This window comes from Mauremys mutica, chromosome 21 (genome assembly GCF_020497125.1).
Source record: "Mauremys mutica isolate MM-2020 ecotype Southern chromosome 21, ASM2049712v1, whole genome shotgun sequence".
Lineage (NCBI taxonomy): Eukaryota > Metazoa > Chordata > Testudines > Geoemydidae > Mauremys > Mauremys mutica.
Genome location: NC_059092.1, coordinates 21,259,680 through 21,330,555, shown reverse-complemented (window position 1 = coordinate 21,330,555; position 70,876 = coordinate 21,259,680). Strand labels below are relative to the sequence as shown.

General features: G+C 50.4%; 1 protein-coding gene across 2 annotated transcripts; it reads left to right on the top strand.

Moving 5' to 3' along the window:
• The first annotated feature begins 31,762 nt into the window (after positions 1–31,762).
• SLC2A1 (solute carrier family 2 member 1) lies at positions 31,763–68,731 on the top strand. 2 transcript variants are annotated; one of them, XM_044996578.1, is made up of 10 exons: positions 31,763–31,921; positions 45,447–45,539; positions 58,360–58,520; positions 61,379–61,619; positions 62,653–62,815; positions 62,902–63,089; positions 63,439–63,543; positions 64,604–64,705; positions 65,252–65,455; positions 66,752–68,731. In XM_044996578.1, the coding sequence occupies exons 1-10, from the start codon at positions 31,904–31,906 to the stop codon at positions 66,947–66,949; spliced, it is 1,473 nt and encodes a 490-aa protein (XP_044852513.1). In that variant the 5' UTR covers positions 31,763–31,903; the 3' UTR covers positions 66,950–68,731. The 2 variants fall into 2 exon arrangements, with proteins under 2 accessions (XP_044852513.1, XP_044852512.1); XM_044996577.1 differs by lacking the exon at positions 31,763–31,921 and having other exon boundaries at positions 45,101–45,539.
• The last annotated feature ends 2,145 nt before the right edge of the window (positions 68,732–70,876 follow it).

Below are 70,876 nucleotides of genomic sequence, written 5' to 3'. Positions count from 1 at the left end.
TCCTCCCGTTCGCTGTGTGAGCGCTGCTGCTGAGAGAGGGTCTCCCTCCACTGGCTCTGCTGGGCCGCCTCGGCTCTGGAGCAGGCCATCAGTTCAGCGAACATCTCGTCCCGAGTCTTTTTCTTTCGCCGCCTAATCTGCGCCAGCCTCTGTGAGGGGGATGCCGGGGCAGTTCGGGAAAGAGCCGCAGCTGTGTGATGGGAAAAAGGAAGTGATTTCCTTCCAAAGATACATGTTTGCGAACACTGAACACAGTCTACTCAGTTTCTGTGAACAAGACCATACAGGGCACCTAATCTCATGTGCTCTCAGGACAAGTTCGAATTTTCGGCATTCGCTTTCATTGCCTGGGGTCTTGCACTGGAGATCGGACAAGCGGGGCAGGACAGCAGAATCCGTGTAGCAGCCAGGCCTGGTAAGCCGTAAACTTTAGGCTGCTTAACAGTTAATGGATAGCAGTGCCCTCCTGCTGCAGGCAATCTGGAAAGCATAAAGTCTGACCCTGTTCCAGCCCCTCGCGGCTGTCCCCGGGAAAGATCCCTGTATGCTTTTCCTCTGCAGCCTACAACACGTGGCTGTTAAACGACGGTCATTGTTATGCAAAGGAAAAGTCAAGCATTCACAATAGTAACATTAAAGTAATTCCCCTAATTAGATGCAGCAGTCGCCGAGCGAGATCACCCTGAGGCGGGTCTCCAGGAGAAACAGAGAGCGAATGCTGCGTGAATCCCTGCACAGACCAGGGCCCTATGCTGCCATGCTGGTCAAGGCGATGCTCCCATTATACCTCCTGATGGCCTGGCGCGGAAGAGTGTGCTTCCACGGAGCACCCAACAAGGCACCTCTCCCCAGGAACCTCCTGCGGAGGCTTTTCGAGTACCTCTCAGAGAGCTTCGTTGAACTGTCCCAAGAGGATTTTTGTTCGATCCCTATATGCATTGACCTTCTTTTTATATAGTTTTTATTCCTGTTTTGTTAAGAAATAAATGTTTACATGTTTATAGCACTTACCGACTGATCCTTCCCCTGATTCGGAGTCCGGGTTAACGGCCGGGGAGGGTTGGTAGGGGATCTCTGTGAGGGTGATGAAGAGATCCTGGCTGTCGGGGAAAGCAATATTGTAACCGCTGTCGCCTGCCTCGTCCTCCACAAACCCTTCCTCATCTTCCCCATCGGCGAACATCGCCGAGAAACTGCCCCTCGACACTATCTCATCCTCAGAGTACACGGTCACTGGTGGGGCAGTGGTGGCAGACCCATCGAGAATGGCATGCAGTGCCTCGTAGAAGCGGCATGTCTGGGGCTGGGCTCCGGAGCGTCCGTTTGCCGCTTTGATTTTTTGGTAGCCTTGTCTCAGGTCCTTGATTTTCACGCGGCACTGCGTTGCATCCCGGCTGTATCCTCTGAGTGCCATGGCTTTGGAGACCTTCTCGTAGGTCTTTGCATTCCGTTTTTTGGAGCGCAGCTCCGAAAGCACAGACTCATCGCCCCACACAGCGATCAGATCCAAGACTTCCCGGTCAGTCCATGCTGGGGCCCTCTTTCTACTCTGAGATTGCATGGACTCCTCTGCTGGAGAGCTCTGCATCGCTGCCAGTGCTGCTGAGCTCGCCACGACGTCCACACAGGAAATGAGATTCAAAATGGCCAGACAGGAAAAGGAATTCAAATTTTCCCGGTGCTTTTCCTGTATGGCTGATCAGAACATCTGAGCTTGGACTGCTGTCCAGAGCGTCAACAGAGTGGTGCAGTGTGGGATAGCTCCCGGAGCTAGTAAGTTCGATTTGCATCCACACCTAGCCTAATTCGACATAGCCATGTCGAATTTAGCGCTACTCCCCTCGTCGGGGTGGAGTACCGAATTCGAACTAAAGAGCCCTCTAGGTCGAATTAAATGGCTTCCTGGTGTGGACGGGTGCACGGTTAATTCGAATTAACGCTGCTAAATTCGAATTAAATTCCTAGTGTGGACCAGGCCTAAGAGGCCCTTTATATCGATATAAAGGGCTCTTTAAACCGGTTTCTGTACTCCTCCCTAACGAGAGGAGTAGCGCTAGTATCGGTATTACCATATCGGATTAGGGTTAGTGTGGCCACAGATCGACGGTATTGGCCTCCGGGTGGTATCCCACAGTGCACCACTGACCGCTCTGGACAGCAATCTGAACTCAGATGCAGTGGCCAGGTAGACAGGAAAAGCCCCGCGAACTTTTGAATATTTCCTGTTTGCCCAGCGTGGAGCTCCGATCAGCACGTGTGGCGAGGCAGTTAAAAATCAAAATAAAGAAAGAGCTCCAGCATGGACCATGCGGATGTGATTGCTGTAAGGGCAGGCAAATCTGTTCTATCAGCGCTCTGTTACAGAAGACGAAATTCAAAATCATTTTTAAAAAATCTCCAGACAGACACCATAGCAGGGACTCAGCGCACTGCTGCGTGACAAGTGTAACAGAAAGCCAAAGAATCAAATGGACGCTCATGGACTGGAGGACTCAAGCTATCCCACAGTTCTTGCAGTCTCCGAAAAGCATTTGCATTCTTGGCTGAGCTCCAAATGCTTCTAGGGTCAAACACAATGTCCGCGGTGGGTCAGGGCATAGCTCGGCAATTTACGCACCCCCCCACCCACCCCCAGAAGTGAAAGGGAAAACAATCCTCTCTTGACTCTTTTACATGTCACCCTATCTTTACTGAATGCTGCAGATAGACGCGATGGTGCAGCACTCAACACCAACATCCTTGCTCCCCCCGCGCCATGGATGGCTGATGGTACAATATGACTGGTATCCATCCTCATCATCAGCCTATTGGCACATGGGGCAGTGCAAAAGGACTGGTAACCATGCTGACTAGCATCGGTAAGGTCAATCAAGGGCGCCTGGTCCTAATTTTTCATGGTAAATGGTACAGTATGGCTGATAACCATCGTCATCATAGCAACAGGGGGCTGAGCTCCATCAGCCCCCACCCTTCATGTGTAAAGAAAAGATTCAATTGCCCCTGGACTAGCAGAGGGATGCTGGGCTCCTCTCCTCCACACTCCTTACTGTCCTGTCTGGACTATCATAGCAGCTGGAGGCTGCCTTCCACTCATATCTCACTAACAAGTCACTGTGTCTTATTCCTGCATTCTTTATTACTTCATCACACAAGTGGGGGGACAATGCTATGGTAGCCCAGGAAGGCTGGGGGAAGAATGGAATCAACAGGTGGGGTTGTTGCAGGAGCACCCCCTGTGAATAGCATACAACTCATAATTTCTGCAGGATCTGACACAGGGCAGCTGTGCTCTCTGGTTCTATGATACAGTGGTTCTCTAGTACACTTGCCCATATTCTAGGCAGGACTGATTCTATTTTTAGATACCAAAAAGGAGGGATTGACTCAGGGAGTCATTCCCAATTTTGGCTTTTGCGCCCCTGGCTGATCTCAGCCAGGGGCACTTATGACAGCAGCAAATGGTGCAGTGCAAAAGGACTGGTAACCATGATCATCTTATTACCAATTTATGGTATGGTATGGTAGATGGTACAGTATGGCTGGTAACCATCTCTGCTGTCATGCAAAAGCAAAAGCATGCTGCTGTGTAGCGCTGCTGAATCGCCTCTGTGAGCGGCATCTAGTACACATACGGTGACAGTCACAAAAGGCAAAACAGGCTCCGTGATTGCCATGCTATGGCATCTGCCAGGGCAATCCAGGGAAAAAAGGCACGAAATGCTTGTCTGCCGTTGCTTTCCCAGAGGAAGGAGTGACTGACGACATTTACCCAGAACCACCCGCGACAATGATTTTTCCCCATCAGGCACTGGGATTTCAACCCGGAAATTCCAAGGGGCAGGGGAGGCTGCGGGAACTATGGGATAGCTACGGAATAGCTACCCACAGTGCAACGCTCCAGAAATCGACGCTAGCCTCGGACCGTGGACGCACACCACCGATTTAATGTGTTTAGTATGGCCGCGCGCACTCGATTTTATACAATCTGTTTTGCTAAACCGGTTTATGTAAATTCGGAATAATCCCGTAGTGTAGACGTACCCTAGGACATCTGAAGGGGTAGCTGGCTTTTCTATGCAGTGATTTATGTGTTTGCGAGGGGAAGCTATAGAAATCCCACCTACCCGCCTCTGAACTAGTCATCCCTTGGCTCTGAATGTTCCTTCACTCCCCAGCCAGGGACTGTGGTTCTCCACAGCTCCCTGCAGTTGTGGTTTGCACAAGGGTCTTCACCTCAGCCCACGGCTCTGCAAGGTCATCTGGGCTTCCCCGCCTGGGGAATGACACCAGCTAAGCCTTGTTTGGATGAGGGTTTCCTCTGCTCTGCATCAGCTGCTCTCCACTGGGCTTCTGAGAGGCATCTCAAATCTGTCCTGGGAAAGGCTTCCCAGGAGAACCTGCTGGACAGTGTTCGCTTCACTCCCCCTCTTGCTGCCTGTTTCCCCCTGCACCCTTTGTCTATCTTGTCAATTTCAAATGTGGGCAGTGTGGTATAATGAGTAGGGCACTGGACTAGGACTCAGGAGATGTGTGTTCAATTTCTGGCTCTTCCACTAGCCTGCTGGGTGACCTTGGGCAAGTCGTTTTAACCTCTTTGTGCCTCAGTTTCCCCATCTGTACATTGGGAATAATGACCCTGAGCTCTGTTATAAAGAGCTTCGAGATCTACTGATGAACAGCCCTAGAAAGAGCTAGGTGTTGTTAGGGACTGTCACTTACTGTGTGTTAGTACAGCACCCGGCACTATGGGAGCCGGATCTTAGCTGGTCCCATTCACTACAGATAATATTGCCGTAAAAAAGTTCTTTTTAATGAAAGTAAAAATGTGCACCTGTATCCTGCACTGGCATGTGCGCAGCTGGATCTGTGACCCCCAACAGAGCTGAGTGCAAGCCTGGGACCGTACTGCATTGATGGGCAGGGCGGGCCCAGAGATGGCCTGGAGCAGAAGGCATACAGGCAAACGACCAGCCCAGCCAGGTATGCAGCCAGTCAGTGTGGGACGGCAGTGGGAGGCTGATAGACGCTGAATAGCTAATGGGGATGGATGTACCTGAACCTTACTCTGGGATAACTCATTCTGAAATGGAGTTAACCTGCTTCCAAGATGGAATGAGAGGCCTGATCATTTGAATACAGAACTTTGTGTGTGGATGCAAGGCAGGCTAGGCTGAAAAAAATAAAGTTAATCCAAAAACCTTTACTGGGTAGACAAGCTCTAATTCTCCTTTCGCTCTTCTCAACGTACAGTGCCAGGAACCCAGTGAGGTCAGTGAAATGGGACTGGTGTCAGCCTGGTGTGAAATGAGAGTCAGGCTCTGAGGGTATGGCTACACTTGCAGCTGTACAGCGCTGGGAGCTAAACCTGTCTTCATACAGCTGAGTAGGGAAAGCGCTGCAGTCTGGCTACACTGACAGCTGCCAGCGCACTGTCATGGCCACATTAGCAGCATTTGCAGCAGCGTTGGGAGTGGTGCATTATGGGCAGCTATCCCACAGAGCACCTCTTCCCTTTCTGGCGCTGTGGGTTGTGGGAAGGGGGCAGAGGGTGTGGGGCATTCTGGTTCCTGTCCCAACGCCCCGTGATGCATCGCTTCACATCCCAGCAATCCCTGGGTTTCCATCCACATTTGGCACCATCTTTCAACGGTTTCTGTGCAGCGCGATCTGTGTTCCGTTTCAGTCTGTGGGAATGGAGCCCGAACTGCTGAGGAGTATGCTGACGAGTCTTGCCAGCACATCACGTTTGGCAGTTGAGCTATTCCTTAAGATCCAAAGTGACAGTGAGGAGTCCGACGATGATAGCGAGTCGCGTAACGCGTACAACACGAAATTGCTTGTGGCATTCACAGACATGCTCAGCACCATGGCACGCCGCTTTTGGGCTTGGGAAACAAGCACTGAGTGGTGGGATCAGATCGTCATGCAAGTCTGGGATGACGAGCAGTGGCTGCAGAACTTTCGGATGAGAAAAGCCACTTTCATGGGACTGTGTGAGGAGCTCGCCCCCACCCTGCGGCGCAAGGACACGAGATTGAGAGCTGCCCTGCCAGTGGAGAAGCAAGTGGCTATTGCAATCTGGAAGCTGGCAACTCCAGACAGCTACCGCTCGGTCGCGAACCAGTTTGGAGTGGGAAAGTCGACCGTTGGAATTGTGTTGATGCAAGTTTGCAGGGCCATTAATCGCATCCTGCTAAGAAGAACCGTGACTCTGGGGAATGTGCAGGACATTGTGGATGGCTTTGCACAAATGGGTTTCCCTAACTGTGGAGGGGCGATAGATGGAACGCATATTCCTATTCTGGCACCACCCCACCTAGCATCCGAGTACGTTAATCGGAAGGGGTATTTCTCTATGGTTCTCCAGGCACTTGTGGATCACCGTGGGCGTTTCATTGACATTAACGCAGGCTGGCCCGGAAAGGTGCATGATGCATGCATCTTTCAGAACACTGGCCTGTTCAGGAAGCTGCAGGCCGGGACTTTTTTCCCAGAGCAGAAGATCACAGTAGGGGTGTCGAAATGCCCATTGTGATCCTTGAAGACCCCGCTTACCCGTTAATGCCGTGGCTCATGAAACCCTACACAGGGAGCCTAGACAGCAGCAAGGCCCGGTTCAACTACAGGCTGAGCCGGTGCCGAATGACTGTGGAGAGTGCTTTTGGCCATTTAAAGGGCCGCTGGTGCTCTCTGTATGGGAAGCTGGACTTGGGCGAAAACAGCATCCCCACAGTTATATCCGCATGCTGTATCCTCCATAATATTTGTGAAGGGACGGGTGAAAGATTCAGTCAGGCATGGACCTCCAAGGTTCAACGCCTGGAGGCTGAATTTGCACAGCCAGAGAGCAGGGCTACTAGAGAGGCCCAGCACATGGCTGCAAGGATTAGGGATGCCTTGAGGGAGGAATTTGAGGCTGAAAACCAACAGTAATGTTTGGTGCCCTGCACAGGAGTGAAGTGCAGTGGTTACAATGTTAATAGGAATCTGTGTTTGCTAAGCTGATTTGCAGTGCCTGTTTCTTTCCTGGGCTAAGGTATCTTTAACTTTATGCAATAATAAAGACTGTTTTCAAAGCCAAAACTTCATTTATTGAAAAGAAAATTACTTTATTGAAAGAAACACAACTTTATGGGAATCTGAAAGTGCAAGGGGGTGAGGTGGGGAACTATACAATCACAGATTTGCATATGTCCTGTCTGCAGTGCTGTGCAATGAGTGCTGCACTTCAGGATGGCTATACTGCATGGTGATGGGGGTTGAGTGCAGAGGGTAAGGGTCATAGTTCTCAGGGCTGGTTGGTGAACATACAGGTGTTGGAGGCAGCTGGTGGTGGTAAGAACCCGGATGTTGGGGAAGGGGGGTTGGAGCTGATATGGGGGCACAAGGGAAAGAGCTTTGAGACAAGGGCTGCGGGGGGGGGGTGCAGGGGTGGTAGTGCTCCGCCTGCATGGCTACAAGTGCCTGGATAGAGTCCGCTTGGTGCTCCAGGATGCTTATCAGCTGCTCCATGCTTTGCTTCCGGTGCGACGCGTATTCTTTGCGGATCCTGCTTTCCCTCTCCCTCCACTCCTGCGCTTTTTGATCCTCTGTGAGAGATTGATGCATCACTTCGTGCAGCATGTCGTCTTTGCTTTTTCGCGGTCTCTTCCGGAGTTTTTGTAGTCTCTCAGCCGGTGATAACACGAACAGCCGAGATCTCAAGGTTGCATCTGTAAAGGCAAAATGCAACACTTAACAGAGGCAGCATTGTTTATACCAGACAGAGTAATGATTCCCCCGCACTTAAGGAGGGCCATACAGTGTTCACAATAGCATAATTTTCCCATCCCAAAGAGAGCGCACATAACCCACGGGAGCCCCGAAATGGTGAGTAAGGGGGACTGATTGTTTCAGGGCTGTACTGTCCTCTGGGTTTCTGTGCTTTGGGGAGAGCCAACAGCTGCAGGGGGCACCTACACTGAACACTCTCCCAACATTCTCCACAGGAGTTTATCTTGGAAGATATCTCGCTGCTGAGGGTGACCTGGGAAGCAAGGGAGGGTCTTCTACTGCAATGCGGCTTCCGCCCTGGCCCTTATGCAGCTTGCCTGTGTGCAGCAATGGTCCCCCCACCCCTCGCGGCACAGTGGCACGGACGCGTTAGCCTGACTGGGACAAGGACCACAGTGGCTCTCCCAATAAACCTGCGCAAGCACATTGCCTACATTCTGGATGAGACTTTTGAAGAGATTACCAAGGCCGATTACCGAGACATGATAGACCACATCAATGCGCTATTCCGCATCTAGGCATGCATGCATGAAGCCCTAACCCTCCTCTCCCGAAAAATTTCCATCCTGAAAATAAAAGCCGCTTACCGGGAACCTGCTCCTCTGTTTGTCCTCCACCAAGTACCGGCTGCTGCGACTGGCTACCTTCCTCCTGGCTTGAGAAGAGCTCCTGGCTGCATGCCTCCAGGGACTCTGGGGTGTCTCCCCCCACCTCAACACCCTCACTCTTGCTTTTCTCCTCCTCCTCCCCCCGCTTGAAGTGTCCATGGTGGTCCTCGGAGTGGAGGTGGGGTCACCCCCAAGTATCGCGTCCAGCTCTTTGTAGAAACGGCAGGTCGTGGGGGCAGCACCGGAGCGGTGGTTTCCCTCGCAGGCTTTGCAGTAGGCACTCCGCAGCTCCTTCACTTTAACCCTGAACTGCAGTGCGTCCCGATCATGGCCCCTTTCCATCATGGCCCTTGATATCTGCCTAAAGGTATCGTAATTCCTACGGCTGGAGCGCAGCTGGGACTGCACAGCTTCCTCCCCTCAAACACTGATGAGATCCAGCAACTCGCCATTGCTCCATGCTGGGGCTCGTTTGGCGCGTGGAGGCATGGTCACCTGGAAAGATTCACTGATTGCACTCCACACCTGGCTGAGCAAGCAGGAAGGGGATTTTTAAAATTCCCAGGAAATTTAAAGGGCGGGTCTGACGGTTGGTCACCTGAGGCCAGGGCAGTAGAGTTCGAACTGATGAGCAGAGTGGCTAGAACTGCCGAATACTTCTGGAGGCCAATCACAGCGCTTTTGGTGGCCACACTGGCAGAGCAGCGCTGCATCAGCAGCGCTATAGTCTTTATTCCTCTTGTGGAAGTGGAGTACAACCAGAGCTGTAGCCAGGGAGATACAGCGCTGTATGTGCCTTGCCAGTGTGGACGGGGAGTGAGTTACAGCGCTGTAAAGCCACCACCAGCGCTGTAACTCTCAAGTGTAGCCAAGGCCTGAGTCTCCTTCACACAGACTCATATGAGCTACCGTGCTCATTTCCTTTCGCAAAGGGGTGACTTGGCTTCCTAAGGACAAAGGCAGAGGGGCCTCTCCCAGGGATTTGTTTTCACATTCTTGGAGGAAAGAGGCTAAAGTTACACCATTTTCCCACCACTAGAAAGTGGAAGCCAAGCCAGCAGCTTCTGCCTTTTCAGATTCCTACAGGAAGCTTCACAAGGGGCGCATATTTAGTGGGTCACACAACCAGCACAGACACAAGCCAGACGCTCAGAATGTGACTGGGAAAGAAAACTTTAACTATGTTCAGCTGGGGTTAAAAAAGTCTCCAGCAAGCTAAGGAAGTCTTCTGGCTGACGTCTCAGAGAGGCAATAATGATAATTATCAAATTGGTGTCTCTCATTCAAAAGTCAGTTGCAAAGAAATGAAGCACTGATAGATTTTTTAAAAATCGTCACAGGAAAAGCAGAGTAAGAATGCGGGTGTATAATTATAGACACCAGGCCAGACCCCCAGGTAAATTGGAGTAAATTCATTTGAAGCTGATGGAGTTGTGCTAACTGACTCCGAAAATCAGTCACTGAACAGAAGCAAGCCCCGCTTGCAGTCACATAACAGTGACTGGTCACAGCTGAGTGACACAGTAAGGGAAGAGAGAATCAGTGTCAAGATACCACAGTGAGTCAGTAAGGTACAAACAGCAAGGCTGCGATGAGTAAGTCAGATAGGGGTGGGGACAGCTATCACAACATCCTGCAATTTCCTGGACAAACCGTATGGAATTAACTTTAACATGTTGGGGTCCATAGTATTGAAAATGCAAAGGTTTGTGTACTATTGTGGGATTATACAGAACTTCTTTAGGAGGCAGGCAGGATTAATGCAATCTCTGGGAGATACTAGGAACTTCAAAAGACTTTTTGGGACAATACGTGTGAGGTGGATTCCCAAGGAAATAGTAGGGGGTGAGGAGAATGCAAATAACCCACCTGAAACCCATCCTTTTGAAGCTGCACTTTGAGCAGAGACCCATTGTTTGGCTGATTACCTCTGGATAACTGAGGAACTCCCAGTGACTGGGTAACTGAGTGACGCTCACTCATGAGAGTTCTTGTTCGGAGCACAGGGTGTGACAAATGTCATAGATTCATAGATTCCCAAGCCAGAAGGGACCGTTGTGATCACATAGTCTGACCTCCTGTGTAACACAGGCCAGAGACCTGCCCCACAATGATTCCTAGAGCAGAGCTTTGAGAAAAACACCCAGTTTTGATTTAAAACTTGTCACTGAATGGAGAATCCACCACAACCTTTGGTAAATTGTTCCAATGGTTAATTACCCTCACTATAAAAAATGTACGTTTTATTTCCCTCTGAATTTGACTAGCTTCATCTTCATGTCATACCTTTCTCTGCTAGATTGGAGAGCCCATTATTAAATATTTGTTCCCCAGGTAGGTACTTATAAACCATAATCAAGTCACCCTTAACCTTCTCTTTGTTAAGCTAACTAGACTGAGCTCTTTGAGTCTATCAATGTAGTTAATCCTGTAATCATTCTTGTGACTCTTCTCTGAACCCTCTCCAATGTATCAACATCCTTCTTGAATTGTGGGCCTCAGAACTGGACACAGGATTCCAGCAGCAGTCACGCCAGTGCCAACTAAAATAACCTCTCTAGTTCTGCTCGAGATTATGCATCCCAGGATCACATTAGCTCTTTTGGCCACAGCATCACACCGAGAGCTCAAGTTCAGCTGATTATCCACCATGACCCCCAAATCTTTTTCAGGGTCACTGCTTCATAGGATAGAGTCCTCCATCCAATAAGTATACCCTTCATTCTTTGTTCCTAGAGCTATACTTTTACTTTCAGGCATACTAAAATGCATATTGTCTGCCTGTGCCCAGTTTATCAAGCAACACAGATTGCTTTGAATCAGTGACCAGTCCTCTTCATTATTTACCACCTGCCCAATTTTTGTGTCATCTGCAAATTTTATCAGTGATGATTTTATGTTTTCTTCTAGGGCATTAATACAAATATTATATAGCATAGCACCCAGAACTGATCCCTGCAGTACCCAACTGAAAACACAGCCAGTAGATGACAATTCCCCATTTACAGTTTTGTTTTTAGACCAATCAGTTAGCCAGTTTTTAATCCATTTAATGTGTGCCATGGTAATTTTCTGTCATTCTAGTTTGTTAATCAAAATGTTTTGCAGTACCCAGTCAAATGCCTTATAGAAGCCTAAGTATATCACATCAGCATGTGACGATTTATCAACCAAATTTATAATCTCATCATGAAAAGATAACAAGTTAGTTTGACAGGACTCATTTCCCATAAATCCATGTTGATTTCCATTAAGAATATAAGGAATATTTTATAGAACAGAGGAATATTAAGACTGGATATACTGGGTCAGACCAATGGGCCGCCTAGCCCAGTATCCTATCTCCAGTAGTGGCCAGTACCAGAGCTTCAGGGGGAATGTACAGACAGGGCAGTTGGAGTGATTCACCCCCAGCTTCCTATCCTGGCTTCTGGCAGCCTGAGGTTTAGGGACAGCCAGAGCATGGGGTTGCATCCCTGACCATCTTGGCTAACTTATCTAGCTGGTTTTTTAGGCCAGTTATACGTCTGAGCCTCACAACATCCCATGGCAATTGTGCATTGTGTGAAAAAGTACTTCCTTTTTTATGTCTTAAACCTGCTGACTATTGGGGAGGGATAGCTCAGTGGCTTGAGCATTGGCCTCCTAAAGCCAGGATTGTGAGTGCAATCCTTGAGGGGGCCACTTAGGGATCTGGGGCAAAAATCAGTACTTGGTCCTGCTAGTGAAGGCAGGGGGCTGGACTCGATGACCCTTCCCTTCCAGTTCTAAGAGATAGGTATATCTGCAATTATTAAACACTTAATAAATTCATTTAACCAGGTAGCACCTGGTTTTTGTGTTGTGGGAAAGGATAAATAACACTTTTCTAGTCACTATTTTCACACCATTCATTATTTTAAAGATCTCTGTCATATCCCCCCTTAGTGGTCTCTTTTCTAAGATGAGGAGCCCTCACATGGGCTCTCCTCATCTCTCCTTGTATGGAAGCCATTCCATACCTTTGATCATCTTTGGACACAGTATTCAAGGGCTGGGCGTACATCACACATCCCTACCAGTGTGTAGGGGCGGGCGCATCTAGGGAACTCTGACTGCAAAAACATAGGTGCCGACGGAGATAGGCACCTATAGGGTTGGGCAGCAGCAAGTGGAAGTTTTGTGGCTCACAATGATACCTAAAAATGGGACTTAGACCCCTAAGTAAGTTAGTGCATTGCACCCCGAGATGCTAAGGCCAGATTTTCAAAGGTATTTAGGTGCATAGAGGAATTTTCAAAACACCCAAGCAACCAACCAACCTAGGTGCTTTTGGAAAAAAAAACCCTGTATGTGCCCTCATACCTTTGAAAATCTGGCCCTAAGTGACTTGCCCAAGGTCAGAGATTAATTTTGTGCCAGAGCAAGGAACTGAACCTGTTTCCCAAGTCCCAGATTAGTGCCCTGCCCTTCAGTCTGTAAAAAAACCATAAAAGAACAAGTTTTGTTTCTCTGGGGCAGGGGACCGCTGAGTCCCAGATATGGAAAAGTACCAGGCAAGATTCTTGGTGTGCCTGCAGCCCTTTTGTGCCACTCCTCCCCACCTCCTGGGGGTTCCTCCTTCATGGGGGAATCCCTGGGTGGTGCAGAGTCAGGGTAGTCGCCCCATGTCACCCCCTCCTCCACTCTCCAGAGGTCCTCCCAAGGAGAAGCCCTGCTGTGCTCTGGTGATTTCCAGCTGCCCCTTGAGGCCATGGGCAGCCAGATGCAACTTAAAGTAACCCTGAGATTGAGCTGTGAGGCTGACATAAAACCTCCTTTGCTCCCCAATTTGGTCCTGCACTGAGACCAGCTTGCCTGGACCACAGGATCCAGACCTTTACCTCTTGATACAGGTATATGATTCATTGGATAGGCATTTGGGGCCAATCCTGCAAGGTGCTGAGTGCCTGCTATAAGCACCCTCCATTCCTATTAGGTTCAGTGGGACTAAGGGTGCTCAGGACCTTGAAGATTGGGTCAAATCTTAATTGAGACAAATGTCCCCTTGTTCCTCTGGAGCAGGAGGAATAAAACTGGGCTATAGGGATCCAACTGTAGGAGTAGGGCCATAACCAGAGTGTAGTGCAAATCCTCAGACAGGAACTCTCTGGCCTGTGTATGGAAGGGCCTCAGACTAATGAGAAAAAGGGTTTATTTTGGCCCTGTATATTTTAGTTCATAATCATTGGCGACGAAAGTAGCCTATAGTTAAGGTTGCCTGACACTTTCTGTTATAAGACCCTGTTTTCATTTGCTTGTAACTTTGCCAAACTATAACCGTTTGGGCTGAAATTCTCCATGCTGGGCACCTCTGCCTCCAGCTGAATGTTCTTGGAATGTTTTGACAGCTAGGGGGAAATATGTTATTTTGCCCATGTTAAAAAAAATCTTGCAACCATATTGTTGAGAAGCTCTAGCACCTCCATGCTTTACAGAATGGACTTGACTTTTGGTGGGGGGGGGGGTCATCCTGGTGTCAGGGAAGTCTTTTGCTTGCCAATGTGAAAATCTGACCAAGTTACAGGCCTCTGCAGGGGGATGGGAGAGGAAGGATCTATATGCACTAGAGAACGCTGCCCTCTGAGCCGAGAACAGAACCCAGAAGTCCTGAGCATCACCATTCTGCTGCTGTCCTCTGCAAATAGCTGTGAAACCCACTGACCGCTGCCCCCCAGCAGCTCATCCACCTAGAAGATAACAGCCTTCTACTGCTGCAGGTCACTCCGTGAGCAACAGTGGCAGAGAACAACGATCCCAACCCAGTGGAGGGGTCAGTATGATTCTCTGTGTTGACATTTTTGTATTTTTAAGTTTAAAAACTGTAGGAAATGACATTTCAAAATATATATATGTTAAAATAATGTTGAGGTGCGAAGTCAAGCCCTCGGAAGGTAGGAGATCCCAGAATTCAGGTTGCCTGTGTTGCACAGTGGCATGGTCTTTTGTACCCCCACATTCTGCACAACCTCCTACTAGACTGATGTGTGTGAGTAACATGAATACATTTGTCCCCGTTGCCCAGCTGTGGGTCTTGAAGGCCCCTGACACAGGGGCGGCTCTAGGTATTTTGCCGCCCCAGGCATGGCAGGCAGGCTGCCTTCGGCAGCTTGCCTGGGGGAGGTCCCCAGTCCTGCGGATTCGGCAGCGCGTTTGCGGGAGGTCCGCCGAAGACGCAGGACCAGCGGACCCTCCGCAGGCATGCCAACGAAGGCAACCTGCCTGCTGCCCTCGCGGCGACTGGCAGAGCGCCCCCCGTGGCTTGCCGCCCCAGGCACGCGCTTGGCGTGCTGGTGCCTGGAGCCGCCCCTGCCCTGACAGCCAGTGCGAAGGAATGGGGACAGAACAGTGGGGCAGCCACCTCAGAGTCAGACCACAGGGTGATGGCTATTTCTAAATAGGTTTGGACAAAGCTCTCTAAGGGGATCTGGCTCCTTGAGAGAGAAGATGGAGCTCAGAACAGCCCTGTCTGCTCTCACAAAATGGTTGTGGGCAAAACCAGGGGGTCAGGCTCCCTGTCCAGCTCTCACCTGCAGCTCCTCTCCTGCAGGGGCTCAGCGGGGAGCGTCCTTCCCTCTGCTCCTTCTCCCAGAGCAGCATGGAGCCTTCATTGAGGCTGGAGACATCCCTGATGTTTTGCAAACCCCACCGAGGCGTCACAGGCAGGAGTAGGGGGTTGTGTGACCCATCCACTGTCCAGGATGCTTTATAATTAAACTCTCTGGTGAATGAAAAGATTTCCCCATGGCCATCCCTCCCCATGGAGATTAGAAAACATGCCTGGAGGTCTAGCTGTGCCAAGGGCAGGATAACCCTCTCCAGGGGGACGGATATTGGAGCCACCCTCTCCTTCCTGTTCCCCACATCTGAAGGCAGCACCAGCCAGTTGGCAGCTTTCACCATGAAGAGGAAGGAGCAGACTTGCCACCCACAGGTTTTCCTCACTGAAGGGTTCCTGCCAACTATGGGCCAGGTTCCCCAGGGTGCTTTGATCTGGGGCTGTGCATAGACCATCTGGCTCTCACTTCGACCTCCCTCCCGGTGCCCCTCAAAGCTTGCTCCCTTGGGCATCATGTAGAGGAGCTGCCCAGCCACGTAGCTTGGCAGCTGGTCAGGAGCCAGAAGCACACTAGGCTGGCCTTGAGGAGTGTCCTCATGACAGCACACAGGGAGGCAGGATGAGGGAGCCCAGAAGCACTGGAAGAAACCCCCTCTGTTGGCCTCACCTTTCCCTCCAGCACATGGGAGGGTGCATGGACGTGGGAAGAGGGCTGCCTGACCTGCTCTGCATCTTGGGTCCCATCCTGTGTGAAGAGAAGCATCTGAGTCTGCAGGAGCGCAGCTATCCATTCCCACCGCCAGAGGACCCTGACCTGGTACGCCTCCCCATTCATGATACGCCAGGTTCCTATGCAGAAACACCATTATGACTTTTACTCTTTTGTGGGGTCCTTAGGGTGCTTTCTTAGAGAGCTGCAGCCTCTGGTGTCCCAGAGCAGATGGCGGGGTGCTTTGCAGTGTTACCAGCCTGTATCAACCTGGCCAGGCCAGCCCAGGGGACCAGGAGGTGGGCATGGATCTTTAGATAGCCCCCGGATACCTGGAGGGACCCTGCCTTTCACACGCCTTCAGCAGGCACTGGTCCTTGTCCTTGGTCAGGGCCGGTGCAAGGATGTTTCGCGCCCTAGACGAAACTTCCACCTTGTGCCCTCCCCCCACCCCACGTCCCCACCCTGAGGCGCCCCCCCCGCGGCAGCTCCCCCCCTCCACCCTGAGGCGCCCCCACCCCAGGGCAGCTCCCCACCCCCCACCCTGAGGCCCCCCCTCCCGCCCCAGCTCACCCCTGCTTCGCACACGAACACGAGCACCCCAAGCATGCTGTGGCTGCTTCACTTCTCCCGCCTCCCAGGATTGCGGCGCCTAAGCTGATTGGTGCCGCAAGCCTGGGAGGCGGGAGAAGTGAAGCAGCCACTGCATGCTCGGGGAGGAGGCGGGGCAGGGGTGAGCTGGGGCGGGGAGTTCCCCTGCATGCCGCCCCCCCTTACTTGCTGTAGGTGGCCCTCCCAGAGCTCTCCTGCCCCAGCTCCCTCCGCCTAATGCCAGCGGCGACTGGGGCGGCTGAAGATCCTGCTGCCGCAGTTGCTGCCAAAGGAAATGGTGCCCCCCAAATCCTAGAGCCCTAGGCGACTGCCTAGGTCGCCTAAATGATTGCACCAGCCCTGTCCTTGGTACCCATGTCCCTTGGCACCCTGGGGATGCAATGGCCTCTGGACACTCAAAGTAGCCTTGCCTTTCATGTACCATCCACCCAGGACTAGTGGGCACCATTCCTGGCCTCCACATGTCCTGCAGCATCCTGGAGATATAATAGTCCCCAGCCACCTCAAATCCTTGCTCGTTCTCTTTCATCATCCATCTGGCCAGGCTAAAAAGGGGACCAGGAGCTCAGCATGGACTTTGCACTGAAACACTGAAACTTTTCACATCCAACCTCCTGGGAATCCAGCCAGCACAGATCCCACTCAGGAATTTGCCACCCACCCTGCTCAGAATGCTGAAGGCAGAAACCTGCTCTCCTGAGTGATTTCACTGGAATATAGAAAACAACAGTGTGATTTCTTAAATTGTTAGTCTGTTGATTTCTAAACTAGTCTCAGAGCTTGTCTACATGGAGACATCCAGGAAAATCAATCCAAATTAATTAAAAGTGTGAATTCATAAGTGAATTAAACTAAACTGAATTAAGGCCACTTTAAAACTAAATAATAGTGTCCACAAAGGGATTTAATGCAATTTAATTAATCCACTTCAAATTCACACCTTCAATTAATTTGGATTAACTGTCCTGGATGTCCCCATGTAGACAAACCCTCATTTTGTGGGTGGGGACTGATGTTTGGTATTAGAATAGTAGGATTTGGCATCCAGCACATTAATGCACCAAGCTTAGCAATGTAATAATTGGAGATATACCAATCTCCTAGAATGGGAAGGGACCTTAAAAGATCATTGAGTCCAGCCCCCTGCCTTCACTAGCAGGACCAATTTCTGCCCCAGATCCCTAAGTGGCCCCCTCAAGGATTGAGCTCACAACCCTGGGTTTAGCAGGCCAATGCTCAAACCACTCAGCTATCCCTTCCCCCCCAATCTCCAGGGCCTCAATGGGTGACACTCTGAGAAGCCTCTGTATTTCCCATCTCAGCTTCCCCAAAGAGTGGGTCTGGGAGATTAGAGAGCTCTTTGTTCCTTCCCCACCGAGCTGCTGGGTGAAAATGTGGGTGAAGCATGGAGGTGTTTCTAAGGATGCACATGGATCTTCTTTTGCTGGCAAATATCTCTGGGATTCTCCCCTGGATTCCCTCCCCCCCTTCACTTCTCCTCCACAGGGTGCATTAAGCTGAGGTGCCTTTAACACATAAGAACATAAGAATGACCATACTGGGTCAGACCAAAGGTTGGTCCAGCCCAGTATCCTGTCTACTGACAGTGGCCAAGCTGGGTACTCCAGAGGGAGTAAACCTAACAGGCAATGATCAAGCAATCTCTCTCCTGTAATCCATCTCCACCCTCTGACAAACAGGCTAGGGACACCATTCCTTACCCATCGTGGCTAATAGCCATTAATGGACTTAACCACCATGAATTTATCTAGTTCTCTTTTAAACCCTGTTAGTCCTAGCCTTCACAACCTCCTCAGGCAAGGAGTTCCACAGGTTGACAGTACAGTGTGTGAAGAACTTCCTTTTATTTGTTTTAAACCTGCTGACCATTAATTTCATTTGGTGGCCCTTAATTCTTATATTATGGGACAAAGTAAATAACTTTTCCTTCATCGGGGTAGCCATGTTAGTCTGTATCCACAAAAACAACAAGGAGTCCGGTGGCACCTTAAAGACTAACAGATTTATTTGGGCATAAGCTTTTGTGGGGAAAAAAACCTCACTTCTTTCCTTATTCACGTTCTCCACACCACTCATGATTTTATATACCTCTATCATAGCCTCCCTTAGTCTCCTCTTTTCCAGGCTGAAAAGTCTTAGCCTCTTTAATCTCTCCTCATATGGGACTCATTCCAAACCCCTAATCATTTTAGTTGCCCTTCTCTGAACTTTTTCTAGTGCCAGTATATCTTTTTTGAGATGAGGAGACCACATCTGTACGCAGTATTCAAGACAGGGCCTCCGGGGCGGGGAGGGGGGGCAAATGGGGCAATTTGCCCCAGGTCCCACAGGGGCCCCCACGAGAATGTCTGAGGCTCCCTCCCCCCCCGGCCCCAGCCACACCCCCACTTTCCCCCAGCGCCTCAGCACACAGTGTCCAGGAGCGGCCCTGGACTGAGCTAAGGTGGCACGGCTCGGGCGGGGCCTGAGCTCCTCCCGCTCAGAGCCGCGTGGTAAGGGGGCAGGGCTCCAAACTCCGGGCCGAGCGGCGGGAGCTCAGGTCCCGTGGAGCCATGCCGCTTTAGCTCTGTCCAGGGCCGCTCCTGGACACAGCTCGCTGAGGCTCTGGGAGAGGGGGAAGGCGGGGGTAAGCAGCATGGTAAGGGGGCCAGGGACGGGGGGGTTGGATAAGGGGCAGGGAGCCCCGGGGACAGTCAGGGGACAGAGAAGGGGCAGAGGTTCAAGGGGGGCGGTCAGGGGATGGGGAACGGGGGGTTGGATTGTGGGTGTTCCGGGGGTCTGTCAGGACTCGGCAGGGGTTGTGGATAGGGGTCAGGACAGTCAGGGGACAGGGAGCAGGGGGGCGGTATGTCGGGGTGGGGTCCCGCAGTGGTGGTTGGGGGCGTGTCTCGGGGGAGCGGCGAGGGGACAAGGAGCAGGAAGGTCAGGGATTCTGAGGGGGCAGTTGGCGGGTAGGAAGTGGGTGGGGGTCGGATGGGGGCAAGGCCAGGCTGTTTGAGGAGGCACAGCCTTCCCTACCCTAAAGCTCATTCAGCAGTTTGAGGCTTGCAGAAGAGCCAAGCTGTTATCTTTTCCCTTAGGGCTACCATCCCTTTCACTTCTCAAATGTCAAATTATAGTCTATATTTAATTTCAGTGCCACAGGGAGATTCATGTCAGGGGAGGGTAGCCTCATTCAAAATTAGCCACTTTAGATTAACAGTGATAGAGCCAAGAGATCCATGGGGGAGGGATCACATGAGAAGAGCAATATCCTACACCACCTACCTCCTTCCCAACCCTACCAAGGGAGACGACCCCCACCCCTCCCCTGCATTCCCCAAGGCTCCAGAGGGGTTAATTCAGTGGTTCTCAAACTTTTGTCCTGGTGACCCCTTTCACATAGCAAACCTCTGAGTGTGACCCCCCCTTATAAATTAAAAACACTTTTTAATATATTTAACACTATTCTAAGTGCTGGAGGGAAAGTGGGGTTTGAGGTGGAGGCTGACAGCTTGCAACCCCCAGTAATAACTTTGTGACCCCATGAGGGGTCCCAACCCCCAGTTTGAGAACCCCTGGGGTAATTTAATTTTAGCACCCTGTGTCCATTCCCATGCATGTGCTATTTTGAGCATTTCAGTTTTCACAACATAGGCTCATCCCAGATTCTGGAACAAGCTCAAATGCTCAGTTCATGGAGTATGTACATAAGTTATACTAAAGACAAACTCACAGTAACCATCTCCATTTTGTGAGGGACCCCATGGAGCCAGTCTCTAGGAAACAGATAAATTCATGGAGGTTAAGTCCATTAATGGCTATTAGCCAGGATAGGTAAGGAATGGTGTCCCTAGCCTCTGTTTGTCAGAGGGTGGAGATGGATGGCACGAGAGAGATCACTTGCTCATTACCTGTTAGGTTCACTCCCTCTGGGGCACTTGGAATTGGCCATTGTCGGTAGACAGGATACTGGGCTGGATGGACCTTTGGTCTGACTCAGTATGGCCATTCTTATGTTCTTATGTTCTAACCTAAATGAACCCAAAGTTATGGAGACAGATATGAGTCAAGGAAGCCAGCAGAGTATCAGAAACCTGGAAAAATCTCTGACTGGATGGGCTCAGGTGTTTGGTCACAAGCTGAGGTGGTTCAAAAATTTTGGATTTTTTTTTAAGCAGAATTTTTTTTATTGTTTTTTAAACAATCAAACACAGCAAGCAGCAAATATTTGGCCATGCACTTCTGAAACCCCAAACCATGTTCAGGTTTTGGCAAACTAATTTCAGCTTTTCAATAAAAAAAAACACAACAAATTTTGAAGGAAAGCAGACATTGTCTGTGATTTTTTCTGCTTTTTAAAAACCCCTAGTTTTTGATCCAAAAAAATTTTTGATGGAAAATATTTGTCCAACCCTTTTAATGAGCTTTAGTGCCTTTTAGCACTAGCTGATGTTGAGAACCAGTGATACCTTGTAAAGGTGACCTGAAAAGAAGCTCTCTCAAAACTGGGTTTGTGCCGAGATGCAGAAGGTTTTTATAAGTTTATTTTTCCCAGGGCCGCCTGGGGGGGTGGGGGCGGGAGGCACAAGTGGGGCAATTTGCCCTGGGCCCCATAGGGGCCCCCAAAAGAATATAGTATTCTATAGTATTGCAACTTTTTTTATGGAAGGGGCCCCCGAAATTGCTGTGCCCCAGGCCCCCTGAATCCTCTGGGCGGCCCTGATTCAAGATGTGGGCGTACCATGGATATAATTAAGGGCAATAAGATATTCTCCATCTTATTCTCTATCCCTTTTTGAATGATTCCTAACATCCTCTTTGCTTTTTTGACTGCCACTGCACACTGTGTGAACGTCTTCAGAGAACTATCCACAATTACTCTAAAATCTCTTTCCTGATTAATTGTAGCTAAACTAGTCCACATCATATTGTATGTATAGTTGCGGTTATTTTTTCCAATGTGCATTACTTTACATCAGGGGTCAGCAACCTTTCAGAAGTGGTGTGCCGAGTCTTCATTTATTCACTCTGATTTAAGGTTTCGCGTGCCAGTAATACATTTTAACGTTTTTAGAAGGTCTCTTTCTATAAGTCTACAATATATAACTAAACTATTGTGGTATGTAAAGTAAATAAGGTTTTTAAAATGTTTAAGAAGCTTCACTTAAAATTAAATTAAAATGCAGATCTCATCAGTTTAGTGTGATCCTTGCCCTTGCTTTTCCTTGCTGAGTTTTCCAATGTCTGGCACGGATTTGGATACTTTAAGCTGCACACAGGCTTCTGAGTGATCACTTGTTAACCGGCTCTGAGAGGGACAGAGGACAGATTTCATGTGTGAAAATACCTGTTCACACAGGTATGTGGATCCAAATGCTGAAAGCATTGCCAACGCAATTTTCTTCAAACAATTACATTTCACTGGCAGGGACATCCAGCAGGTCAGAATAGAGGCCCCATGATCTCTCTCAGTAGCTTCAAGTGTGCTCCACAGATCTCCAAACTTTGATGCCCACAATTCTGAGCTTTTTAACTGAATGAGCTGCATTTCGAAATCTTCAACACCCATCCACTGAATACAGACAAATTCAAGTCGCTTTTGTTGAACTTTTCAGGTTTAATTAGAAAATAAAGCATTGGGCCAAATAGCTGGAAATTTTTAAATCTGTCAGAAAATTCTGATTCCTGTTCTTGCATGTAGATTCTAATCTCAACGTCAAACACGGTGCGCTGTTCCACGTGGCGTGATAGTGATGTAAGCAGCAAATCAGGACTTAAAAATATCCCAGCAGTGGCGCTGGAACAATTTTTAAGGTAGGGGTGCTGAGCTGCGCCCCCTCTTGCCCTGTCTGCACCCCTCCCTGCCCTAGGCTGGGGCCAGGGGCCACAGCTGGGGGCGGATGCAGAGCCCAGGGCTGGCGGCCAGGACCCCAGGGACCAGTGGCCAGGACCTCGGCAGTTTGAGTGTCACTGAAAATCAGCTTGCGTGCCGCCTTTGGCACACGTGCCATAGGTTGCCTACCCCTGCTTTACATTTATCCACATTAAATTTTATTTGCTATTTTATCAGAGGGGTAGCCGTGTTAGTCTGGTTCTGTAGAAGCAGCAAAGAATCCTGTGGCACCTTATAGCTATAATTTGCTATTTTGTTGCCCAATCACTTAGTTTTGTGAGATCTTTTTGAAGTTCTTCACAATCTGCTTTGGTCTTAACTATCTTGAGCAGTTTAGTATCATCTGCAAACTTTGCCATCTCACTGTTTACTCCTTTCTCCAGATCATTTATGAATAAGTTGAATAGGATTGGTCCTAGGACTGACCCTTGGGGAACACCACTAGTTACCCATCTCCATTCTGAGAATTTACCATTAATTCCTACCCTTTGTTCCCTGTCTTTTAACCAATTCTAAATCCATGAAAGGATCTTCCTCCTTATCCCATGACAGCTTAATTTACGTAAGAGCCTTTGGTGAGGGACCTTGTCAAAGGCTTTCTGGAAATCTAAGTACACTATGTCCACTGGATCCCCCTTGTCCCCATGTTTGTTGACCCCTTCAAAGAACTCTAATAGCTTAGTAAGTCACGATTTCCCTTTACAGAAATCATGTTGACTTTTGCCCAACAAGTTATGTTCTTCTATGTGTCTGACAATATTATTCTTTACTATGGTTTCAACTAATTTGCCCAGTACTGACGTTAGACTTACCGGTCTGTAATTGCCGGGATCATCTCTAGAGAGCCCTTTTTAAATATTGGTGTTACATTAGCTAACTTCCAGTCATTGGATACCGAAGCTGATTTAAAGGACAGATTACAAACCGTAATAGTTAACAGTTAATAGTTCCGCAATTTCACATTTGAGTTGTTTCAGAACTCTTGGGCCATCTGGTCCCAGTGACTTGTTACTGTTAAGTTTATCAATTAATTCCAAAACCTCCTCTAGTGACACTTCAATCTGTGACAATTCCTCAGATTTCTCACTTACAAAGGACGGCTCAGGTTTGGGAATCTCTAACATCCTCAGATGTGAATACTGAAGCAAAGAATTCATTTCGTTTCTCTGCAATGATTTTATCATCTTTAAGTGCTCCTTTTGTATCTCAATCGTCCAGGGGCCCCACTGGTTATTTAGCAGGCTTCCTGCTTCTGATGGCTCACTTCTCTTTGGAACCCCCCTTCAGGTAGTTGAAAGCAGCTATCAAATCCCCCCTCACTCTTCTCTTCTGCAGACTAAACAAGCCCAGTTCCCTCAGCCACTCCTCATAAGTCATGTGCCCCAGCCCCCTGATCATTTTTGTTGCCGTCTTCTGGCCTCTCTCCAAATTCGTCCACATCCTTTCTGTAGTGGGGGGACCAAACTGGACGTAATACTCCAGGTGTGGCCTCACCAGTGCCAGAAAGAGGGGAATAATCACTTCCCTCGATATGCCAGCAATGCTCCTACTAATGCAGCCCAATATGCTATTAGCCTTCTTGGCAACAAGGGCACATTGTTGCCTCATATCCAGCATCTCGTCCACTGTAACCCCTAGGTCCTTTTCTGCAGAACTGCCACTTAACCAGTCAGTCCCCAGCCTGTGGCAGTGTATGGGATTCTTCCTTCCTAAGTGCAGGACTCTGCACTTGTCCTTGTTGAATCTCATCAGATTTCTTTTGACCCAATCCTCCAATTTGTCTAGGTCACTCTGGACCCTAGTCCTATCCTCCAGCATATCTACCTCTCCCCCCAGTTTAGTGTCATCTGCGAACTTGCTGAGGGTGCAATTCATCCCATCCTCCAGATCGTTAATGAAGATGTTGAACAAACAGAACCAACTCCTGGGGCACTCCACTTGATACCGGCTGCCAACTAGACATCAAGCTGTTGATCACCACTCGTTGAGCCTGACAATCTAGCCAGCTTTCTATACACCTTATAGTCCATTCATCCAATCCATGCTTCTTTAACTTGCTGGCAAGAATACTGTGGGAGACCATATCAAAAGCTTTGCTCAAGTCAAATTATATCACATCCACTGCTTTCCCCATATCCACGGAGCCGGTTATCTTATCATAGAAGGTAATCAGGTTGGTCAGGCATGACTTGTCCTTGGTAAATCCATGTTGACTGTTCCTGATCACCTTCCTCTCCTCTAAGTGCTTCAGAATGGTTTCCTTGAGGTCCTACTCTATGATTTTTCTGGGGACTGAGGTGAGGCTGTAGTTCCCTGGATTCTCCTTCTTCCCTTTTTTAAAGATGGGAACTATATTTGCCTTTTTCCAATCATCTGGGACCTCCCCCAATTGCCACGAGTTTTAAAAGACAATGGCCAAAGGCTCTACAATCACATCAGCCAACTCCCTCAGCACCCTCGGATGCATTGCATCCAGCCCCATGGACCTGTGCATGGCCAGCTTTTCTAAATAGTCCTTAACCTGTTCTTTCACCATTGAGGGCTGCTCACCTGCTCCCCATACTGTGCTATCCAGTGCAGCAGTCTGGAAGCTGACTTGGTCTGTGAAGACTGCCACCACAAGTCTCTGCTAGGCTTTGTATCATAGAATCATAGAATAGAATAATAGAATCTCAGGGTTGGAAGGGACTTCAGGAGGTCATCTAGTCCAACCCCCTGCTCAAAGCAGGACCAATTCCCAACTAAATCATCCCAGCCAGGGCTTTGTCAAGCCTGACCTTAAAAACCTCTAAGGAAGGAGATTCCACCACCTCCCTAGGTAACCCATTCCAGTGCTTCACCACCCTCCTAGTGAAAAAGTTTTTCCTAATATCCAACCTAAACCTCCCCCACTGCAACATTACTCCTTGTTCTGTCAGCTGCCTCCACTAAGAACAGTCTAGATCCATCCTCTTTGGAACCCCCTTTCAGGTAGTTGAAAGCAGCTATCAAATCCCCCCTCATTCTTCTCTTCTGCAGACTAAATGTAAGCGGGGGAATGGTCTCGTTATTGTGGGGAACTTTCCTGGCTTCTGCACTACCCCGGTGAAGTGGGCTAGCGAAAGGATCTGAGTCCTTGCTCCCACTTCCTTTACCCAGAGGCCTCCCTGCCCTTGAGGACTCCCCTTCCACTCTCCTGTCTGGCAGAGTCTTTGTAACCCCAACAAGGCTGGGCCCAGGATTCCTGGGGGGCTCGACCCCCAACCCTGCTGTGGTCACCTAGGACAGGGGCTAGGGTGTCCCCACTCCGGGGTACTCTCTTTGCACTCCGCACCTCTTTGATCCACTGATCACATCATACAATTTAAAGCAAATACAAGTTATTTAATTAAGGATTAATTTTAAAAAAAGAATAAGGAAAGATGGGAAAGGTTAAAGGAAAACACATCACCCCGCTCTGTGGCAGGGACCATCACAAACAGTGTCTCTGGGATGTCAGGGCAGTTCACAGCCTGCTCCTTGTAGGTCCCAGGCCTCCGTCTCAGGCCCTGGCTGTGCAGCAGGGACGCTGCGGGTTGGACACTTGCTCTGGCGGTGGCCACACACTCTCAGGCTCTGGGTGGCAGGACCCTTCTCCTCAGTGTCACCCCCGCCCTGTCAGGGTTATGATCCCCCTCCAAGTCTGGCCTGCAGAGCCTCTTGGCTGAGGCGTCTCCCTGCACTGGGCCCACTGCCCAGGGTCCCCCTCGCTCTCCCCAGCTGCTCACCGCACCCAGCTCCGGACTGCTCCAGCCCCCGCTCCACACTGCCTCAGCACAGCTGCTGCTGCTGCTCTGCCTTCAGCTCCCTGGGCTGCTTCTATGGCCTCTCTGGCTCCAGTTGTTACAGCCCTGCTCCCAGGGCAGGTCTGCTCTGCAGGCTGCTTCTGCTCTCAGCTCTCACCTGCTTCCTGGGCTGCTTGTCTGGCCCCTCTAGCTCTGGTTGCTGCAGCTCTGCTCCCAGGGCAGGTCTGCTCTCTCTGGGCTGTGCTCTGGCTTTGGGGCTGCAGCTCCGCTCCCATCAGCTTAGCTTGGGCCCCTGCTCTCTCCTTAGCTCGGCCCCACTCCATCTCACTCAGATAATTCCAGCTCACATGGAGGACGGGACCCCCCTGGCCTCCTGTCTCCCTGATTAGCCTGCCCACCCTGTCAATCAGGCTATCCTAGAGCATTGGCCTCTCCACATTGTTCCTGGAGACTGTCAGTCTCAGGCTCCTGATTTCCCATCGACCCCTCCCTTTTTAGTGCTGGGAGCTAGCAACCAAACCCCCCACTGAATGTTAGTAACGGGACAACAGTCCCCTTACATAAACAAGCCCAGTTCCCTCAGTCTCTCCTCATAAGTCATGTGCTCCAGCCCCCTAATCATTTTTGTTGCCCTCCGCTGGACTCTTTCCAATTTTTCCACATCCTTCTTGCAGTGTGGGGCCCAAAACTGGACACAGTACTGGACAAATATCAGCTCAAATGGAACTAAGCATCTGACTATAGCTTTAAACAAGTTTATCCAAAGAGACAAGCACTTAATAGCGGTCAGATCTATTCATTAAAAGAAAACATATTTGTTTTAAACAAACTATTTATTAGAAGGGGTGTGAATTGAGGGGTTGGTAATGGGATTCACCTGAGAGTCACTGGTTCTAATTCAGTCTATACTAGTAATGGCTATTCATGGGGCTATATAAATAAGTAGGTGGGTTTTGTTCCAGCCCTGGTGGATTGGCTGTACTACAGAGGTGGAAGTGCCCATCTTCATAGAGGAGTTGGGTCCAGATGAGGATTCAGGCAGGGGAAGCTTTACTGCCACATTTGTTTTTTCTTTTTCTGGGTATGTTCAGACTAGAGTTTGTGATCCTGTTCTAATGCGAGTGAATCAAAGTCAGTGTCCAGACTAGCAGCTGCAAGCATGTTCATTCCCTCAAGTTTGTTGGCAATCACTTCAGGCCTACAAACCCTCTGTGCATGAACAGTGTCAGTTACCAGGTTGTCAATCCGATCTTTCACCAGTACTAAATTGCCTTGTCTACCTTTCAAGGGAGAATTGTTTAGTGAATGTCTTCCTGGAGCTCTGGCCAGGTGAAAGCTGGCTGAGTGCTCACCAGCATTACTAAGAATATAATGTCATAAAAACTTTCACAAGATATTTGTTCTCTCATTGCGTTTCAAAATATTTGTTAACAGGCAGGAAGGACTGTGAGTGGGAATACTGTTATGGCAGAGGGAAGTGGAAAGTGTCAGGTGTGTCTGGAATATACAGCCAGAGACTTACTTTGTTTTGCAATGCCAAAGTGTTGCTTCTATGGAAATAGAATGAAGCCAACTTCCTGGAATGCTGGTAGAGATCAATCTATAGAAAGCCTGACTGTCAGTCATGTGACCAGTCCTCTTTTGGGCAAGACGTGCCAATGTCAGATTTCCATATATATCCCTTTGAGTTTACATATTGCTCACTAGATGATGAATCCAGGCACATTCTGATAAGAGTTAGTGGTTCATTCTTTCTTATTTACATATGTTTGCATCCGCTGAGTCACTACATGGGAGCATGAATAACCAGTCTGTCTGCAAGAGGAATATATACCTGGTGACCAAAGCCCCCTTCTCTGCTGGGTCCTGTCCGGCGAATATCTTTATAAGCAGTGTACTATATAAACATTAGCTGGTAATTCATTAGAGATGGTCAGGCTCAGGGCAACTGGGTGGATCACAGGACAGCTACTGGCAAACTGAGACTTCCACTTGTAGGTCAGTGACTGAAAAATGACCCAGATTCATAGTTCAACTTTAGAGGCTGAAATCTGAAGTTTTTATGGCCCCAGTTTATCAAACCACATATGCATGTGTTTAACTCTGAGCATGAGCTTAATAATAATAATGCCTCTTTTCATCAGCAGAGCTCAAAGTGCTATACAAAGGAAGTCGATATCATTGTGGGGAAACTGAGGCACGGAGCGGTGAGATGACTTGCCTAGGTCCCCCAGCAGGCTAGTAGCAGAGGCCAGAATAGCACCTGGCTCCCCTATATCCTAGTCCATTACTCGAGCCATTAGCCCACACTGCTCCATCTGTATTCAGCAAGGCACTTAAGCACATGCTTAAGTGTTTTGCTGACTTGACTTCTTTAAGCATAGCTCCTTAGAAAGGTAGCTCGTCTCGAGGATCTGTGTCATAGAAACTATCAGAATTGGCCCTCTTGTTACCGATCTCAGCAGAAAGGTCAAAACGAGTGAATCATGGAAACCTCCTCTCACCTACAATAGCGACCCTTCCAGCTCAGAACAAGGGTGGGCAGGGATGGCATTGTGAGACAAGTTTGCAGTGCTCCTGTCCCTGTTGTGTGGACAGAGGAGTCCAGTTTCCAGCACTGCCAGGCTAACACCTTTCAGCAGCACTGAATCCAAAAGGAGAGGGAAAAGGCCAGATTTTGTTTTGTCGAATGGAATATCGAATCCCTCCCATATTGCACATATACCAACTGACACTGAAAAAATTGGATGGTGTCTCTGCACACTTGGACTAACAGTTAGAAACGTATCCATTCTACATAATTATTAATAGCTTGTCTACCCACCCACTCAAAGGATTGGACTAGCAAATATCCCTTAAATCCCCCTGTAAACACTGATGGACCAGCCTTACTCAGCACAAAGGGGGATTATTGCCTCTGTATTTACAAAGCCCCAATAAGTTTCCCTCCATCCGCACTTCTCCATGATTTTCCCTACTAAGATTATCTCCTACCACCTTCCTTTAAAGGGAAGAAATGCAGGGTTTCCCAAGGAAACAAACAAAGATTGTCATCTCTTTGTGCCATAAGGGTAATCCCCAGATCAATACTCCACACCCTCAACTTCTATGTCTATGCAAGAGACAGGCAGGTCCATGGATTGTTGAAGACAGGGAGGAGTCAGTGAACATGCATCCTGTCACATATACACTGTGAAAAGGTCTCCTCTCCCTCCCTCTCTTCCTTGTGTTTCACAAAGATTTGCTGGCCCAAGATTTTAAAGTAATCTGGATCAAGATGCCCAGATGCAAAAGGCAGATATTGCAGAGTCTGCGTCTCATGTGACTGGATCAGATAGAAGGCAGTCCAAGGGGCTGAGCCTACACCCATTGCAGACAATGGCAAAGATCTGGTTGATTAGCATGGAGAGTAACAGGCTCCTGCACAGAAGCGGTCAGAAATTTTCATTAGAAAATGCTGATTTGTCAAACCTGAATTATTTTACAAAAATATTTAGTCAACCCACAGGCAGAGTTTGGATGGAAATCTGCCGGGTTCTGAGCTAGGGTGACCAGACAGCAAGTGTGAAAAATCGGGACGGGTGTGGGAGGTAATAGGATCCTATATAAGAAAAGGACCCAAAAATCGGGACTCTCCCTATAAAATCGGGATATCTGGTCACCCTATTCTGAGCCAGGGCACCTAGTGGTCTGCTGGAGACCTCAGGGCTTTCAAGGCTCCATGGCTCCCAGACTACCACCATGCAGTCAGCCCCAGGGCTGGGGACCCCAGGGTCGTCTGCTCTGGGGCAGCTCCACCATGTGGTCTTTCTCCCCCAGGATGCGGGAGCTGGGCAGAGTGGGGAGCCAGCTGGCCAGGGAATTTGGAAGCTCTGGGGTCCATGAATTGCAGGCCCATGTCCACAATGCATGACAGGGCTGCCCCGATCCTGGAATCTCTTGGAGAGAAATTGACATGATTCTTGTCAGTTTTATGTCTTCTATACTGACATCAATCATGTCAAGATCACTTAGTTACTGGGGTTCTGAGATTAAAAGTGTTTTGGAAACAACGTTTCCATGTTTCCTAAATGAAATTTTTGGAATCCTCAGTTCTGAGAAGTTTAGAAAAATCTGTTTTCTGCATGAATCCACCTGAAACAAAATTTCAAAATGACAAAAATTCCTGGGAACTGGAAATTCTGGATTTTAGTCTTCTCTGCCCGGATGTACAGGTTCAGCATGTAGTAAGCAATCCAGCGGGGAACAGATGGGGGAGATGATCTCTCTCCATTGAAAGGGATGACGGGGTAGTAGAATGTCTCCAGATTATATTAGGGAGGTTTAAAAACTCACACGGTGTTTAAAAAGGATAAAGCCTTGTGCTACAGGCCTACAATTGTTTGTATGACAGGGGTTAGGATTAGGCAGAAATTGCCCACTATGGTGTTTATTGCCCCTTCATCTGGTGCTGGCTGCTGTCAGAGACAGGATCTGATGAGATCTGGCAATTCACTGCCACCTTTATCCGTGGTCACAACTATAGTAGATGCAGGTTCCTGTTGTTTCTTATTGGTTTGTTTTTTTTAATGCTTTACAGTGATAAGAAAGCGCATTGATGCCATCACTTCATTTTGTCCTGGTGTTTATCGATTTGCTAGTATTAACTTTTTACAGAGCTAAAACATTTCCACAGGAAATTAAAATTCATTCCTCATGTTTACTCAGTGATCCTAGTCACGCACAGGGCTGACTGTAGCAGATTTCTAAATGCCAATCAAAACTACATGCCCAAGAGCTCCTTGGCTGTCTCTCTCTTCCTTATATTAGTATTTAACCAAGACTGATTGTTATTCAGTAAGGGGTGATTTTACTCCGTTCTTTTCCCTCTGCTGGGGAAGGGACCCGGAGCAAGGGGGTGGGGAAAATATGTTTTGTTTTCATTGCGTGAAGTGTGGAATAGAGTCAGTGTCCTGTGTGAGAGCCTCCAGCAGACGGAGCAAAAACCTCCTTTCAGCAGAGGGGCCAGCTCCATCTTTAAGCTCAGCAGGTGCAGTGAGCGCCCGAAAATTCACAACAGCGAAGCCACCGAGGGATGAAAACACAACAGGAGAAACTCTAGTGTGAAAACACCGTTTAAAGCTGGCAATGCTATCCTCCCCCTCTCTGCCCCAGCACAACATCGCCACAGGCTGAGTGAATGGCAAAGGGAGGAGTTTGGTACCGAGCAAGGAATGAATTGCAGGCCCTGTTCCTTTCCCCCGGACCCTTTTATAAATGAGGTGGTTGTGGCGTGTGTATGTGTGAGAGAGTGTCCATGGGAGGAGCGTAGCACCAAGATTCTCTAAGGCTGCTGGTCTATCAGAGAAATGCCAAGCAGGAGTCCCTCGGAAGCACCAGTGAACGACCCAGCCAGGAGGATTCTGCACGCCAAGGAGACAGCTTCAGGGACTGCAACGCTGCGCTCCTGTTTCCAGCTCGCCTCTGCAGCGAACTCCTGAGGCCTCAGTGCGGGGGGCAGAGAGCCGGGAAGCTGCCCGCGGGAGCCTGCCCTCGGCTCAGTCAGTAGAAATGAGAACAAAATCCGCTTCCCCTCCCCCGCCCTCTGCCGTGCGGAGCCAGCGTGGGGGGTGCCATGACGGACGGCCGGGCCAGCCACTCACGACCCCGCTCCCCGCCCTCCCCGGCCAGCCAACTACACACCCTCGACACACCCCCGTGCCCCTCACGGCCCAGCCAATCAGGAGGGCGCTCGCGACACACACTTAAGCCGGGTCAATGAGCTGCGGCAGGGCTAGGTTTTGTTCGGCGCGTTCAGAACGTGGCGCGCGGCAGAGGCAGCGGCAGCAGCGCGCCCGGGGACTCGCGTCGGCTCGCGGGGCGCACAGGACGCGCGGCTCGGCGCCCGGGGCTCCGGCGGTAGCGTGGCCGGCTGGGCTCGGCGCGGCGTAGCTGCCTTCGGCGGGAGCGCGCGGGCGCAGCACCATGGAGTCGGGCAGCAAGGTGAACGTGCGGCCGGCGGGGCCGGGGAGGCTGCCCCGGCTCCGGGACCTTCCGGCGGGGGTGGGGGGAGCGTGTGCATGGCCGTTTTGGAGGGAAGCGGGACTTGGGGGAGGGGCGAGCGGGCTGGGAGAGGTCTCTGCTTTCCAGGCTCTTTCTGCTCCAAGCATCCCCCTGCCTGCAGCCCTGGGCGGGCTCCCCGGCCAAGCCCCATTGCACGGCAGTGCGTGGGGCAGGGTGGCTGGGCTGCGCTCGCCCAGGGCTGCCGGGCACATCACATTCCCGGCGGCCATCAGCTTGGCCCCCGGCCTGGGAGAGGCCTCGATGTCATTCGGGCCGGACACCACTAGAATTCTCTCCCCCCCTCCCCACCATGGAGCACCCCCAGTGGCCGGGGCTCCCGGGGGGCGAGGCCTGGGCGGCTGTTTTAAAACAGGGAAATAGAAATGACCTTCCCCCGCCTTGTGGGCTTGAGCCGCCAGCTGCTTTTGGCTCCCTTAGCCAGTGCCCCGCTGGCAGCGATGGGACCCGCGGCTCCCTCCTGGGACTCGCCCTCCTTCATTGCCGGGCAAGGGAGCTGGTACGCGGGGGGCAGTACTGCCCGTACTACGTAGCCCACCCCGCTCTGAGCAGCGTGCGGCGTGGAAAATTTTCAGCCTGAATCGGCGATCGTGTGTTTAAAATAACTAAACAAACAAATTAACCCCCATACCAGTGACTGAGGGGCCCAGTAGTGATTCCCTGCCGGGGTCCCAGGCGCAAGTGAATGAAGCCATGTCCGAGGTGTGGGTTAAAAGGGCCAGTTTGCAGCTTAGGACGGGGTTCCGCTCCGGAGCCTTTGAGGATGGACTGGGGGGGGGGTCGTTCAAACTTTGTGTTGAAGCTTGGTGGTAGCTAGTCTGTGGTCAGCTGCTTAAAATACCCCGGTCCTTCTGTGTGCCCGCTGCCAGCCTGGCCTGGCAGACACCGGGCACTGGGGACCCCAAAACTCAGATTGGCACAGCGGCAAATGGCTGTAGCCTTACGGGTCAGGACGGGGCTCGATGTCCCGCGTTCGCAGAAAACTCCCCCCGCTTTTCCAGGTAGTCGGGGCCGAGAGGATGCTGGCAGGTTTGCGGTGTTGCCAACTCCCGGTGATTTGTTTTCTTGATACTTGTCGGTTTTTTTTCAAGCCCTACCTCCGGGAATCGAGGGTTTCAATGAGAATCTGCACTTCCCTTTTACATGTTTTTCCGAGCACTGTTTGTAAGGGAGAAAAGTCTGGGAATGAGCCCAGGTGCCCTCTAAAGGTTTAGAAACTAGAAGGCAAATAACCCCCCCCCCCCAAAAAAAAACTATTATTGGGAGAACCTCATGATTTTTAAGCTACGTAGGGCCTGACTCAGTACTTTTGAACATGTGGGGTTGACAATCCTGATCGATAGGTCATTAGTTGGTTTCATTACTTCACGGGTCCGACCATTATGATCATCTAGTATGGCCGGAGAATTTCACCTGGTGGAATTTGTGTTTGAACTAGAGCAGGGATCTAATCCCAGAGACATTGAGGTCCATGGCAGATATCCCATCGATTTTTCACTAGGGCTAGGATTTCATTCCATGTTTAAAGACTCCGAATTAAAAGGCTTCAGGGCTTTTCAGATTAAAACTGATTCAGATAAAGAAAGTTACTGTTGGTCTCTAAAGTGAAATGTGGTCTCTACCGAGGATACCCTCTTACAGATTATACAATCACAGTAAGGCCTGACGGGGAAAAACAGTATGTGCGTATTTCTAATAATTCTTCCCTTGAGTTGGGCCTGGCATCAGGGTTCAAATCTCCTATAATCTAATCCCCACACAAACTTGACTTTCCCTCTCTTTGGTGCATTTGCAGGACTGTATTAAAAGGATTTTTTTCCCCTTGGTTTTTATTTGCTTGATGGAAGAGCCCCCTGGGTAAACTCTTCAGGGCAGGGACAACTACCTCTTTGTTCTGTGCTCGGACCATACCTAGTACCATCCAGTGCTGATCTTAAACACTAAACGGATTTATTAACCCTGTAGTTTTTGTTTTTCTTTCCCCCTCCTCCCCCGCTCCAATCCACAGCAGTCAGCTTGTTTGACTTTTTTGATCACGTGGGGGATGTAATTATCAAGAGTGTTGGTGTGTTGTGATTACATTGGTGCTAGTGGTAAAAGGAGTAGGTTTTATAATAAAGAAAAGGGTGAGGGATCCAAAGCAAAAAACAGAAAAATCCCATCCCTGCCCAACTCCAGCAACAAGATTCAGACTGAGACTCGAAATTGGGCTTTCCTGATCTGACTTCCTGTGGGTCTCGAATCCTCTGAATGAGTAACTCGTTCCCCAGTTGCTCACATCTTCCCTGGTGACCTTCCATTTCACAGGCTCATCCTGTTGCGTTGCCCTGGTATAACTGATTTGGGTGGTGCTACCCCAGATTACAGCTGCTAAACCATGGCCGTGGAGCGAACATTTGTACTATGTCTGGGGCTGGGAGCTGGACCAGGCGAGTTTATAACGGTGTATAGTTAAATATTGAGTATCCATGCGAACCCCTCTGTAGCCTCTCTTTTGGTATAAACCTGGCTTACATGATTTAGTTTAAATTGATTTCTTGCTCATTTAAACCAAATCAATGTATGACTAGGTTAAATTGAATTAAGAGTGTCCACAAAGGGGGTTGAACCAGTTTAACCAAATTGATTTAAAATAATGTTAGTTACACTGGCAGCTCCTCTGTGAAGATAAATGTGTAGACGAGCGCTTACAATCACATTAGGTAACGAGTCAACTGGCAATCAATGAATTCAAGTTGCATACCAGGCGGTCGGCCACAATGCGCAATGAAAGGGGATTCCAGATTCCCGGGCGTGGGGTTCAGTCCAGCAGGCTCCTACTCTCTCCTACGATCTCTTTTAAAATAGCCGGTCTTGTGACAATGCAGTGGGGGCCCAGGAGCAGCAGTGCTGTTCCGGCTGTCTGGTGTTTTTCTGGGTCAAGATGCTTGTAAAGCTTTTGTGCAACACTGTCTCCAGATTCCCTGCTTTCTCCCTAGCTGCGGAATGTGTTTCGGGATCAGCGCGTTACTGTATTTAGTTCGCTGCGCATTTCCAGGAGTGCTGCTGGCGGGGAGGGGAGCGTCCCTGGGCTCCCGAGCTGTGGGTTTGGAACCGGAGCTCTGGGACGTGACAGCCAGGAGCACCTCACAGGCAGAGCCTGGAGGAGGCGAAGGGCTGGGACTGAGGGACCATAGAAATCCAACACCCCGCGCCAGATTCTGATCTGGGTCTCGGTGGTGTAAATCCGCAGTAGGTTGCGTTTCCCTATAGAAGCCCCAAAGGGGCACAAGGGCCTGGTTCACCTACGATAAACACGGAGGCTGGTCCCAACCCGCTCCGTGTTGAGAGGCTGTTTCCTAGTCTCTTTGGGCGGGGGGGGTTCAAGCTGTTTCGAGTCGAGACAGTTTAATCATAGAGCCCAGAGCTCTGGCCAAGCACCCGCTAAGCGCCCCCCCCCCCCCGGGGAGGCAGGCAGGGAAGCCCGTTACCCGCTGCCCCCCTCCAGCCGGGCCCGGCTGGCTGACTTGGGGGCGCCCCGTGCTGCCCGGGCCGGGGGTGGCTCTGTCTCCCGGGTACGGGTGGGATTTCCCCGCGCTGGGCTCGCACAATGCCGGGGCTGCCCGCGGCGCGGCGCGTCCCGCCCGCCTCCATTAGGCGGGGAGCTGCCGGCATGTCCCCGGCGTGCGGGGGAGGGGGCGGAGGTGTCGCGCCAGCTCCTGCCGTGCAGGGCAAAGGGGAGCGCGAGCCCCGCCCGCTGGGGCGGGGCCTCGACGGAGCTCGCTCCCCATTGGCGGCCGGGGACGAGCCCCTCGGAGCGGGCTAAGGGGCACCCAGCGCGGGGCCGGGCCGCGAGCCTGCGTCCGCAGCTGCCTGCTCTAGGGGGGCACAGCTGGGGGCGCCCCCAGGCTGCCTTTCTTCCGCCTCTGTCGTTTACCTTGGCTTGCGGCCAGTCACCGCATTCCGGCCCGCCCAGCTCTCTCTCATCAGTCAAGGCCGTTAAGATCCAGTCATTGCTCTGTTAATGTCCCATGCTGTCTGGGCAGAGATAGGGGACGGAGGTCCCTGGGTCACATCCTGAACATGGAAACTTTGACAATGAAACCTTCCTCAGCTAGCATGATCTGGACAGGACCATGCAACCCTGACTTGCAGGAACTTGAGGGACCACTTGGGAGGAAGGATTATGTACCCAAGTAGGGGGTTGCAGCTCAGACTGTATTTCTAATGTATGTCACAAGACCAAGGCTTATTCTCTCTTTACAAAGCACCAGGCATGAGAATACTAAACCAGTGAATATCTGACTGATGCACCCTCCCTTGTACAGCTGGGATTGTGCAGCACCTTCTGATGCCAGGCAGGGCCCACAGCTTTGCTTGCAAAGTGCTGTAACCGTCCTCTTCCCTCCAGCCCTGCTACCAGTAGCCTTCAGACAGAGCCCTGATACTTTTCTATCATCTTGCATCTGAAGAAGTGGGTATTCACCCACGAAAGCTCATGCTGCAAAACGTCTGTTAGTCTATAAGGTGCCACAGGATTCTGTGCTGCTTTTACAGATCCAGACTAACACGGCTACCCCTCTGATACTTTTCTATCATGTTACAGGATATGCTGCAACTGACTGGGTCATGTTATGTAGCAGATTGCATTACACTTTTTATCCTCCATTATTTCAAAGGTGGAAACTCCTGTAATTCCCTTCCAGGACTAAGGAATTCCTTACTTAATTGTCTTAATTGTAGGCTGAGCCCTTTGAAATGAAGTTGTGAGGAATAAATAGGTAAAAGGATGGAGGGGAAAGACAAGTGAAGCAAATAAAAACCACAGTAGAGAAAGGCAATCAGCTGTGGATACTCCTGTTTATCAACTAGACAAACTTAAGTCTTAACTCAGTGGTAGATGATTTTGTTGGGTGGCTCTAAGTTTGAGATAATGGATGATCCAGTTGGGATAAAACAAGTCCATTCAGACTCTCAACTAATTTTAGCCCTAACTGAACCTTTTATGAGAGTCAGTGGCTACAAATAACACCTTTAAAAATACATTCTTTGGGAGTGTCTACACTTCCTGGTTCAGCCTAGTCCATGAAGCAGGAAGAAATAATGGAGATATCCTGTCAACTGGAACGGACCTTGAAAGGTCATTGAGTCCAGCCCCCTGCCTTCACTAGCAGGACCAAGAACTGATTTTTGCTCCAGATCCTTAAGTGGCCCCCTCAAGGATTGAACTCTCAACCCTGAGTTTAGCAGGCCAATGCTCAAGCTACTGAGCTATCCTTTCCCCTTCAAGGAAGTGGCAAAATACCATGGGAGAGGCTGTGCTTATGGAATTTCATTCCCAATCTTGCAGACTCCAGATGTCTGGGTAAGATTTGGCTAAACTTATAACCTTTAGGGTGCCTGATCTGAGCATTAAACCTTTTAAAGAGATACAGATCAAATTTAACCCCAAGTTTAGGTTTTGTAAAATGTATTGGAGTTTCTGTTATAGAAAATGCTATAAGAATTTCCTGGGGACAAAAACAATAGAATTGTAGGTAGAAACTTAATTTGGTTCTATAACAATTAGTTTCAATACCTGCAGAATTTAATAAAGCACAAAATCCTCTTCATATGAGTTTAGAACCATCCTTTAAAATTCTATAAGAAAGATATCATTTTATTTGATCTATATAATGGTTTTTCAAAAAACCCTGTAGAAAAGTTAATTTTTCTATTCACTTCTACAAGACTTCCATAAGAGGCAACCAATAGAAATGGTTTAGTATCTTGTAGGGTTTTTTAATTCTAATGAAAAGTTTTAAAAAGTGCAAATATTCTTCTGCCTTGACTGCAACCTAAACTGTTGCAAAATCCTGCATGAAAACCCGAGAACAGAATTAAATGGAAACTGTCTCTAATCAAAAGTGACACTGGATAATTTTCACTATCCAAGAAGATAGAAATCCAAAAAGTAAAATCATAACATACATAGTGAAGAGTAAATTGATCTTTAAAATTTTCAGGTTTAACAATTGAAGATGTTAATACATACGGTATGTAAAAATTATTTATTTAGGCTATGGCCCAATTAAAAAAGTGGCTAGTGATTTTTTGGATGCCCATCTTGAAATACCTTAAAGGGGACCTGATTTTCAAAGTGCTGAGCACACATTCTATAAACTATGCCCCTTTATGGTGCTCTAAAATAGCTAATCACTTTTGAAAATCTTGGCCATGGTGTAAGATGACTGTTAGATGTTCAGCCACTGATAATTTAAACAAGAGGAAAGGCACATCTGGCTGAGGAGAACACAGATCAGTGCGATTCCAAATGTAATCGGAGAAAGCACATTGAATGGTGAATTTATAGTAGTGTGTATGGATCAAATTCCTTTTAAATGAAAGGTAAAGTTTTTGTGAGAACAGGTACAGTACCTGACTGTACCAGACATCCAAACCCCTCAAGGACCTATGCTACAGTCTCCTTCCATAAAAGCTCACTGTACAAATAATTAGTTTTATGCAAACAGTGTGGTGCAATCTTATTGATGTAATGCTTCATGGTACAATATTCTGCAGATCCATTTATTGTTGCCTGATCATTCAAGGTGTGCAAAAGCATGATGACTAATTAGAAATATTCTTAGACTTTCAGGCTGGTGTGAACTGCTCTGCTCCAGCACTGAGCAGAAGGAAAATCTTTGTTTGGTAGGAGCTGATTCCATGATAGCAGGGGAGAGGAGTCTGCCTCTTGGACCTTTCTTTAAGGGGACAGGGGATGATTTGTGTGCTTTACATAAGGCTGTGACTACTGGCCTTTTAAACAACAATCATTTTATAACAGTGGTGTTAGGTGATGTTCAAACACAAGCTGCTTTTCATGTCCACAGTGATGACGCACTGTAGCTTTCGTAGGGGGAAGCTGTCCTGTGTGGTCATGGTGTGTCAGCGATTTATGCAAAATAGCCTTGGGAAGGCAGGGAAATCAGCTGTGCAGAAAGGAGTGCTGCCTGTTGGACAGAGTATGGGAAAGGGAGTCGTAACTTCAGGGATCTGTTCCTGGTTTGTGTAACAGGATGGCTTGACCCTGCCTAGCCAATCCTAGTTAGGAAGAAGACACACCTGTGCCAGGGGTCAGGTGATTACCCTATAAGGAGCAGCAGGAAACTGCAGAAAAGGAAAGGGGATGATGCAATCTTAAGAGCGAGAACTAGAGGAGGCTGTGGAAGGCAGTCAGCAGCTCCTGCAGGAGACCCTTGACCAGGGATAGATTTGAGCCTGGAAGCCAGGGAAGGCAGATGCCGCAGCTGTAAGAAAGAAAAGAATCTGGCCTGGCCGTGGCCTGCCAAAGCGGGAATGGCCCCGGGCAGGAAGGCTGGAGTTGGAAGAGAAACTTTTGTAGACTTGAATTTGGGACATGGAGCTCTTTTGTTCAGATGATTTGATGTTAAACCTGACCCAAGGAGGGGTATTTTTGGTCACAAAGCCCTTTGGTCACTGAGGGCTTCAAGAGGGCGAACAGCCCTGTCAAGCCTGCCCTGAGGCCAGTGGGACATGTGGGAGGAGGCCACTCATTGACATCCATCCTGCCACTTGCTTCCTGTGACCTTGGGCGAGTTAGCCTTGCTGTGCTGCAGATCCACTGTGTGCTGTGCTGATACTGACCCACGCTCCAGGGATCGGGCTTCATTCAGTGCTGCCTTGAGATCTGCTGAAAAGTGTCAGGCTCTGCAGCACCAGTCTGGTCCAGCTCCATTAAGTGCCTGTTTGCTGGGAAAGATTCCCATTGGATTAACTGGGAGTTGGATTGAATCACTGAGGAGAAGGAGCTGGCACAGAGGGGGCTGCTCCACAGCTGTCCAGCCACCTCCAGGCCTGTCTGAGGCATACAGCGCAACCCAGGTTTTCTGCTTCTTCCAAACCTGCAACAGGTTGTAAAAAGACAGGCCCTGATCTTGCCATACAGCTAAGGCTGGCAGGGACCACTACGATCAATCCACAGGGAGCAGCTTTCAGGACTGGAGTCAGAGGCTTCATGCACACGGGATAAACAAGTGTGTCTAAGAGCTGTGTTAAAACCAAGTTATGGCCAAAAAGGCTGAAATGCTGTGGGGCTGGCCAGTGGGGATGGCTTATTTCTTTTGATTAGCCCAATTTGGCCCCATCCACTGTAGGGCCTGGTCCTACTTGCATTTAAGTCAATGTCAAAACTCCCATTGGTGCCAGGCCCACAGAGGGACCAGGGTGCCAGCCAAGCTCCCAGCCATATGATGTGCATGGCAAGTAGTTTCATGATCACTGTGGGTATCACCCAAAAAACCTGGCACATGTCATTGTACTGCCTTGCTCATTGCCAGTCAAAAAAAGCTAGCCAGGGGGCAAGGCCAGGCCCAGAGCCATCCTACCACATGACAGTTCAGTGTAGGTGGGAGCACGTGGTGGTTTGTGCATTACCCAGCATAATGGGGCCAGATCCTTACTGGAACTTGAGGGTGCAGCTGTATTGACCACAATGGGCCCCACCTTGTGCCTTCTTTAAAGGGGAGTTTTACGTAGTAGACAGTAAACGCAGTCACGCGCACACAGCCTCCTGTTCAATGGTCTCTTGTTAGCAGAGAGGCAGCGGGTAACACCGTGGCTGCTCAGCCTCTGCCTGCTGGGATTCTCGGGTTACGTTGGTATCGTGCCCTTAAAGGGGGACACCGCTTCAGGGAGTAGCACTAGCGCTGGCTGTACGTGCTGCAGGAGCATGGAGTGTCAGCAGGCGTGGTGGCTGGATGCCATGCCTGGCACTTGGGAGTGCGAGGTGGGAAGGGGGAGCATGTATTGCTGGGAAAGAGGATTTCTTTCCCCTCTGAACCTGTGCAGACAGGATGTGGCCCCTTTCTACATAAGCTCAGCAAAGCACCTGTGAGAAACAGGAACAAAGTGAGCAGCCAAAGGAATCATTGTAAACCTTTCTGAAAACCTCTGTTTCCGCCTGAATCCCACTCTACACTTGCCCCATGCATCACAAATGGTGTGTGCGTGTACTCACATGTGCCACCCCTTCCTCGTTAGTCTCTGGTGCAGGGCTGCAGGCAGCTGGTGACCCAACTCAAGTGAGACCTTTTGTCCAGAGCCCCCAAAGGTTGACTTCCTATGTCGGCTCAGTGTCCTCTTCATTTCTTGCCCCCGCCCCCCCAGCCCTTTGGGTGTATGTCCTTGTCCCTCAGTATGTTTGGGGAGATGGGCTTGGCCTGCAGGCGATGGCTCCTGGGGAGCTCTGATCAGCTGGGCTTGAGGGCTAGCTGTACCCAGAGCTATTCACTTCTCACAATGCCCAGTATCTCTGGTCCTTATGGTGTCAGGCTGTAGAGCCTGGCATCCCTTAACTGGAAGGGATACAGTAACCATTACCAATACTTCCACAGGGTGAAATTCACCCCTGTGCAAACAGACATCCCCAGTGGGGCACAGTCTTGTGGACTTGTGTGCCTTAGAACTTGTACTGGTCCCCTTGATGCCAGCTTCTGCTCCTTGATTTTTGAAAGCCAGCCTGCATTGGCTCCTGTATGAGTTAGAGCAGCCTAGGCCTATGCTAATTATGCCAGCAGCATATGGACCTTATATCAGCTGTAGACTGGAGTAGCAGGGTGGAACTCAGTCCTGTCCCTCCCCACTGAATTACTCTTTGATGTGCTCCTTGTGCCAGGCTGGGGGAAGAGTAATTGGCACAGAACCCAGCTCTGATATCTTTACACTAGCTGATACCCCTGCTGTCAGGGGAATTCTCGGCTGGCCACTCGCACCCAAAGCCTGGCTCCTTTATGCAGTTGGAGAAACTGGCCCTGTGCCAAAAAATTGTGCTTGGAGCTCTGCAACAATCATGCATTGTTTCCTTCCTTAGCCCTAAGCCCCTTTGAAATCCAGGGGAAGCTGTCTGACGGAGGAGGGCCTGAGTCTTAAAACAGAACAAATCCCCCTCTCCCCATCTGTTGCATCACAACTGAGAGCACCCTCCAGATGCAGGGCCAGATGTGCTGGTATACTCCAGCCACTCTGCGCTGCTCTGTCACCTGAGCAGTGCAAAGCTACTGGTGAGTGGCCTGGAACATACTTTTCGCCATTCACACCTTTTGTTTACCTTTTGCGTTTCACTCTGCCTTGTCAGTTTCCCTTTACATAGGCTCACAGATCATACAGCTAGAAGGGACTGTTAGGATAACCTAGTTGGGCCTCCTGTGTAATACAGGCCAGAGGACTTCACACAGCGATTGGATGACCACTTGTGACTGAACTAGAGCAGGTCTGTTGCCATTCATTTTTGCACCCAGGATGTTCCCATGTATTAGCATTGGGCTGCAAACACAGCAGCAGAGGGCTATGCCAGTGGGAGCATTGCTGTTGTGTTTGGATTTCATAAAACCAGCACAGCCCCCTACTCCAGAATTGACAGGAGTGCCCATTTGATTAGACAAGGGAGGACTGGAGACTTGCATTTTTACCTGTTGTGGGGGCGGTTCTGGGAAAGCTCGAAATGCTGAGCTACCATTAAAAAATGTCACATAAGCTGCCTCTCATGCTCCATCCTGCCTGTTTGCTGGTGGATGCAGATCTCATTACTTAATTGAGGCCTCACTTAGCTGTTGCTGGGTAACCTCATTGGCTATCCAGGCTCATACTTGCTACCTAGTGAAATCAGCCACTGGTAATAAGTCAGGTAATTAAAAAGTGGGTTCAGCACATCCCTTTCCGAACAGAGGGTGGGGAAACGAAGGGGACCTGGCCAGGGAAGGAGGCTTTGCTTCCAACTGAGCTGTGAGGAGAGATGCAGAGTCCAGGACAGAGACCAGGCAGGTGGCTAAGCCAAGAGCTGCACAGGAAAGGGCTCCTGAAGCCGGGCTGCCGAGGGGAAAGGATGAGGGACCTGAGCTGTGTGGCTTGCTGAACCCCTCTGTGGAGGGGTTAATGAAGGAGGCAGTTTAAAGGAGGATTTTGACATGAGTAAGGGCCCAGAGGGATCATTCCAGGACAGCAGGGGTGATGTAAGCAGGCAGGGGGCATGTGCTAGTGTCTGGGGAGCCAAGATTGGTAGATGCTGTAGAGCAGAGTTGCTGTGGTTAAGACAGAGGAAGAGCGATGGCTTGTGCACAGGGCTCAGTCCTGGTCTGACCCCTGCAAGTCCTTCCTGAGCAGAGAAGTAATTGCAGTTAATTGTGACTCTCAGAATGAATCTTCCCATGTGACCAGGCTCTGGGTCCTGGCTCTGTACAACAAAGGGGTTGGGGTGGAGCTGGATCATCGCCCACTACCCCCAGTCAGGTGCACATGGCCCAGGTTAAAGGTTTGGGATCTCTAACAAAGGCACACTGAGATTTGGCAAATCTGCACTGCTGTTTCAGCAAACTTTGCCTCCACCAAAACCAGCATTGCTTCCGAGAGCTGGTGTGAAACAATCAAAGGGGCTTTAATTTCACATGGCTATTCCAAAGCTGATCAGCCCAGCCTGTGAAAAGTGGATCCAGTTTTCTGGGTACAGCCACCAGGCTGAGCTGCTGGTGACTTTCCCGCCTGGATAAATGGGCCATTCATGGAGGTGTCCAGTTACCAGCCTGTGCTGACACTCCCTACCCCTAGCAGCTTGGGACTTCAGTCCCTTGCCTTGTTTGAGCCAGACACGCTTGCCTGCTGCAAACACAGACCCAGGTCTGAACCACATCCCCCACAAGCTGCAGGCTTAACTGAAAACTGCTTAAGAAGTGCTCCTGTCTCCAGCACTCTGAACCCCATTGGGAGCTGGGTATCCAACCCCAAATAAATCCATTTTACCCTGTATAAAGCTTGAACAGCTGTTTGCCCCCTCCAGGTGTTAATACAGACTCTGGGTTAATAAGTAAAAAGTGATTTTATTAAATACAAAAAGTAGGATATATGTGGTTCCAAGTCATAACAGACAGAACAAAGTAAATTACCAAATAAAATAAAACACGCAAGTCAACACCTAATATAGTAGGAAACTAAATGCAGGTAAATCTCACCCTCAGATGTTCCAATAAGCTTCTTTAACAGACTAGCCTCCTTCTGGTCTGGGCCCAATCCTTCCCCCGGTACAGCCCTTGTTCCAGCTCAGGTGGTAGCTAGGGGATTTCTTCTGACTGCCGCCTCCTTTGTTTGGTTCCACCCCCTTATATAGCTTTGGCACAAGGCGGGAATCCTTTGTCCCTCTCTGGGTTCCCACCCCTCCTTCTAAATGGAAAAGCACCAGGTTAAGGATGAATTCCAGTTCAGGTGACATGGTCACATGTCACTGTAAGTCTTCATTACCCACTTGCCAGCACATACAGGAAGACTTACAAGTAAACAGCCATTTACAACCAATTGTCTTGGTTAATGGGAGCCATCAAGATTCCAAACAATCATTAATGGCCCATACTTTGCATAACTACAATAGGGCCTCAGAGTTGCATTTTATATTCCTAGTTTCAGATACAAGAATGATACGTTCATACAAATAGGATAAACACACTCAGTAGATCATAACCTTTGCAAAGATATGTTACATGACATGTCTAGCATAAAACATTCCAGTTATGTCATATTTACACTAATAAGCATATTTCTGTAAAGCATGATGGGGTGCAATGTCAAAGTAGATTTGTGGTGCTCAGCTCTGCGGAGATTTAAACTAGTGAACTCCAATACCTGATTCTTATCTTACCTACACTTGCTTAAAGCCAGAGTAACTCCATGGAGGTCAATACAGTATCACTATTATTTATTTAGCATGTGCATAGTGTAGCCAAGCAATGACATTTTCAGTGGTGTGATGCAGTTCTTGTAGGCCACCGCTGAACCTAGTCAGGCCTTCATCGACAATGTGCATCATCATCTCTTGTGCCGCAGCTGCACAAAGGGCTGTCACGGAACTCCTGGCGATACTGGTTAGCTGCACAGAGACCTTGCCCTGCACGCCCAGATTAAAATGGGTGGATTTAATCGATAAATGCATTGATGGAACAAGTAATGAAATGCTAACAAGGGATAACCTTATGGGATATTAACGCAGTGGGCCAAACCTGGCTTTTCATGTAAATCAGTGCAACTTCTGAGCTTGCATGGGTGGATTTTGGATTTTTAATTCACAAAGAGCTACACCATGCCCTGATCTGCAAGCCTCTCCGCGAGGAGCTACTTTTCTGTGTAGGGAGAAAGCTGGGGAAGGACTGCTCTGCTCAGCCTCTTGCTCAGTAGTGGATATGCTGGGAGCCAGGAAAAGATGAGCCCTAATTCTCCTGGCTCATTGTGGATGGAAAGGGGACAGGGACGGGTGTACAAGTCTTGTACGTGCACAGCTGCTGTTTGGTTGAGATCTAGAGTACTGGATCCTAAAATGGTTCAGGTCAGGAGCCAGGTGGGTGCCCTGGATGGAGGGCTGCCCTCACAGTCCTGCATTGGAGAGAAGAGCATTTCCCAACTTGATTGCATGTTGTTTCTCTTGAAGCAGATGACAGCTCGCTTGATGCTGGCGGTGGGAGGAGCAGTGCTGGGCTCCCTGCAGTTTGGCTATAATACTGGAGTCATCAACGCCCCGCAGAAGGTAAGGGTGAAAGGTTTGGTCTAAGTACAAACCTCCTCTGCTGTACTCATACTGCCCCCTGTTTGTGCTTTGCAGTGCATCCTCACACCGGCAGACCTACACAAAGCACACACCCACACAGCATGCATCCATTGCACACTCCACAACATGACACCTCTCAAACTGCACCACACCACCACACGACCACACGTGGAAACAAACTGCCACGCAGGTGCGTACACGCAGAGTAACACATCCATCATTGTAACACAACACTCGCATGCTGCAACACAATATGTGAATACTTGCACACTCCAAAACAACTCCGCACATGAAAACACTACCCACCACACCTCCCCACTCCAAGCTCAGCTAAAATAGCACATCCTGTTAAGCAGCTTACCGACTGTAATGAGATTTATTAAGCAGTTATTTGGCTGTTCCCAGGAGCATTAAAGTTTCCTCTTTGTTTACTGTTTTGTTAAAGAATTCTGGGGAAGTTATTACATAAACTGACCTTTCCTCATGACTAATGAGAGAGGCCCCAGCAATGCAGATCTGAGCATTCCCAAATTAGTTCAGACTCAGCACTTGGATTTGGGACCCTTTTCTAAGGGTATGTTTACATTGCAGTTAGACACCCGTGGCCAGTCCATGCCAGCTGACTCTGGCTTGTGGGCAGAGAGGACCCATGCCTGTGGCTAGGGGGAGCCGGGGGAGGGCAGCTGGCTTCAGCAGCATTACTGAGCATGCTCAGTACAAACCAGGCAGCAAATCTGCAGGAGCAAGTGACTCTACACATCTCTCCTCCCCACACACACACACACCCACGTCGCCTCTGCTCATGGTGCTCAGGCTAAGGGGCTGTTCAATTTGACATTTGGATTCTGGGACCCTCCCACCTCCGCTGGGGACAGTGATGGAGGAGCCTGTAATGTAGATGGGATTCAGGAGTTTTAGTGCCGGCTCAGAGCAGGTCTGGACGCCACTGAGCATTGCCTAGATTATAGGTCCTGCTGGTGTGGTGCCTTTGGGCTGGGATAAAGACAAGCTTCCCTGCTCTAAAGCAGGGGGAGTTTTGACAGCCTTTGGTTCCGCCCACAGGGAACCTGATCTCTCCAGCTGCACAGGTGCTGATAATGGGGATTACATACACTTTATTGGCGGCTCTTACCCTCCTCAGTGTTCCTTCTTGTCTGCTGCCTTCCTGCGCTGCCCTTTTAGATCAGCTGTCTGAGTGTTTGGCCAGCTGAGTCATACCCCAGATCTGCATCCTCATGCTGAGACTATTGCAACCAGGGTGGGAAGAGACTCCCTGTGAAAAGGGATCGTAGTCAATAGGCAGAGCCCGAGCCAAATCCGGACCACCAGATGCTTTTGAATGGACCCCAAAATCTTAATTGATAACTTACGGTTATTGAGGTGTGAAAAATGTTTCTCTGGAGTCTGGACCTTAACAAAAACCAGACTACCCCAGCTCTAAAGCCTGATTCCATTTAACCTGCTGTCCTTGAGGGCTGCCCAACCTCCCTTCCTAGCTAGCTTGCAGGGGCAGGGTAGCCGATACCAGTGTCGGAAATATTGGGCTTTCACTCACACTTCTAATGGAGTTCCATGAATTCACTGGAGTCACTGCTGATTCTTACTGGGGTGAGTGAGGGTGGAATCAGTTGGGAAGTGCAGCACTAAGGTACCTAATGATCTCCTAGCAGAATACAGCTAACTCCTAATAGTTTCAGCAGGGTTACTTGTATTCCCCAGTGCAGGACGCTACAAGTGTTGGGGACTGGAGCCTGGGAGAAGATGCCTAGGAGACAGATGGGGAGACTAGGGGGAGAGTGCCCTGAAGTGAGGGGCGGCGGGGGGGAGTAATGCCAAAGAAACCAGGATGGGGTTCTGCCTTGAGTGGATCATCACCCAAGAGTGGGGTGGGGTTCTGACACCTTTGTGTGTTTGGTGCCCAGTGACAAAGCCCTATTGACAGTCAACAGGAGCTGGGAACTAATTCGCTTAGGTGACTTTGAAAATCCTACCTATCACTGTTTCATTCTGGTATCTAATGTGCACGCTGGAGATTCAAGAAACTTTTAGAAAAAGCTCCAACATGTTTCTCCCAGATGCCAGACTGTTTTCAGGGCCCCAACATGAAGGACAATCCACCCCCACCCTGATGATCACACCCACTGCCCTAAGGCAGACCAAAGACAAGCCTTGAAGTGACTGCCGGTCAGCTTGAAAAGGACCAGGCATTCCAGGGCCATGGAGAGAATTAAAACATCAAAGCATCTGTGTACAATCCCAAATAATTAACAATGCAGAGGTAGAATTTGTGCTGCAGGAATATTAAACCTATTGCAGGAGGGATCAGCAGGCCAGCTGTGCAGTGGCACCATTTGAATTACAAACAAGGCCCTGTTACTCTGAAACAGCTCCAAGAGGTTAAAAAAAAAGCTCCTTTACAAAGATTAGAAAGTTTTTAAAACAGTATTGAAATTTGTAATGACTTGATCCATATTCATTTGAGGTGAAAATGGATTATCTAGCTAATTAGGAGACTGCAAGAATGTTTTTCATTGCAACATGCAAAGTACAGTTGTGAGCCAGGAAACTAGTTTTGGGGGGTTAACCCCTTTGACACCAAGGGGTAGGCTACAGTCTTGCAAGAGCAGAGCTAGTGTTTGCACAATTCTCTGAAGAGGCAAAAGCGCTGGCTGAATGCTAGAATTGCTATTCAGTGATGCAGCTAAACAGAGTGATTCTGCATGAGGGGTTTAATCCAGTGAGATGCTGAAGAGCCAGTGAAGTCAGTGGCAGCCCAGGATGCTCAGTGTTCACCAAGAGCACTGAGAGTCTGTGGTGGTGTTGGCTGCAGATCCATCCCCACTGAGAGCAGAGGAGCAGCCTCCCCTGTCCTGCAGAGCCACAGTAGAGGGAGGGCATGGCTGCGAAGGAGATATCCAGAGTAGCCCTGCTGCAAAGCCCTACGTGAGTTACTGAGTCCTCACTGGTGCTGCAATCCCTCGTGTGTGTCGCTAGGACTTGGGGGTGCACCCCATGGTTCTCCATGCTGCAGCAAGCTGAGCTGCTCGGATTCTTGGAGAACTTGTTTGTCCTGCTGGGCACATGAGAGGAATTGTGGGAAAGCTCTGGAGGGCTTATTGCAAAGAGGGCAGATTACCAGCCAGAGTGGACATGGAACCTGGGCTCTAACCCAGCCCTGCAGCCCAGCCAACATGCCTGCGCTGAAAGGCTGTTGTGGCATATTTAGAGTTAGTGGGACCCTGTGCACAGCTTCATTTTTGGGGGCCCTCCAGGATCTAACCAAGAAAAAGAACATTCTCTCATCTCCCCCTGTTTTTCATTTTTTTCTTCCTCCTCCTCCTCCTATCTTATAAGTAGTAAGAAGTAAATGAAAATAAAGTGAAGTACCTTGATAGGGGGAGGGGATGCAAGAGTGGGTGCAGGGGTCAGGCTCTGGGAGCAAGCTTGGGTGCAGGCTTTGGGCTGGGGTTGGGGTGTGGGAGGGGGTGAGAGGTGTGGGCTCTAGGTGGAAGTTTGGTGCCGGCTCGGGGTTGGGGTGCAGGAGGGGTCAGGGGGTGGCTTACCTTGGGCAGTGCGACTCCCAAACCAACCAGCGCACCCCTCTGGCAGCGGCTCCTAGGTGGGGGGGACAGGGGATCTCTGTGTGCAGCTGCCCACAGGGGCCACCCCCACAGTTCCCAGCCAATGGGCACTGCGGAGTTGGTGCTGGGGGGGGGGAAGCAACACATGGACACACACCCCGGAGGGACTGCTTCCTGGACTGGTGAAGCATGGAGAGAGGAAGGCAGTGCAGGCCGCACCTTAGTCCTGCTGCACTGCTGCTGGCATGTCTGTGTGTGCCCTGGGGAGGGGGGAGCGCACAGAGCATGCAAGGACATGCCAGCAGCCAGCCGCTTCTGGGAGTGGCGTGGGGCCACCGGTCATGACATGCAGGGAGCCACCAGCCGGGACTCAGGGGCAGGTTGACAGATGAGATTTGTCCTGCATTTGGGGGGGGGGGGGGGCTGTCACTAAATCCACTGCTGCTGTTGTGTATGGCCGTGACGGGTAAGAGCTCGGGCTTACAGCTGCAGTGAAGAGACCCTAAGCAATAAAGTTTGGCCACTATCCTATCCTGCCCTGCCCCCAGGAGGCCTTTGCTCCTTCCAGCCCAAGGGCACCTGCAGACCAACTGTTAGAAATAATCATATCTGGTCCTCTGCACAGGAGGAGGGTGTGAGGAAGCCTAGGCTGGACTATAGAAACCTGGGCTCTCGGCAGAAATCCCCCTGCCCCACAGTGGCTTATTCCCCATAACCTCCAAATCTGAGTTATTGCTTCTCGGGATAGAATTCCCCATCCTGTAAGTAGGGCCTGCATTCTTTGTTCCTGGATGCAGACGTTTGCATTTAGCCAGATTAAAATACATATTTGGCTTGCACCCAGCTGATTCTAGATTGCTTGGTAAGTGACCTGTCCTCTTCATTATTTATCACTTGTCCATTTATCATCTGCAAACTATTGGTGGCGGTTTTTTCTTCCAGGCCATTGGTGAGCCTGGCAGCTGATGGGGTGGTTGTTTGATGCTGTGACGATAAAGTAAAAGCCCTTACACAAAAAGGGATGCGTTTGAGAAGTGAATCCCCAGTAGGTTACCCAGGGCCTTGGCAGGGCGTACAGGGAGGTTATATTGGGAGCATACCCCATAGCCCGTCCATGCTACTTTGCGGAGGGCGGGGAGGGTGTCCCCACCAGGCCATGCATAATCCCATGGAGGCGTGCACAAAGGGCCAGTGGAAGTCTGAGTAATACATTCCTTATGAAGAGAATTTGGCTGGTTTTGATTTAAATGATGCATTTGGGGGTTAAATGCTGTCCTGCGGGGAAGGAGGGAAGCAGGATTTAACCAAACCCATGAACATTAATTACCCTCCTGGGTTTCTTTGTGTCCTGACCCTATAAAATTATCTGCAGAGCCAGTGTCCCAGCCACTCCCCTGTATAGCCAGCCTTGACCAGCCCCGCTAGCTGGGCTCAGCTCAGTCATGAGGGTGCATCTTGGAGCAGGAGACTTCACAGGCCTGCTGGGGTGTGGGGAGGCAGGCTAGCTGGGAGGGATTATGCTGGGGTCCGGGGGTGGGAGGGGGCGGGGAGATAGCGCTGAGGGGGATTGGCAAGTGGAGCTGGGGGAGAAGGAGCTGGGAGTGATCTCCTGTTGCTAGGGCACCACTGGGGATGGGGAGAGGAGAGGTCGGGGCTGTGTCAGGGAGAGGGGGGATGTGGAGCAGCAGCAGTTTGCTGAGGGGCCTCCCAGCTGCTTGGGCTCCCAGTAGCTGTTTCCCTGTGAGCAGCCTGGCTCTGGCCTACGGGGTCCAGGTGCAGCTGGGCTCGCTCCTCTTCCCTAGGCATGGGACAGGGTCTCTACTGCCCTCCCCCTTCGGTGGGCACAGAAGGGGGTGTTTTGTGCCAGGCCGTTCCATTGCACTTGGCACTCCAGGGATGAGGTGGTGGGGCAGGAACTTTGTCACTTTTCTTCCTCGCGGCCGGCCTTGATGCTGTTTACTGTGAGCCGGGGGGGGAGGGGGGTGTGCAAAGTACCAGTAAACTGGCCAGCCCAAGTCCCCATCAGTGACCCAGTCAGGCTGTTGGACAGTTTGGGGTTGGGATCTGGAGCCAGTCGGTGTGAATGTTGCCGGAGCTGCTAGCGTATGATCGTTGTTATTGGTGACGGCTGGGGAGTGAATGAGCAAATCCCTCCTGGACAGATCCCCCCAGGACACACCCAGCATCATTGCTGGCCAAGAGTTTAATGGGCTGTGGAGACTGGGGCTGAACCCCCTGGACAGAGCATGGCACAAGCTTATGTAACTCACTGGCAAAGTGTGGGTCGTGCCCACCCTTCTGCCCCAGGGGCTGGGCTGCTAGAGGGCAATAGCTGATGACAGCTGCCAACCAATGGAGTTGCTTTGTTGGCTCAAGAGGTGGAGATCAGTGCTGAAGGTCTTGGGTTTCAAACCCTACTAATGGGCCCTGTGAACAGGCCTCTAGGCTGCAGGGCCCTTGGGCCGCCCCCTTCCACCAGCTCCTTATTCACCAAGCCGTGTTCAAAGATTTCAGCCTCTGGGCTACCCTTGAGAGCTGCTGGCCTGTGTCACGCCCTGCACACAGTGTTGCCCAAGCTCCTGATGAGCTTGTTTTGACCATAGAACAATGGTCAAGATGACAATGGCTGCAGCAATTTGGGTTCCTGGCACTGCTGTGCCCATAAAGACACCCCCATGCTTCAGCCTTGCAGCAGCAAAGCTTAGCTGGTTACAGAACCTGACTCACCAGGCAGCCTGCAAGGGTAGGGTGAGCACTAGAAATAGGGAGACTAAACGAACTGCTACTTTTTAAAATGACCCTCTCGATTTCAGGACAGCCTGGGAACTTGGGCTGGCAGGGTTGGCAAACCTAAGCATTGTCTCTGCTCTCCAGGGAACCCAGCCTGGGATGACAGGTATTGTAGCTAATAGTCCGAGTAAAATGAGGATGAGGGAGTAAAATAGCTGGTGGAGCAGAGAGCTGCTGATCTACATCTAGAGAACAAGTCAGGTGGTGATGGAGCTCCAGCAGCAGACACCCTTCATACCTGGAACAGTTAAGTGGGATATTCAGCTAGTGTAAGCCAGTGTTGCTCCACCAGCTGTAATTGGCTGGATTTCATGGGGTAGCTTCAGTGGTATAAATGGAGCGATGTTGACTTATCCCAGCAGAGGATCTGGCCCTCAGACTTCCAAAAACCTATGTTGTGCCGGAGGAGAGCCAAAAAAAACCCATCCTTGCAGAAGATCTTCAGGGCAAACAGTAGGGGATGAATAGCTGCTGTGCTGTCACTTTAAGATCCCCCTCCTCTCTCTCCTGCCCCCCCCCCATTGCTGAAACAGCTTCTACTTAATTCCTTGGGGCGGGGGGGGGGCAGTGTCAGTACAGGCTGGACTAGGTATTTGACAAATATGATGGGGAAGGTCTCTGCTCTCGCCGTTGCACAATCAAAGCGGCTGATCTGCTCTCACAAGCCGTGCCAGTGAGGGCCGGGGTAGAACATTTCTCATTGAATCATTTTTCTGCTTGGAAAATGGCTTTTTAACAAAACAGAAAATCTCATTGTGGGGGAAACTCCATTTTTATTGAAAATGTTTTGGGTATCACAGTGGGGGGGAAATCCTGTGGGGGATGAGATTGGCAATTGAAAAGTTTGATTTTATACAAAATCTGGTTCTTTACAAACACCCCAAATTTCAGAAACAAATTTTCCGTCACAAATGTTTGTGAGGGCTGGGGAGACCTTCCCAGCCAGCTGTACCTGTGCTTAGTCCTCCCTGTTTCCCCCAGCAAGCTCCATGTCCCCCTTTCCCTTCCTTGACACAGCAAGGACACCCCCTTGTGTTCTTGCCTGCTGCACCAAACTCCATCCCCTCCCTACCCCCACATCCCGCACTGTTTTCTGCCAAACTTCAACCAGTTCATAACCCACCCCCAACCTCCCAGCAGCGAGTGCCGGATTGCCACTGCAGTACATTTCCCCATGCCTTGTGTGAAGTATCACCGTGCACTCTTTAATAGATCAGTCAGTTGGTGTCTTCTGCTCTTCCTCCTAACATGACAGCAGGGTTTGGAATAGCCCAAGCTCTGAGTCAGGTCAGAGGTCACTGGGATTTCAGATTACATCAGTTTTCCTCTAAATTCTCTCTCCAAAGTATTGATAATGTCTCTTCTGCCAGATCTGAGCAGCCCCTCTGAACTAGAAACAGCACATGCGTTCCTCCCATGCCTTAAGCTGTTTGCAGATTAGCTACCTTGGCAGTTGCAGGAGGCGAAGCACAGAACCTGAACTCAGACCTTGCCAGAGGTGGGAGAGAAGGAAACTATTTCTGAGCTGGCCTTTTGCAATCTATTTGCAATTACACAGAGTCCATTGAAGTCAACGGGAGCATTGGATCAGGTCCATAATGAATAAGTACAATTATATGCATGGAAGGGGAGATTGTGAACATGTGATAATGAAACAGGCTCTTGCACATAAATCTGCACCTGTACTTCCCTTAGAACCCTGTTTTTCAGCTGGTATGGCACTGTCAGAAGAAATATTTTTGTAGGCTGAAATCCAGTGATGGATCCAGTGTTGTCTTATTGGAATCAAATTTGGTCCCTTTGGGGGGTGTTTTCTTTCCCTCTGTCTGAGAAGAGCAATAAAATCCAGTTTCTGATGTTTTCAGTCTGATTTTTAAAGGGACACAGGCAGTGATGAGCTGCCAAAATCTTAACAACGGGTTCCCTATAAAAAGTTCTGATTTAACAACGGGTTCCCTATAAAAAGTTCTGATTTAAGGGATGTGCGACAGCATGTATTTTTTGTACCAATAGGGTTACCATACGTCCATATTTTCCCAGGAGGTGATTAAGAACTGAAAAGCCTGACAAACACCCCAGATGTATTTTAACCCTACCTAAAGTTCTTTTTTAAAAAGATGGGGCTGAACTAGAAATGAGCTCCGTTTCACATGTGTGGGTGGTGATCAGGGACAGTCTCAATTTTTGGGTCTTTTTCTTATATAGGCTCCTATTACCCCTCACCCCCGTCCCGATTTTTCACACTTGCTGTCTGGTCACTCTAGGGTGTGCACATGTGTGGGTCCCAGAAGCTCCCTGCCCCCCCCTCATTAAAGCAGGTGTGCAGGGTTACTGCCCTGGGAACTGCAGGGCACCAGTGGATGTGGGGCTGGCTGCAGATAGGGGTGTGGGGCAGGGCTAGCTGGAGGCAGGGAGTGACGGGGGCTGGCTGTGGGCAGGTGATGCAGATGGGCGGGCTGCGGGCGGCTGTGGGCAGGGGGTGGGCAGGGGCTGGCTGGGGGCAGGGGGCGGGCTGGGGGCAGGGAAGGCGGGGGAGGGGCGGGCTGGGGGCAGGGGGTGGCTGTGGGCGGGGGGGGCAGGGGGTGGGGCAAGGGGGGCTGGGACGGCGGGGGAGGGGCGCAGATACTCACACGGGGGGGGGGGGGGGCTGGGAGCAGCAGGAGGCAGCCGGGGACTCATGGGGCAGCAGCCGGAGCCCCAGGGCCAGAGGTCCAAAGAGCAGCAGCAGCAACAGGGCCAGGAGGCAGCGCACATGGCTCTCACAGCACAGCGCAGCGCTCCCCGGTGGCCGGGAGGAGGAATTACAGGCTTCCCAGGCAGAGCCCATCAAAGCTTCCCTTGCAGGGAAGCTAGTTAACAAGTGGTTCTAAAACCGCTTCTAAATTTAACAACGGGTTCGCGCGAACCCGTGCGAACCGGCTCCAGCTCACCCCTGGACACAGGCAACTTGAAATCTAGTCTACTTCAAAAATGACCAGTAGTTACGTTGGCTGTGCCTGCCTTGGAGTCCTGCTGGCAATCTTTGTAGTTCCACAAACAGTTTCCTCTTTTTAAAACTTTTTCTCTTCCCTGTTGCAGTGTGGAAAACTCCCGAGGGGAACTGATTGGGGTGGGGGGGGGAAAGCTGTGAAAAGTAGTAATCGCAGAGGCACTGGCAGCGGGCACCCGGGCTGTCAGGATTTAGATTTAGAAATCAACTTGTAATTTTTTTTGTAAATCATGGTTTTTGCCCTCCATCAAATCAACCAGGCAAGCAAGGCCCCAGCCTCGGTACGGCAAACATACATTTAAAAAATAAAATGGAGAGAACCAGCAAAGCAACTCAAGGTGTTTAGCCAAACCTAGAGAGCCCATGCCACCCTCTCCCAGCACAGTGACCATCTGCGCCACTTAACTCTCCTCAGGATCAGGGATGTAATTGATCAACGTTCTGCCAAGTGTTGGGCAGCTCGCCCTTCTCTCCCCTCCTGAGGGTCCCAGCTCTACCCACCCAAGAGACTCCCTGAGATTTCACATTCTGCCATGCAGACCCCTGCGCAATTCACCTTCCCATTAGTAAACATCTTTCTCTGCATTCACATTCCTGCCTGGCTCTGGCCTGGGGGGAGCCTCTCCTTCTCCACAGGCACAGCAAGGAGGCAATTTCAGAGGTCCTGTGGATTTGTCGACTATCACTAGGGTGAGGTCACAACTTGTCTGGCCACATTTCGTTGCAGACAGTTTCCTCCCAGTGAGCTATGGGAATGTTATCAACTTGCTGCCGGCCTGACCTGTGGGGATGGGTTTGGTGAGTCCCATCTAGTGGAGGAAAAGTGTCATTGGTGTCAAAAGAGACTCCAGCCTCATACCGGCAGGGGGTGAGCTCTGTGACGCAGCAGCTTGTGACTGAGGAAGACAGGAGCCAAGCCGTGTGACTGGCATATGGCCCAAGTCTAGGGGGAAGTGAAGTAGCCTGTAGGTGAGGCCTGGGAATTTGTGGCATTTGTCACTGCAGATGAAATCCAAACGGGAACAGAGTGTCCATGGGGATGGGAGGAAAGGGACAGCCCTAGTGACTGGACAGTAAATTAATAGCCCGGGAGAGCTCCTTGCTTCTGTCACTGAGCAGGAGTAGGCTCAAGGGTAGGCACAGTGGTTCATCTAAGTAACGGCCGTGATAATACTTTGCAGTGCTATAGTGTGTTCCCAGAGGATCGCAGCACATTGTGTCTGGTCTGTGTCTCTGAGGTTCCTGCACTGGCACACATTACCATAGTATCTGTACAGACTATGGATGCAGTGGTCGCTTCACTCTCCACTGAGATGCAGCCATTTGTGGGGAGGAGCATGGTAACAGCGCCCAGTAACACAACATGGCAAGGAGAATCTTGTCTCGAGTTGAAATGGGAGGGGGAATTTAGAGGCAGAAGACAGTTACCCAAAAAGGGGCTGCCAGGTTCACTGCCCCAGCTCTTGTGAAAATTGCCATGTGTCTCATCTGACATGCAGCACGGGCTGGGGTATCGATTCAGTGTTGGAGATAACAAGGGAGCTAAGTTATTTGCTCCATTTTGAAAGCACTGCACTTGGCTTTGGCATATTCCTGGGTCTGGCTGCAGGGCCATCCTTAGGATTTATGGGGCCCTACACAGTATTCTTAAACTGGTGCCCCTGTGCCCGACGGCAGCCCGGGCTTACAGCCCAGGAGAGGGACCAAGCAGCTAAGGATACCATGGCCACCTCACGGTGGCAGAGAGTCACAGTTCCCGGCAGAGACCCCTGTATCCTCTCCCTCATGCAGAATGCACTGCACCATGGCACTGGCGCATTCGGCTCTGTGAATATGGCCCCTGCCTAAGGACACTGCAGCACGGGCTGGGCATATGGTAGCCGACCCTCTCTTACCTGCTGTCATGGGCAGAGGGTGAAGCTGCCGCTTGGGGAGGCTAGCTCCCCAGCCCACCTCTTCTGCCTGTGACCCTGCCCATACTCCACCCTGCTCTGCCCAGGCCCTGTCCCACTCTGCCCAGGCCCCGCCCTCTCCCCCTGTCTCCCTCCTCTGTTCCCTCCCCCTCCCTGCTCACCCCCTTCCAGCCAAATCCCTGAACCCAAATGAAGCAAATGACATTTGAAAAAAACACTTTTCTGCAATTTCTTTCTAAAGAAAATGGTACATGTTTTCCACTGCATGCCAGATGGTGAAGATTGAACATGCAGAGGGTACCTAATTAAAAGCATGAAATTTGGGAATAAAAAATGTCAGTCACAGGTTTTTTGATCTGCCCTGAAGTTTGTCAGAGATTTATTTGCAATAACTTTACACTAAGGGCAAGTCAGCTGTCCTGCTGAATACAAGATTAAATATTATGGAATACACGATACAGCTCTTCTGTTTTACATTTTCTTAATCAGTATTTCTAAGCTGATTTTATATTTTAAATGTACTCTTTAGCCTTCATAAAATAATCATTCCAGATTGCTACATCCACCTCTACTCCGATATAATGCTGACCTTGGGAGCCAAAAAATCTTACCACGTTATAGGTGAAACCGTGTTATATTGAACTTGCTTTGATCTGCTGGAGCACAAAGCCCCATCTTTGGGAACCTGCTGTTTCTTCCAACCCCATAACCTCTAACAATGCTGACCCATGGATCAACAGCCCTACTCATCAAAACAGCTGCTCACTCACCTTCCCTCTCTACTCTCTCCATCAAGTTCCCCCTCTCCAATCTCCACCTCATCTCCTTTAACAACGTTCATGTATCTCCTTCACCCCATCCCGGCATTTGCTCCTTCTGTGAATTTAGCTTCTGGATAGCAGGAGCTTGAATGTTGATACTATTTGTGCTGATTTGTCTGCTAAGTAGATCCTCATTTTTGTTATCCAAACTGATTTCGGGTGCCCTACGCAGTTGTATATGCCTAAGGACGGCCCTGTCTGGCTGCCAAGTCTGGGAACTCTGAGCTTGAGAGAGGCTGGATGGTTGAGTGCTTATGGACATTAGCCTGGGACTCGGGGGACTCCAGTTCAATTCCCTGCTCTGCCACAGCCTTCCTGTGTGACCTTGGGCAAGTTGCTTGTATTATGTGCCTCAGTTTCCCCACTGATCAATGGAGATAATAGCGCTGCCCTGCCTCAGGGGTGTGTGAGGATAAATACATTAAGGATTGTGAGATCCTCAGCTGCTACAGTGAGGAGAGCCGGATAAGAACCATAGGTAGATAAATATCTGGCTAATTCTAGCAGGACTATCCCATATTAAGGAGTCTCTGGTTGGGGCAGGAGCTTAATATGAACAATCTCGAAAGTTACAGCACCAAGTGTGGGTGGATCTGTGCAGATAATGGGTGAGGAGTGAGACTCTAGGCTTTGTGTGGGGCCTGTGAGCAGGGTGAACCTGGGTCTGTCCCTAACTGATTGGATTTTCCTCTACTCCCGGTGCAGGTGATTGAAGAGTTCTACAACCAGACGTGGCTAACTCGCTATGAGGAGCCGATCACTGCTGGCACCCTCACCACCCTGTGGTCCCTCTCCGTTGCCATATTCTCCATTGGAGGAATGGTTGGCTCTTTCTCCGTTGGGCTGTTCGTCAATCGCTTTGGCCGGTAAGTACTATGCATGCTGGAACTGCTCTTTCCATCCTGGGGCTGGTGGGGGCCCTTAGTATCTGGGTACATCTCAATCAGCTCCCCAAAGTGGTAGGCCAATACCATTATCCCCCCCACCCTGCCTCCCATACCGTTGTCCTCTAGCCTCCCAAGCGCGCACACCCATCACCTCCATAAAAGGCAGCCTCTTAAATCCTCTTCCTTGTCTGTTAATTTCATCACATCGGAATCCTCTTGAAATCCCTTCACTGGCTCCTCATCAGATCTAAGCTTCTTGTCACTGCATAACTCTGCCCCTGCCGCCTCATCCTCCCTCCCCGCACTCCACCAGCATTCCCAGGCTTGCTCACCTCTGTCAGCTCCCCCCCAGGCGCCTCTGCCTTTTCCGTCATGCCCCACCATGCATGGTACCAACTCCATGAGCTCATCCACAAGGCTCCTGCTCTGCTGTGTTTCAGTCCCTCCTCAGCTGTGCTGCCTACCGTGAACTGAGATGATTTGTGTATCAGCTGCCTGTGGCTGTTCCCTTTCCTCTATCTCCAGAGCAAGGGCCGTCCTTCTCAATGTCTGGAAAACGCCCGGCAGACAGTGGGCACTACAGAGCGGATCCTGAGGGACAGCAGAGTTCATTGACTTACCCACAGCCTCAGAGAGGCAGGAACAGAGCACAGAGCTCTCGAGTCCTAAGACATGGCTTTGCCCATAAAACCACCAAGCTGCACTCGGGTAGCTCGACCCCACTCAGCCTTCTGAGAAGATGGGAACCTGGAGCCGGGGCTGCTTAGTGCAGAATCCCCTCCACACAGGCCAAATGTGTGTAATCTCCATGTCCCATAGAATTTCTCTGTTGGCCTCTCCAGCTCTGCGTGCACACTCCTGTCAAACAAAGCTGCGTTGAGAAAGTAGATACTTCTCATAACACAAGAACTAGGGGTCACCAAATGAAATTAATAGGCAGAAGGTTTAAAACAAATAAAAGGAAGTATTTCTTCACACAACACACAACCTGTGGAACTCCTTGCCAGAGGATGTTGTGAAGGCCAAGACCATAACAGGGTTCCAAAAAGAACTAGATAAATTCATGGCTCTTAGCCAGGCTGGGCAGGGATGGTGTCCCTAGCCTCTGTTTGCCAGAAGCTGGGAATGGGCGACGGGATGGATCACTGGATCATTCCCTGTTCTGTTCATTCCCTCTGGAGCAGCTGGCACTGGCCACTGTCAGAAGACAAGATACTGGGCTAGATGGACCCAGTAGGGCCATTCTTATGTTCTTACTGTGCTTGGGTCCTAAGGTTGCCGCTTGCTGTCAAAGGAGAACTTCATCTCTCCCTTCATGACCAGACCCAGTGTCTCCATTCATCACAGCTACTTGGAGCATTTTGCTCATACTTTTTGTGAAGGCTCATGAGCTTAATCATTACCCCACGCTGGTGTTAGGCCTTGTTTGGTGTGCGGCTCTGGCCTCAGATAGGGTGACCAGGTGTCTGGTTTTCTCACTGAACACCCAGTTGAAAAGCGATCCTGGCGGCTCTGGTCAGCACCGCTGGCTGGGCCAGTGACTGTCCAGTTGGTGGCACTGAACAGCGAGCCTGGTGGGCTCCCTGCTAGCCTCCACGTGGCTCCTGGAAGCAGCGGCATGTCCCCTCTCCATCTCCTACACGTAGGGGCAGCCAGGGTGCTCCACCCAAGCGCTGCCCCTGCAGCTCCCATTGGCCAGGAACTGCGGCTAATGGGAGCTGCAGGGGCAGCGCCTGTGGATGGGGCAGCATGCGGAGCCTCCTGGCCGTGCCTCAGCATACGAGCCAGAGGCGGGACATGCCGCTGCTTCTGGGAGCTGCTTGAGATGAGCACCACCTGGAGCCTGCACCCCCTCCTGCTCCCACTCCTGCCCCAGCTCTGATCCCCCCCCCTCCTGCCCTCTGAACCCCTCAGTCCCAGCCCAGAGTACCCTCCTGCGCTCCAAACCCCTCATCCCCATCCCCACCCCAGAGTCTGCACCCCCAGCCAGAGCCCTCGCACCCCTGTCCCAGCCCAGAGCCCCCTCCTGCACCCTGAACCCCTCATTTTTGGCCCCACCCTATAACCCACAGGCCCAGCCCACAGCCTATACACTCCTCCCACACCCCAACTCCCCACCTCAGCATGGAGCCCCCTCCCATACTTGGATCCCTTGGCTCCACCCCTCAGCCCAGATCCCCCTCCTGCACTCCAAACCTCTCATCCCTGACCCCACCCTAGAGCCCTCACCCCCTCTCATATCCCAACCCACTGCCTCAGCTTGGGGCCCCCTCCCGCACTCTGAACTCATTTCTGGCCCCACCCCAGAGCCCTCCCGCACCCCCTGCACCCCAGCCCCCTGAGCCAGCCCAGTGAGCGAGGGTGGGGAGTGCAAGCACCAACGGGGAGGGGGGCCCTCAGAAGAGGTGGGCCACGGGCAGGGCCTCAGGGGAGGGGCGGGGCAGGGCAAGGGTGTTCAGTTTTGTGCGAGTAGGAAGTTGGCAACCCTAGCCTCAGATCATTGCAACAAAGTATTTGAAAACCAAGTAGAGTTTTCACCCATCCTTACTTTGTTTATAAATTTTTTTTTTGTATTTCATGCAGCTTGGACACTGGAAACGGCTTTGTGTGTTTCATTTTCGACGACTTCATTCCACTTGGTTTCTTGTTCATATGTTCTGCACCTGTTGCCTGGGTCACTGATTCTCTTTCCACGATTAGGCTTTGGAAACCTTCCTCTCTTCTTTCTACCAAGAACTAAACTTTGGGCTGATGTGATTATCCCAGTGCCCCTTGGATGCAGCACTGGTCCAGCTGCCCTGCCGCTGGCCCTGACCTCCCTGTCTTTGCCTCCCCAGACGGAACTCCATGCTGATGTCAAACAGTCTTGCTTTCCTGGCAGCCATCCTGATGGGCTTCTCCAAGGTGGCTTATTCCTTCGAGATGCTGATCCTGGGCCGCTTCGTCGTCGGGTTGTATTCTGGCCTCACCACTGGCTTCGTGCCCATGTATGTGGGTGAGGTGTCTCCAACAGCGCTGAGAGGGGCTCTTGGAACGTTCCACCAGCTCGGCATAGTCGTGGGCATCCTCATCGCACAGGTGAGTTGTTCTCCAAGGCACCGGCTGCTGCACTGGTATGCTAACAAATGGTCCATTTCTCAAGAATTCATCTGGTTTCCTGCCTTTGTTTTTAATGTTGCATTGACCAGTCGGTGAGTTTTTTATGAACACTGATTGGAGCTGTTTGAGGTGCTTTGAGCGACAAAGGGTGATCTGGGGCCAGGGATTCAGGAGCTCTGGGTTCCGTTTTGAGCTCTGCTAGTGAGTTGCTCTGTGACTTGGGAAAGTCTTGTAATCTCTCTCTGCTTGTTCCTCACCTGTAGAATGGTTATAATGACTGTCCCTATGACTCGACTGTGCGCTCACTGGGGGGTGTCTGTGCAGCATCTAATACAATGGGGCCCTATTCTTGAGGTGCTCCTGTATAATGGGCAGATCTAGGTTTGGTGCTTATGAGGTAAACGTCATCTCCTTGTGGTGTGGTATCCATGGGGACTGACTATGCTCAATTATCCTGTGTGGTCTGGCTCCTCTAGAGAGACTGGGGTCTGGTACTGCCCAGTGTGCTGGCTTGGCCTGTGATGTTCTCTAGTGGCTGCACACACGGAGGGTGAGAGATCGAGGCCTAGGGCTGTGGTGCTGGTGCTGTAGTTCCCAGGTTCTCATGCTGGCCCTGCAGTCACATGTGACATGCCTTATCCCGTGTCTGATTGTCTCTGGTTCCTGCATTCATGGCATCGCTCAGGCGGGAGGAGCAGGAGCTGCTGGGGCCGTATTGTCTCTTAACGCAGTGTGGCTTTCTCTCCCTACTGGCCTACCTAATGAGGTTTGAATCTGCTGCTGCCTCCCAACCTAGGCCTGCTCCTTTCGCTCAGGCAAGAGGCGCACAGTTTCAGATCCAGACATGCCAGGTTCAGTCCCTGCCGCTGACCCCACTAGGGCCCATTGGTTGTTGGGTTTAGTGTGCAGGTGCTGGGTGGCCTGTGATACGCTGGACTAGAGAATCTGGCCTTATGCCCTGACTGTTACTGTTGCAACTGCAGGAAGGGCTAAACTCGCTGTCTCTCCACAGGTGTTTGGGATGGACTTGATCATGGGGAATGAGTCACTCTGGCCGCTCCTGCTGGGCTTCACCTTTATCCCTTCCTTGCTGCAATGTATCATCCTGCCCTTTGCCCCCGAGAGCCCCCGGTTCCTCCTTATCAATCGCAACGAGGAGAACAAAGCCAAGAGTGGTGAGTTGGCCGCCCCCGCCTGGGGAAAGGCCCTGCGGGGCCTGCACCCTTCAGCGTTCCTCACCTCTCCACCTCCTTCCCCTCAGTCCTGAAGAAGCTCAGAGGGACGACGGACGTCAGCAGCGACCTGCAGGAGATGAAGGAAGAGAGCCGGCAGATGATGAGGGAGAAGAAGGTCACGATACTGGAGCTCTTCCGCTCCCCTTTGTATCAACAGCCGATCCTCATTGCCATTGTGCTGCAGCTGTCTCAGCAGCTCTCGGGGATCAATGCGGTGAGTGCAGCGCTGCCGAGTACTGGCCGCGGGTGGCTCTCACAGGGCTGTACCAGGAGGGGAGGGCAGTGAGCTCTTCACCCCCAGGGCCACATCCAGGGTCACACTCAGAATGGAACCCTTGGGCAGGGCAGGCCCACTTGGCCACGATGCCTCCCGTTGGTGCAGCTTTGCAGGGCTGTGCTGAACATCACAACCAAGCCCTGTGGTGTTCTATATACACCCCCCCCCCGCCCCATGAATGGCATTGGTCAGGCGGTTTGGAGTAATGCTCTGCCTGTAGATGCTCAGAGATGCCTCAGGCTGGGATCAGCAAAGCTTGTTCATGGCATGTTGCTTTGTGTTGTAGGTCTTCTACTATTCTACCAGCATCTTTGAAAAGTCGGGTGTGGAGCAGCCCGTCTACGCCACCATAGGCGCCGGGGTGGTGAACACAGCTTTCACGGTTGTCTCGGTGAGAGTCTGCTGAATAGTCTACCTTCCCTTTGCCTGTCCATAAGTCCTTGCAGGATTGAGGCCAGTGCTAGTGTGTTTATATGGCTGTGAGCAAGGCCCCATTAGATAAACACATACCCAAATGTGATGATCCTTCACGCTGCTCTAGCACTCCTCCATTGATCTCAGAGCACTTTGCCAAACGTGCTGAGGAACGTTCCCCATTTCACAGCTGGAGAAACTGAGGCACAATGTAGTTAATGCCAACCTCGTTAGAGGTGTCGAGCCCTGCAGGTCCCACTGGCATTAGTGCCTCTGAAAACAGGGCCACAAGTGACTTACCCAAGGCCATGGAATGAAACAGCAGCAGCGTTGAGATTAGAACATTGGCCTCTGGCTCTCAGCTTAATGTCTTAGATCAGGGGTTCTCCGACTTCATTGCACTGCGGCTCCCTTCTGACAACAAATTACTACACGACCAAAGCCTGAGCCTGCCTGAGCCCCAGCTGGTGGGGGCGGGGGGGCACAGTGGCGGCGAAGCTGAAGCCCAAACCCCACTGCCACGGGCCTCAGCAAGTCTAATGGCTGCCCTGGCGACCCATTCAAACGGGGTCCTGACCCACAGTTTGGGAACCGCTGCCTTAGACATTGCTTGGCTAAAGAGTGGCTTAGAGCAATAAAAAGCAAACGTCCTTAGTGCTCAACTCTGATCCAGCCAATCTCCTCTCCTCCCTCCCCAGAGCAGGCGCCCTCCCTCCTATCTCCACTGACTCCTGCTGAAGCACGGCTACTCCCCCTCCAACAGACCAGCTGCTTCCTGCTACCCTGGGCTCCATCACATTCTAGGCCCCCTGGCATTGCCATCGCATGGCCAATTTTTACCTAGACCATATTAAGTTGCTTGGGTGCCTTTTATAGGGTGACTGACTTTGCCCCTTGTTGGACTCACAAGGTGGGGCTGCAGTCTGGTTAGAAAGCATGAGCATGTTCCCCAGGGAGGGGTATTGGTGGGGCAGGACGTGGGTCTGTCCCATGGCTGTAGATGTGCTGAACAGTGTTTGGCTTCCTGTGTCTGACAGCTCTTTGTGGTGGAGCGAGCCGGGCGCAGGACTCTGCACCTCATTGGCCTGGCTGGGATGGCTGGCTGCGCAGTGCTCATGACCATCGCCCTGGTGCTGCTGGTGAGTGAGTGCTCCGAGTTCAGAGTAATCGGTTCTGGGGTTGGGTGCCACCTGGAGACACCCACTGAGTAACACAAGGAAAGGAGGGGGTGGGACACTTGAGCACTCCTCAGCCCCAGGGGTGGTTACTCTGTGAGGGCTGGTGGAAAGGGAGACCTTGCAGGGATGATATCACATTGTTGGCCAATCAGCGCTGCCTGAATCCCTGATGTCATTTCGAGAAACCCTTCCTCCATGGGGTCGTAGTTCTGGAGAACGCTGGTCCCTGGGATGGCAGTGCTCATTGCTTCAGAGGCACTGGTCCCACAAGACACCTGCCTCCAGGCTTGCCCAGCACCAAAGTTAATCACCAGCCCACTGGAAGTGCCTTGAGGTCATTTGTCAATGGAACACAGCAGGAGTGGCGGAAGCTTCCTAAAAGTGGTGGGGCCATGGCCCCCTGCCCCTCACACCCGTTCCGGTGCCCCTGGAATACGGTTGTACCAGAGATGCAGGGTCCACGTATGTTTGAAGGAAATAACGCTCTTTTCTCTTTCCCTGTGCTAGGACCAAATGGCCTGGATGTCCTACGTCAGCATCATTGCCATCTTTGGGTTTGTGGCTTTCTTTGAGATTGGCCCAGGCCCCATCCCTTGGTTTATCGTGGCAGAACTGTTCAGCCAAGGCCCTCGCCCTGCCGCCTTTGCCGTCGCCGGCTTGTCCAATTGGACCTCCAACTTCATTGTGGGCATGGGCTTCCAGTATGTGGAGGTAATTCCCCTGCCCTGCCTCTCCTCCAGCTCTGCGAGTGCTGTGAGCCACCCGCAGGATTTCCCTGCCCTGAGAGGGGCTGGGACTGGGCATCCACATCTGCATTGGGGCTTGGGCCCATCTCGCTCTGCAGCCAGATAGGCTGGCAAATGGTTAGAGAAGGAAGCTCTAATGGATGCAGACACCTGCTGGGGCAGTGCAGGGGTAAGCGAGTAAGACCGAGACTGATTAGCATCCAAGAGTTCAGACTTAGCCTGGTGTCAGTGGGTTCTGCCCCCCGGGAGCTCCAGAGTGCGTCCAGCTATTACAGCCTGGCTGAGTTTGGTTCCCTGGCTTTCTGTAAAGACTGAATGAGCAGCAGCGTGTTGGATGATGCTAGCGAAGTAGGATTGTCTCATCCATTGATCTCTTGCAAGCCCTGTGCAAAGGAAAGTCAGTATCATTATCCCTGTTGTACAGCGGAGAAAGTACGGCCCAGGGAGGCTAAAGGACTTGTAGCTAGCACCCAGGTCTTCAGAGCCCCCAGCAGTACCCATCACACCACCCTGCTGCCTCCTCCTATGTCAGCCAACCAGAAAGACCCACGTGTATTTTCCCCAGCGGGAGTCTGGCACGGCTCTGCCTCAGCCCAGTGCCTCAAAGGTTCAGTGATGCCTCAGCCGTGGTGCTGGCTCCATGCCCAGAGCTGAGTTTCACTCGCAGTGAATGGTACAAAGACACAGGCCAGGTCACCTTGTAAGGATCCGCCCTGCTGAAAGGGCACACCCAACCCGAACAGCTCAGTATTGCTCAGCCAGGAGAATCTCCTGCTTTCCACACGAATGGGTTCAACCAGGTTCCCCAGCTGCTCAGGGCCCTGTGAGAGCAGGAGGCTTCGGTCTGAATGAGGATACTCGGGCAGAGGAAATGCAGGTTTGCAGCTCCTCTTCATGAGGAAGTGACTGAGACTGAGCTGAGGCTGCTGCTGGTGCCTTTCTAACCCCAGGATCAGCTCTGTACATGGCCCTCTAGGTACAAAGCTGCCTAGCTCCATCATACAGGCAGAGCTGGGGCAGGTCCGTTTGTTGCCCTGCATTGGGAGGGACGGGTTGTAAAGTTCGCCCGGGGTCGGGTTCAGGAGTGTTCTACACTCTCTGGTTAGAAATAGTTACTAGATAAGGAGGCAGTGGGTGCTGCTCAAGACTTTGTAACTTAGTGCCTGGCAAGCTTTGTGGTGCCTCTGAGCACCCCACACCGGGCAAGCCCTGTGCCAATGCCCATCAGCACCTCACCGCTTCCCTGGCTGTTCTTTTTCAGCAACTCTGCGGCCCATACGTCTTCATCATCTTCACAGTGCTGCTGATCCTCTTCTTCATCTTCACCTACTTCAAGGTGCCCGAGACGAGGGGCCGGACCTTTGACGAGATCGCCTCCGGGTTCCGCCAGGGCGGTGCCAGCCAGAGCGACAAGACGCCCGATGAGTTCCACAGCTTGGGAGCAGACTCCCAGGTCTAACAAGCCAGCAGCTTGTCCCTCTGCTCCAACCACTGAACTTCTCTCCAGAGTGTTTTAATGCTTGTACAGAAACCAGGCAGGAAGGATTTGAGGGGTGGGGCGGTCGGGTGCATTTGTTCCGTCTCCTGAGTCCCCCACCTGGTTGGCCAGCAATATACTGACACACATTTGCTAGGAACAATTGTAGCTGGTTTCACGTCCAGGATTTCAAAGATGATAGGTTCAGAAACAACAATTAATGTTTTCAACCAACCAACCAACTCCAGTTTTGTGAGCTGGAGGGAACTCCCTTATTAACGAAGCAACGGGTTTTTTAACGAGAAGTTTTTAAAAGGTCAATACTTTCAAGGGTTTTCATCACCGAAAAAAGCCTGTTGTTTTATTACGTATTTTAAAAAGCAGATTTTTAATGTCTCAAACTGTCTAAAATTTCAAACCCCCAGTGGGTTGGGGGAGCAGGATTCTACCCCACAGAGACTAGGGGGGAAGTGGGCAAGGATTGTAATGTTATTGGATTCATTCTGTTCTTCTACAACTCTGAGCAGTAGCTACACCTGAACTGGGCCCCAAGAGAAGCTCTGAAAGGGCTGTAGTGCTGTAGTGATACGTGGACAGTCCTAGGGGGACCTGTCTTCTGGGGTCACCGCCACATCTCCCAGGATTTAGAATCTCCAGTGGCAGCTTCTCAGTCCTTCAGAACCTGTCCCTAGCCAAATATACTTCCCTCACCTGAATGAATCATTTCCTCTGAGTCAGATGGGTAGTTTGGGTGGGGTGAGGGTTTTGTTTGGGGGCTGGGTTTTTTGGGGTGGGGAAAGAGTTAAAAACTACTGTGGGTTGGTTTTTTTTTTTTTTAGTCTGGCAATATTTGCCTTATAGGTCAATTGCAGTGTATGTGGGCAGGGACGCCTCACTACTGAAAAGTCAGCAGCAACCTGCCCCCTTGGCTCATTGTTTAAAAACAAACCAACTCTCCAGAATTGAAATCCAGTCTTGCTTTGCTCCCACCACAAGCAACCCTTGTGTTGAAGGCATATCTGAGAAGCAGGAGTGGTATGTTTACAGGCTGCAAAAGCCAGTTTGGGGCAAAATAACCTGGCTGATGAGACAATACAAACACTAGCCCAGTCACTACCTTGCAAGCCCAAGACTCTCAGAAGTTAATCAGTTGAATGAAGACACACATTTCCTGCTTTGTGTATAGACTGGAAGATATTTATATATATATATATATATATTTGTTCAATGGTGTTAATAGTAGACATTAAGTTATAGTGTTTCTGATTGACAAGCAAAGTACTGTAAATATTCTTGAACTATATTCACATTGTACAATGTAAACAAAGTACAGATACAGACTTATAGTTTCTATAGCAACTGTACCGAAAGGCTTGTTCAATAGAACGAACTTTTGTATAGTTAACTTACCTGCACTGTAGTTGCATCTGTTGCACTGAATTTTAGTCTTAGCATATTACAAACAAACAAACAAAAACATGTCATTTACAAAACAAACTCCTCCCCTAGAGTGCATGTTTTAGAGGCTCATGGCACATTTCCAAAGCCAAACGCAGCTATTTAATAGTTTTTTTATTTATTTGTCTGTTTTTAAAGTGGCTACATGACCACACTTGAAAGAAAATAAACTTAGAAAAAAATCATCTCTGTGTACAGCGCAAAGTCTGAAAGACTAACTCATTTTTTAAAAAAATTAAAATTGCCAAGAGAAGGAAGAAAAACTTGTGTGGTGTGAAAAGAATTAAAAAAAAAAAAAAAAAAGTACACAGGACAAGATGTGCAGTGTTGTGTGGATTTGTTCCAGTAGGGGGCAATGTTCAGTCTTTGCCAGCTTCAGGGGCAACTTACCAGAGGATGATTCTACAGGTGATTCAGCATTGTCCAGAGTTCTCTGCTGAGGGTCCTTTGTTTTGACCCTAACACGTACACTCCTGTCCCCGTTTTTCATTGTTAAGAGCTGTGGAAATAAGTGGATTTACTTTTTATTTTTATTAGTTCAGTGGCCAAACCAAAAAAATCGAATCTAAAATTATATTGGTTTTTGATCTGCAATAAAAATGTTTGAAATTTTCAGCAAACTAAAAATTAAAAACAAAAAATTGTTTTGGGCCAAACGCAAGACTTTGGAAAATGAAATTGAAATAAAATTTGAATTGAAAAATTAATTGAAATATTTAGACTCTTTTGGTCACAAAAAATCTCAAAAAACTTTGCAAAATACTCTGGTTGACCTAAATCTGCTTTTTGTATGAACCATTTTCCTAGCTCCTGTTTTTGCCCCATAGTTCTGGTTGCTGTAGCCGCGCCCTCCTGCAAGGAGTGGGCCTTTTGTTCAGATGACCGCTAATACAATGCTGCTTGGTAGGAGTACAGCAATGTGTCTCCTAGAGGTAGTTTAAAAACACTTTGGGGGAGGTAAGGGGGGAACAAAATGGACTCTTTGTCAAAAATGAGCATTCGTTTGGGGAAAATTACAAGTTTTTTAGATTTTTTTTGTTTTATGAAATTCAAATCCAAACGGCTTGGTGCCCCCACTTCCCTCATTCTCCTGTAGCACAAAGGGGGTGAGAGGGAAAAACATCTTTTTTAAAAATTAAAATTTTTGAAAACATGAAGCTTGTAGGGTGGAAATGATCAAAGGAGCAGCTCTACGGGCCAGGCACTAGGGCCCTCATTTTGAACCATGCTGCATTGCATGCTGGGACTCGTAGTCTCTGGGAGAGGCATCTCCATTCAAGAGGAGGCTGCCCATAATGTGGGTTAGTGTTTGGCCCAGGGGTGAGACCTCGCCTATGGAGCCTGAGAGAGAGTCCTAAACTCTGTGCTTGGCAGGGGTGAGGAGGGAGTGATGGGAGGGTTAGGAAGAGAAGTATTTCTGCTGAAGCTGGACCACAAGGGCTCCCCTCTTGCGGGCTGAGGATGCTCTGACCCATCCCCTCTATGCCCCGAAAGCTTCTGCTCTTGCTACTTTGGGCTGGGGTTGTATTATGCAAAAGCAGATGTGGAGCATGGGGGCAGAGCAGGCATCCTGGGTGATAGCAACAAGGATGTACCCGTACACTGTGGATTGTGGATTATCCAGAGTGGCCCTACAGATGCCTACAAATGACTGCTCAGACAGGGATAACTTGGCTCTCCCTGCTGGGGAGTGATGGAACATCTGCCATCTTCATCCTTGAGGAGCTTTTCTGGCAAAGGGTAGCGGTGCCCATTCCTAGCTCCCAGCTCAGTGCTGCTTGAGGAGGGCACAGAGCAATCACTCCTTTTTTGCTGCTAAATACAGGGCCTGGTGAAACTGCTGCTCTGGTCTCCTGGGCTCCTAGCCCCATTCTATCAATTTATTAATTTTTAACAAGCTGGGCAGTGGCGGATTTAGAGTTAGTGGTGCCCTAGGCGCAGCTTCATTTTGGGGGGGGGGCTCCTGGGGACCCAGCCAAGAAAGAACATTCTCTTATCTTCTCTCCCCCCTCAACCCGGTTTTTCATTCATCTTCCTCCTATATTATAAGTAATAGGAAATAAATGAAAATAAAGTGAGGTACCTTGATTGGGGCAGGGGGTTGGGGTGTGGAAGGAGGTGGGGGGGTCAGGGTCTGGGAGGGAGTTTGGGTGCAAGCTCTGGGCTGGGCTAGGGGGTTGAGGTGCAGGAGGGGATGAGGAGTGCAGGCTCTGGGAGGGAGTTTTGAGTGCAGGCTCCGGGCTGGGGCAGGAGGTTGGGGTATGGGGATGGGTGCAGGCTCTGGGCTGGGGCAGGGGATTGGGGTGTGGGAGGGGGTGAGGGGTGCAGGCTCTGGGTGGGAGTTTGGGTGCAGGGTTTGGGCTCTGGGCTGGGCCATGGGGTTGGAGTGTGGAAGGGAGTCAGGGTTGGCGCTTAACTTGGGCAGTGCGGCTCCCAAAATGACCAGCACAC

What these genes read in the sequence shown, in the direction of transcription:
- SLC2A1 (XM_044996577.1), top strand. Translation starts at nt 45,219, where the DNA reads ATGAGCCCTAATTCTCCTGGCTCATTGTGGATGGAAAGGGGACAGGGA. An exon ending in TGGGCATCCTCATCGCACAG is followed by an intron (nt 61,620 to 62,652) that starts GTGAGTTGTTCT and finishes GTCTCTCCACAG; the next exon opens with GTGTTTGGGATGGACTTGAT. An exon ending in CCATCGCCCTGGTGCTGCTG is followed by an intron (nt 64,706 to 65,251) that starts GTGAGTGAGTGC and finishes TCCCTGTGCTAG; the next exon opens with GACCAAATGGCCTGGATGTC.